General features: G+C 44.0%; 1 protein-coding gene across 1 annotated transcript; it reads left to right on the top strand.

Moving 5' to 3' along the window:
* The first annotated feature begins 30,678 nt into the window (after positions 1 to 30,678).
* On the top strand, positions 30,679 to 67,229 carry LOC144992096 (von Willebrand factor A domain-containing protein 1-like). The gene is made up of 4 exons (XM_078946846.1): positions 30,679 to 32,651; positions 42,237 to 43,134; positions 59,977 to 60,252; positions 66,809 to 67,229. The coding sequence occupies exons 2-4, from the start codon at positions 42,867 to 42,869 to the stop codon at positions 67,114 to 67,116; spliced, it is 852 nt and encodes a 283-aa protein (XP_078802972.1). The 5' UTR covers positions 30,679 to 32,651; positions 42,237 to 42,866; the 3' UTR covers positions 67,117 to 67,229.
* The last annotated feature ends 4,860 nt before the right edge of the window (positions 67,230 to 72,089 follow it).

The following is a 72,089-nucleotide window of genomic DNA, read 5'->3' as shown; positions in this document are numbered from 1 at the left end:
ATTTCACAGTGCAATATCGAGCAGGAAAGACCAACTGTGTGGCAGACTGTTTGTCCCGTGTTCATGAGAATTGATGTACTGTAAACTTGGGAGAGGGGGTGAGGAAATGTGACAACGAGCAGCTGTCACATTAAAGAAACAGACAGAAAAGGTTCATTGACATAGTTTATTGTTCTGGTGCAGTTAAAGTTAAGCAGCGGCAGCAATGTTCTTCTAGGTCAGGAGCACCTGTGAAAACACATAGATTTAAATATTTGTTTTACACCTGCTGCCTTGTCTATGCCTTGTCTGATTGTGATGACTTACCTCTGTTTTCTGTGTCAGAAATGGTCCGCCAGCAAAAGAGGTCCCTAAGGGTACAAGGACCTTATATTGGTTCCAGGGAGGGAACCAAAATCATTGTATAGTTAACAGGGGAGATTTAGATTAGTAATTTTAGTATTGGAGTGAATTATTGAAATGTTTTAGGAACAGTCTGTGTATTCTATTTTTGCATGGGGAAATTATCTATTTTTATAGGGGTTAGGGGAACTTTGAATGTACATATTTTAATATTTTGTGTAAATAGATTTTCTGTGGGAACCTGGGTGGATGGTAGCTCCCAAAGGTGAAATCCTATAAAGGTGGGAGTTGTAACCATTGGGGTTTGTTGTTGGTTGGTGGTTAGAGCTGGGCCATGACTGTGAAATGCCAACAGAAGAAATTGGAAAATAAAGTTTGAGTAAAAAATCAAGTCCTGAGACTCCGCCTGTGCTTCTACCATGAGGATGGCCTCCGAGACTACGAGCTGAACGTGACAAATGTGCACATATTTCTAAACATTAATACTTGATCTCCGTATGCCATGACGATTTCAGGAATAGTGTCTCTTATTATATTCATGGCTGTTCTAATAAAAAAAAGAAAAAGAAAAATAATCTGCCTATATTTTTGATACTTGATCTGTAAATGCTATGAAGATTTCTGAAACAGTGTTATGTCTATTTTTTCTGATATAGTGTCATTTTTATTCACAGTCATGATTTTTCTAATGAAATTATTCTGAATATATTTTAGATAACGATCCACATGTGATATGTTGATTTCTAAAACAGAGTTATGTCTATTTTACATAATTATTAAGTACTTCCACATCGGCATGTGATTTATTGATACTTTAGGATTCTTAATGACCTGAAACTGTGTTGGTACGGCATTAATATCTAATAAAAAGTTATGAACCGGATAAAGATAAATCATGTAAAGAAAATGGTCACGGTAGAACGGGGGCGGGATTATATAAATTCGCTTCCTTCCAATCCTTTTCATGCAATCATTGATTAAATGTCTAATTATCCTAAGTTTGATATGTCTTTGTATGACTGTATACCTGCTGATTGTGTTGTTTTGTGCATTATTGCACTCTTGCTTGATTTGCTTTAATTGCTTGAAACAAACCATTTCAAATCAAACCAAAATTTGTTTTTAATCAAACCATATTTCCGGTTGGATAGTTTGGACGTGACCTCATTTAAAACAGGCTTTATGTTCTCTCCTGCACAAAAACATTGGTATCATCTGCAAAAAGAAGTAATCTGAATATGCTTGACATGCTTGACACTTTAAAAGCTTTGCTTTTGTTTGTGCATTTTGAATTCCTCTTTTTCTTTTGCTTGTCTAGTTTCAGGTTTTTTTGTCAGCTAGAAAAAAATCCTCTATACCTCTGAAGGAAAAGTAAAGTTTGGTGCATGGAGTAAGAACAACAAAACGCATTGTATTTGATTAAAAACACCACAAACACACAGCATTGATGTGTTGTTTTGCACACGGACAGCAGTTCCTCTAGTACTTTTTAAGGAGTCAGTACCTGTTCAGACAAATCAAGGAATTTTCCAAGTGATTTAGCTACTAAAAGCCAATTATCAGTGACTGGAGAGCTTTTAGCTGGAGCTTCATGCTGCTGACTGAGAGCCTCATTAACAGCTCAGCTGTGTCATTAAAAACCTATTGAAAGACTTTTAAAGCAAACATATCCTCCTCCTCCGCTCCTTTGCTGGGTGTGATGTGGGAGATCATGAACACGTCATTAAATTTCACAATAAAGGAAAGCAATCCATGGGGAAAACACTGGATCTTTCTACGGCTGTGGCCCCATTCCTTTTTTACTTTTTGTTCTGTTTCATTTTCTGTGTCAGAGTGGGACCTCGTTTTTTGTGGATCTTTGTGTCTTTTTCTGTTTTTCTGGTGCGGTGCAGGAAGGGTGTGGCACCTATTGTACCAGAGCTGATGGAGGCAGCCTTTTCAAAAACCCTGGGTGGACCTGCAGGCCTTGAGGCCAGTTTCACTTGGCTCTCTTCTCCATCTGACTTTGACCTGTGTTGAGCAGACGTGGACTCTGTGGTGCTCTGTGTCTTGTCTTCTGTATGTTGTCTTTGCCCACTCTGTATAGATTTTGTGCAGTGTGACTTATAGCTGATAAGTGAAGCTGTAGGTATGATCCACCATTTTCTTTAGGACACATTTTCTCCTGTTTGTTAGTCCAGGGAGGATAGTGTTTTGTCATTGTTTAAATGTGTTGCTTTATATAAGGCCAGACCTTTTGTGTTTTTTGTTATTGGTTTTTCTGGATACAATCTTTTTTTTTAAGTCTCCCCTAGACGAGAAAAGAGCATAACGATCTGAAAAGGATGCCGGTTTCGTGTGACCATGTGAGCCGTTAGGTCAGGTGTACCTACACAGAGGTAGTGTAGGCCATTGCAAAAGAAACAAATAGTTTTTGTTGATGCCTTTCTTGAGAAATTCCAATTCTAGAAACACTCAAAAATTAACTTGGCTTTGATGGAAAAAAGCTTGTTTATTTTTGAATACCCTTTTCAAAATGAGGTAAAAACCTGTTTTAACATTTTGTTTTTGTTCCGGCAGTAGCTTGGCATTTACAACACATGTACAAGCAGGTGTGTTTGCACTCGAGCTGCAAATAAAGATTCAACAGATCCTTATTAAAAGGATCCACAGCAGGTAAATCTAGATCTGCGGCTGTCCACAGCTTTCCAGGCAAAAAAAAGCTTGGAGTGAATAAGACAAACAAACTTTAAAGAACATTTTTGTTGTTTTGTTGGAGGTTCTGTGAGCGAATGACAGGAATTTTATGGCGCATCAGAACAACGTGGACTTCCAAAAAAGCTCTTTTTTGGAAGCAAGAAGACATAAGCCTCCCGCTTCAGCCTTCAGCCCCCCCTCCAATTTTCCCACCCGAGTTCATGAGACTGCATCATTTCCTCATCTCTGATCAGCAGAGTCTGACTGTTTGTGCCTTTTAGATTGTTCACTTCTTCATTAAGAGGAAAAGGAGTGTGACATCAGAAAACAAGAGAAATCTCAAAACAGTCCAGGTCAACTGGTGTGCTGAGTTGAATTCAACCAAATAGAATTCTGCTTTAAAAATAAAATGGAGAGGCTGTTGACATTTTACTAGATTTCATGTGCAGCGCAGGTGGACAGCTATTATCTGAGTGCTGGAGCTGCCTCCTTAATCACAGATGATTAAAGTCAGCGGGGCTCTCAGGTGTGACATTGGTGTTGATTGGACATAAGCCGTTAGAAACAGCACAGTACTGAAGCCTGCTGAGAGCTAGCAGTGGAGCTTTCTCGAGTTAACTGTGAAGTGAGGAAGAGGAGGAAGAGGAGGGCTACATGGAGTCAAGCTCATTGGACAAACTGGTAGTAGTGGTAAACCGAAAAAAAGTACTTTTTAGATGAAAAGTAAAAACTGAGAATATGAAAGCATACAAAAATAGTAAAATATTCTCTTTCTGCTTTAAAGTTCAGTCATGTAAACGTTTCTACTTGGTTTTTTCTTAGCTAAATGCTTCTTCTCTTGAGCAAACGACGTGTCACAGTAGAACTTTTCAAATCATTTTTACGCAGATGACACCCAACTGTACAAAACTGAATCCTAAAGATGTATTTGTTTTCTTTCTTTTATATAGTGCATAAAACAATGGATACATCTTTTTTTTAGAACGGGTTATTGTGTTTTAAGGTGTGCTCAAGAATGATCAAATATGTTGAATGATTAGCTGATGTTGATTAAATAGAGTCAAGGCATTCCTCATGCTTTAAATCCCACTTCCATCATCTTTTAATCTATTGTAAAAGTGTTTCCATTATTCTTTTAACTGGGATTGTGCCATTTTTAGTCAAATTTAAAAAACCTGTTGTTTTCTAGGACATTTCTGCAGAGCAGCGGTAGTTTGGGTGTTAGTAGTAGTGGTCTTACTCTGCTGGCACTAAGACCACCGCCATTTTCTATCATCCATCTGTATACACTCTCCCTTGTTAGCTTACAGCCGCTCACAAACCTACGGAGCCCGTGTCCTGACATTAAGATATAAAAACATATCTTGTTCCCACAGATTAATATCTTGTTCCCACAGGTTATTATGTCGTTCGCACGAAATACTATTCCGTTCCCACAAGATACTATTGCGTTCCCTCAAGATACTATTCCGTTCCCTCGAAATGATTAACTCGTGCGAACGCAATAATTATGTCGTTCGAACGCAATAATTAATCCGTTCGAACGCAATAATTATTCACGTCATAAGTCATTCAGGCAGATATGCTCTCTGTACGCCGGCAAAACTAAGCCGCTTTCAGCGGTAACTTCCGTGTCTCTGTGACCCATATTCGTTCAAAAAAGGAACATGAAAAACAAAAATGATCACTTTATTACTGTCTCAATGAATATAAGAAAAATATCAAAAGATTTATGATAACTAGGCTGCTTTGTCATACGATAGCTCCTGCTAGGCTACTACTAGCTCCGCTGCAGAGCTCTTTGATGTATGCCGGCATTTGGGCAACTGGCTGGTCTATTGACAGACAGCTGATATTGTAGTTTAGGGTCGAATAAGAATAATAATATTCAGGACTTGTCTTTTATTAACTTTAGCAGTCAGTATCTTTACATTCGAAGCCTATTAGGCTACATGCTAACTGACTAGCCGATCATTTCCTGTTATTAATTTACGTTATAGATTTACAGCAGATACCTTCACATTTCTGTCTGTGTGTGTCTCATTACATTGCATTGAAGACACGGAGGATGTTTAGAGAACAGATTTATTTATTTCAAAAAGCACAAAGCATCCATCGTATTCACGTTCATTCACATGATGATCTGGTACGCCGTCAGTCATCTTGCTGCAAAAGCCGCTTCCTGCCGCTACTTCCGTGTCTCTGTGAGCATTCAATAGGGGTAAAAATAAAAGCAAGAATGGTCGATCTGTTATTTTCTCGATGAAAATCTGAAAAATATCATATTAAGCTGGCTGCTTCGCCTAAAGCACTTACCTTTAGCTCGTAGCATAACAACAATAGCAGTACGTCACGTTTCCAGGCGTGCTTTGCTGTCATCATTGGCCAATCACCGTGTCCCTGTGACCAAGGTCTAACAACAAGACCAATGATTGGCCGCAAAGCATTCTGGGAAACGTGACGTAGTGCTATTTTTGTTATGCTACAAGCTAAAGGTAAGTGCTTTAGGCGAAGCAGCCAGCTTAATATGATATTTTTCAGATTTTGACTGAGGGCGTACCACAGATCATCATCATGACAGTCAGCATAATTTTCAAGTCACTTACAATTAGAACATTTATTAAAACCTCAAGATAACAGTATTTTTTTTTTCAGAAATAAAAACCTTTCAAAGTCACTGTTCCACAATTTTAGGCACAACAGAGTTCAACATCATTTTCTAGATTCTGAAAATGGTCATTTGTTGAATTTGCTGCATTAGGATGTCATTAAGTGAAATCAAAAGCTATTTCAATAAAAACATCTTCATAGGTCAAGTTCCATTTGAACACAGGAGCCCTTACTTTGGAGCAGCTTCACAATTCTTGCATCCATTGATCTTGTGAGTTTTTGGAGAGTTTCTGCTTGAATTTCTTTGCAGGATGTCAGAATAGCCTCCAAGAGCTGCTGTTTGGATGTGACCTGCCTCCCCACATCAGATATTTGCTTGAGGATGGTCCAAAGGTTCTCAATAGGGTTGAGATAAGGGGAGGATGGGGGCCACAGCCTCAGTTTATCTCCTTTTCTGCCCATAGCAGCCATTAATGCAGAGGCATGAAGATGATTTGGTTACTGAAATCACGGTTCTTCTTTTTGTACCATGAAAGAAAGTGGTCAGTCAGAAACTCCACCTACTATCCAGAGGTCATTTTCACACCTTCAGGGACCCTAGAGGGGCCGACCAGCTCCTCCCCATGATTCTGGCCTAAAACGTGACTCCGCCTCCTCCTTGCTGATGTAGCAGCCTTGTTGAGAATCATTTATTTGAATAGGGGGGACAGCGCATATTAATAAACATTTCTGTCAATATGCCAGAGTTAGCCAAAGGGCTATTTTTCATCTGCAGTCCCTGGGAAGATGTTAAAAATCACCCTAAAAGATCAAAGTAAAATTACATATTTACATAACATTACATATATATATTAAACAATGCATTCAATAAAATAAGCAGTTAACCTAAAATCAAATTAATGATAAAACAATCCAAAAACAGAAAAATGTAAGAACATACGTGCACGTAAAAGACATGACAGTAATGAGGATCAGTGAGAGGAAATGTACTCAGTGTTGACAGCTCTGATTGTCAATGAGCCATTTCTTTAATTGTGTCTTGAATAAATGATATGTGTTTTGATTTCTGATACTAACAGGTGTGAAGTTCCACTCAGTAGCAGCTCTAACAGAAAAAGCGGTCTGACCAAAAGCGCTTTTTCTGAAGGGAATGATACAGTCTCCTCTGACTGCACTCCGAGTTCTGCTGTGATCTAACCCACCAACTACTCCATGCATCTGAACCATCCAGGGCTGCACGGCAGTCTTCATGTAAGTCTGGGCCCACTGCAGCCGTTTCTGCTCTAGTGTTGTTGGGGGGGGGGGGGGGGGGGGGGGGGGGGGGGCATAGAAGGTTTACGTATAACTGCAAGCCTCTGGAGGATCCTACACCTTGATGTTTGTGGGGCTCCAGAGACACCAGCAGCTTCTAATCTGTGTTTGCTGCTTTGTAATGGTATTTGATTACCTTTACCCCTAACTTCCATTTGAAATCATCTATAGATGGGAACAGAATTTTAGGGCAAAGAAGGTAACAGGAACCACATTCCTATGGAATTGTGCTGACTGTTAATTGACTACAAAGCTACCAACAGCTTCTGAATCTGCATTTGTGTCTTTTCTAGAAGAAGAAAGCTTTGAGCTCAGCAGTTTTATTATTGTGATGTGCTGATTCTGTGTATCTGTTAAAAATATACAAGTACCATGGACCACGACCATGACAAAGGTCTGAGCATCTATATCTGTAATGTATAGACTCGTCTTCAGCCCATTGGTGTAATTATGCATCGAACCACTCCAAAATGACATAATTTAACATCTACAAGTAAAAACATTACTGATTTTTTTTTTAATAGCTGGAAATACATTCAGACGTTAAGAGGTTAAACAGGAAAACCACAAACACAAAAAAAACTGAGAACTAGCTCAGAGAAACATGACTGAACGGAAAATGAGGGAAACAAAACAGCTCAGGTGAGAAAGATCTTGAACAAGATAAAACTGTCCTGAAACAAAGACCTGTGAGGGACTGGTGGTGTAGGACCAACAATGCAGAAGACAAGGAATGGTGGCAGAAACTAAACTGGTGACAAAACAAAGCAGAATAGAGCGGGTGTACTAAAAACCAGACACTTAAATACACTGAGGATAATTAGCCAATCAGGCGGCTGAATAGCTGGGTTCGATTCCCACGGGCCAAAAATCCAGTGTGGGTCCTTAGGCATGACCCATAGGCCGCACTGCATGGTTCAAGTGACCCAATTCCAATTTTCATGTGGCACAGATCGGATATGACTGCTGAACGTGTAAGCAGGACAAAAGCGCATGGATTCAGATTTTCTCAGATCGGATTAAGGCCTCATTCATATGTGGAAATAAATCAGACACGAATCGGATACGTGCATTTGCATCAACTCAGGACACCACCAACTGAGATCACATGACTTATTAAGGTGCTTTTGTGCGCTGATTTTGCTGTTGGAGGAGAGCTGGAGCCCCATCAGCGTGTTACCTTTCAGCCTCAGGCTTCAGACCGTAGTCAGAAACCGCTGTTATTTTGTGTCCGGTCCCGGTCGGGACGCAAACGGTAACTAAACAAGCGGGACACCGTTGTTCTGGAACAGGCTAGAAGCCGTTTATTTCTTTGCTTGGATCGAACTGTTAGTACAGCACAACGTCTGCAAACACTTCCTCATTCAAAACTCAGAGAGAGCACATAAGCCGGCCGAGCTGCCCTCCTTTTTCCTCTCCCGTGCATCCCCTCTCCTGCCTCATCCAGGAGCGCCCAAGGCAACGCCTCCTTCCGTCGCTGCGTTGCCTCCATGACAACCGCAGTCACACAAAAAACACAACAAAAAGGGGAGGGTCTCACCATGCAAAAAGTTTGCTGTTTGGACCAACACGTATCTTCTAAATGTGCTTTTATAACTGTTATGATTATTATTAAGGGCCTGCTCGCTCATAATTTTTTAAATCTGTGCGGTCAGTGCTCAGGTCTGTGGAAGGCAGAAATGCTGCTACGTTACATAGTCCTCAGAACGTCTACGTTTGATAGTTTCAGCATTGTATAGTGTAAATGCACAAAATCAGATACGGGTCACTTTTAAAAGATGATGTAAGCAGGTCATCAGAAAAATCCGATATAGTCAGAAAATCGTATTTGGGCATCAAGACCTGCAGTGGAAATGCAGCCTTAAGGCCTGTTCACACCGGGACGAATTTCGTTTAACGCCTCGTGACTAAACAAAGGGCACCAATGAGAGTGTGCACACCGAGGCGAAAAAACGCCAAGCGCCAAAGCATCAAAAAAAAAACGCCTCGGGTTCGTTTTTTTTTTTCGACGCGTCGCATCGAAATCTATTCGACCAATGAGAATGGCGCTTTTGCACACGTGTCTGGAGCTTCTGAAGTTACAGTAAAACACAACTTGGGGGCGCTCAAACACAAAACTGCCTTGCTGAGCACACATACCAGCGAAGAAGTTAGACGCCAAGTAGCGTCTATACTGCCGCGAAGAAATAATGACGGACATTCTTAAATATCCCCTTACCAAGTACCAGTTGGAGCTACTGATGCTTGAAATATTCATGTTTTCTTTGTATGATTCTGACAAGCGCGTAAATACTTGCTCTCTTCTTCTGAGTGAAAAGCGACTTTAAGAATCGTAAAGTTGCGCAGCGCCACCTTGTGTACAGGAGTATTTCTGTTTACATTAAGCGCCATCTAATGTCAGGGAAGGAAATTGCATGTTCGCTCGGCTCATCGTCAGCGAAAATCGCCTGGGTGTGAACACAAAAGACGTGGCGAAAAACGCTGGCGAATAACGCCTGGCGAATATTCGTCCCGGTGTGTACGGGCCTTTAGTGCTGCTGCCTGGCTGGGTCTCTCTGTACCTTTAAAATACAGGCCCAAAAACTCTCTGCCAAACCACCTGTGGGAATCAGTAAAAGCTGATTTGCACAGGTGGAGACCCACAATCAGATAAGCTAAAAGGTGAACAAAAACATAATTAGCCAATCAACACAGCTGGGGATAATGCAACCTAAACCTGGTGTGACTGACAAGGGAAAACGGCAAAGAACATGACTTCAATGTAATTAGTCTTTTAGTCTATTTAAGTTGGAATTAAATTGTAAAAAATTAAAAAGAAATTTGACAGAAAATGTTTACCTGTGTCATAATTTCGACTGACTTTTGTCCTTGATGGTATCCAAAATGGGATAAAAGAGAGTAAAATAATCTCTAAACTGTTCTGTTTGACCTGGTTTCAAATTCACTTTAAAAAAAATGTCATTATAGTATTCATGTTATTTAAAGTTGTAGTGTTGTCATACTCCCAAGTATAATCTTATTTTGAAAATTTATCCTAATAATCTGGGATGTAATTTCAAAACCTTAACAATTTTAATGGAGTAGCTTTGACCTGTGATTTATTATAGATTTTACAATCATTTGAACAAATATTACAGTTGGAAGTGAAAAATCAAGTCCGCCTTTATCTGTGCAGATTGTATAATGTCAACATTATATTGCTGGAAGTGTAGTAACTTTAGCGCTCCTGAAAAGCTCTTTGCAATAACGGTTGGTATTTTTTTCTTACTCTTTCTTTTCATAAGCAAAATCAAACACCAGAATGTAAACATAGACATTTTGAGTGAGTCTTCAGTTCTTTAAACATCATTACACACGCTCAGTCGCTCCGTGTAATCTGTGCTGCTCCTAATTAATTCAATTGGGCAAAACCGTTAACCTCCAGCCGCAAAAATGGGATCAAAACTGATCCTCAGGATTCACTTTGTGATTGCCAACCTACTGTTTTTTTTGCTCAAGAAAACAACAAAGGGTTTGTTTGTGTTGAAAAATGTAAAATATATTCTCTTAAAAACTGGCATATATTTCAGGATGTTGGATTGATGACTCCTGAAATGTGGAGTGAATTGGCTTAGAAGGAGCCTATCTAAGAGAAGGGGTGAAACAAAAACATTTTGCCTCTCCTTTGGTTTCCTTTGCAATTTGTGTTAAATCCATTTTGGGTAGTTTTGCAATTTGTGTAGCTTTAGAGGATGCACGCTATGCTCATTGTGTGGCTGTATATGTGGTGCTCTTATGACGGGAACAAACGTTTATTTATAAAAAAAAAAAAAAAGACCTATTTAGAGAACACCCCCTCCAAAAACATTTTCCAATGATTTTAAAAATGGTCCTGCAATACTACCATAAGGTCTTTCCTTGAGATGCTCTCAGTCAAACAAATCCATCATCCTTTGCATTAAACGCTCACATCAGTTTAGATGGAGTCACATTCTATAACACACTGCGTTTCTTATCTCTTTTAATGTTCAGTGCTCCAGACAAAACTGAAGTGATGCATTCATGCAGCAGGAGCTTTAATGAAAACGTTTGACCTCAGCATTGACCTTGCTGCTGCTCTTGTAGCTGAGTCAGCGCTTTTTGCCAGCAGCTCTGCTCACGATCAATCGATGTGCAACGTGTCTGAGCAGCTGGGGCTCAGTTATTTACTGTGCTTACAACCATAAAATACCCACTGGTACCAATCAGCAGAGGACCAACGTTCACACACACCAGTGATGGCCGCAGCCCGTGGCGTTGGGTGGTCATGTGACACGGCAAGGAGCACGATTCACAACTGACAACAGAAAAAGGTCAACTTGCTATCTTCTGTGAATAAATAGTGTCAGACTGGAGATAGAATGTAAAAGTCCGAGGATGAATCAGCTGAAAGCGCTTTAGCAGAGGTGTGGACAGCTGCTCGGATGCAGCTGTGATGGCTGCTGTGAGTGCTTCGGGACTCGGGAGGGACGTGCATCATATCAAGCAGAGAAGGGAGGATTTATGGTTGGAGAAGCCTGAAAGCTTGCCAAGCACATCCACAACATTTGTCCAGACAGACAGAGCAGTGATACAGAGCAAAACAAAAGCTGGTTCCGTGTGCTGTCAGTGGTTTTCATGGAGGGTTTGCTGTGTTTTAAAGGCAGACTTAGCAGTTTGGGGCCCCAGGCAGACAATAACGAGGGACACTCTGCAGCGGTTGTATTATTGTAAAATTTTTTATCCTTATCTGTAGGGTAAAAAGTCAAATAATTTCCTTACTGGTCCATTTTTAGACAACGTCGATGCCAAGAATTCCAAAATTTAAATAAGAGTTTGAAAACTAAAATCTAATTAAAATGTTATACAAATGTATTTTATATTGTATACATTATTTTTTTAACTGATTTGTCAACTCTTTCCTTCCTAGAAGGAGAAAACGACAATCTTCGGTCTTTTCTTGAATTCGTTGGGTTTCGTCAGGCCTTCCTGTCCCTTCGCTGCCCTCCCCTGTGTCTTTCGGGTGTTTTTTTTTCCTTGTAGTTCTGTTGCTCGCCCTCTCCCTATCTCTCCTCCACAGGTGTCCAGAATGAGGCCGGCTATCCTGACACACCTGCAACTCATCACCCCAGCAGCATTTAAGACGGTTCCTTAAGACGGTTCCCTGCCAGTCCGTCAGCTGGGCCCGCAGCTGGGCCCGCAGCTGGGCCCGCAGCGGGCCCCGCTTCCTTGGCCGTCAGTCCGCTCTGACCCGGAGCCATTAAGCCTGTTCTGACCTCGCCCCTTCTGGACTCCCTGTGGCCTCCGACCTGCCCGGGGCCAAGCGGCTGTCCTTTAATAAATCTTTTGTCTTCAATCACCTCTCTTCTTCTGACCATGACAGGTTTTACCGAAGAAGGCAAAGAAAGAAACAAGTTCTTTATCCACCCCAGAAGAGCATAAACAATCACTTGAGCACAGGTGCTTTCTCACCTTTGCACAAAGGGTTTGCGTGACTGAATTAAATGTTTCACATGCGTTAGTCTGAATGCAGAAGTAGGCGTGTGTGAATGTTAGTGGTAGTATGTCCATGTAGACTTGTTTGTGTGTGAACACTTTTGGAGCCAGTTGTGATTATAAAAGATCCAGCAACTTGTTGCTTTCTGATGCTTCATGATCTTACCCTCGCTACTATAATCACCCCTCTACCCCCCATCTTTATCTCTCATCCCTTTCTCTTCTTTCCTCCTTTTCTTTTCCATCCGGTCCAACAAAAAATATTTACAAATATAATTAACATGAATAAAGTTTAACTGAAATTACAAAAAGGGTTTATTTAAATATACATCTGGTGTATCATAAGATTTATAACGCCTGTTGTAAAAGTAAAACATGTCCAAGACAAAAGGCTTTCAGCTCTCATCTGTTTGCTTAGCTGTTGGACAGGACAAGTTAGATAGAAAAAAAAAAGAGATGAGATTAACAATGTATTTTCTAGAGCTCTTTCAAATAAACAAACCCGATCTCTACACATCATCCGTGTTTTCCATGCATTGTAAATTAGATAAACACAGACACGGTTGTAGCGAATCGCATTTGGTGTGAGCGCAGCTTTAGATTTGCGGAACAAACAGCTTTGAAACAAATGAAATGCCTGTTTCACAGAAACATCCTTTTTTTTGGTGAAGTTTGATACCTGGAAAATTATGAACTATTTTTAAAGTTTTTAAAAAACAAAATGTCACCACAGTGAGCTCGTAGAGCAAGTGTTAGTGCACATTTTTTCTACAGCCATGCTGTGAGCAACTGGTCGTAGTGAGCACTTATGCAACAAATAAGGATAAGTAAAGGGGAATTAGTATGAATTTTGTCATGGTGCCTCTGGCAGCCAGTAGCGGTTTTAGGCACGGGCGATACGGGCGATTGCCTAGGGCGCAAAAATGAAGGGGGGCGGCGCTGGCGGCTCAGCCCTTGTAAAATAATGTATGCACCACTATTGGTTTACTTATGTCACAGAGTTTGTAACAGCCTGAAAGCTGGCGCCGCCCCGCAGCTGCGCTCTCTCTCTCCTGTCTTTGAGAAGTAGACTCAAATGCGTGTGAGAAGGAGAAGGGAGGGGGCGCGGGGTGAAGGGTGCCGGCTGACAGGTGAGCACGGAGCCGCGTTTGCGCATGCGCAAAAACCTGGCTGGCTCTTCTTCAAGAGGGGGCGACAGTCGCGGGCCGCGGCTCAGTGCCTGATGAAAACATAAAAATAAAAACTGCGACAGCGCCGGCGTGTAGCGAATTGGCGCCCCTCGGTGCAGCAGCACGCGCTCCTGCTGGAAATGTGTGAAGAAAAAAGGGAGGGAGTGGGGTTCACCTGTGAGTCGCTTCCAAATGAATTGGCCAGGTGGGGGACAAGGGCGAGGGGTGGGATCTACTTTATAAACTTTTTAAAAAGTCAGTCATATGGTGACATTTTCTAAGCTAAATTTTAATAAAGGTATAAGAAATCGTGCTTTTTTGGGTTACTTTTTGTGCGAAATGCTCAAATAAAAAATGGGAACACAAAACAATGCTGTCACTAAGGTGATAGTTGGTTTAGCCGACGGACTTGATGCCTTTGTGAGGACATTTATGCTAAATAACAAAAACATCTGAAATATGGACAAAAAAGGTCAAAGCCATCTGGTGCCTAAAGTAAGGAAACAAGAAGAGGAGAAAAGAGACAAAGAAAAGGGTATGACCTCACAGTTAGATGCACGTTTTCTAAATTCTAATGCTACCTGCCCTGCAACAACAACGTTGCAGAGGAAAACTTTTTTTTGGTTGATGACAAAACCTGAAGTAGGCCCAAATGTTGCAAATACTTCATTTTTAGGATTTTTTCTCCTTAAACCTTTGCTCTGCCTTAACTTGTAAAATTAGTTATGATTCATGTGTCTGTCTGCTCTGCTGTTGTGTTTTGCTGTTGTATATTAGTACATAATGTTAAGTAAGATGTCTTGGTAGCATGCTGCTGCTGCTGCTGCTGCTGCTGCTGCTGCCATAACATGCTAATGAGGCAAATAACTGCAGATTGGCCATTACTGTAATAATCATTTTTGGCAGCCTAAACATTTTCACATTTTTAACTAGGCATTTAGGGGTTAATTTTGAGCCTGCATGTATGAGGTTTATTTTTTATTAATTTACGAATGTTGGGTTATGTACGTTATGATATAAGTCAATAGAATTTGCATAAATCTGTAGGTAGTTTTAAAGATGAATATTTATCATTTACTACAACTCTATGGTGACAAAACATAATGTAACAGATCTTAACTAAAATGTACCAATCAAAGGATTGAAGACAGCAAACATGAGCTAATTTTTCTTCTCTGAAGTAGAGATTGATATAGAACATGACCATTTAAGTGTCCTAAATTTCCAAACTCCAGTGGTTCAAATCATACCTAAGGTCACCAATGTCTCACGAGAAACTAACTAACCTGCTGTTCCTAGTATCAATCATTCGGGGGGGAGCAGATTTCATATGATGATGTTATTGACGAGTTTGCATCAAGGAAGGCTAGAAAGGTTAGATTTTAGTGTTTTCTGTTCTTAGTGTATTGGTGCTGCAGTTATATTTATTTTAGCGTCTTATTTGTGTTATAAAAGATTTGTACTTTACAATATTTATTTTATATTATTTATTCAATATTGTGTTTGATTAAATATTTTCCTACCTAACTGTATTTTTGCCATACTTATGGTCTTTTATTTTGTATGTTCTGATAACTGTTATAATGCAGTGCAGAATTCTGATAAACACACTTTTTTCAATCAATTTCTTAATTTCAATGACAATGAAACATGTCAGCTGACATGGACAAAGTGACTCTATGAGAGGTGGGGGGCGCCTGGGGAGGGTCTCGCCCAGGGAGTAATTCAGGGGAGAACCGCCACTGCTGGCAGCACTCCTCCTCCTCCACTCTTTGCTCTGCTCCTGACTCGTACCAGCTGTGGCCACTCACCTCATCATCATATGCCAGGCCTTCTTAAGGAGATCTAGTGCCAGTATTTTTTCGCTAGTTCGTTGCCCCTGATGGTGCATAGCCTGGTCACTAAGTTATTCATAGCTCATGTGCTCATGCTCTTATCTTACCTTGTCTTACGCCTCGTCTTCAGGACTTCAAAACCATGAGTGGTCACCTGAGTCTCCGGACTTCCTGAGCCGAAATACCTCACGGAATTCCAGTGTTCACCCGGTCACGCCACGAGCCATTGCTGAACCTCCAGCCATGCCACTAGCCACTATCCAGCCTCCTGACTCGCCATGACTCCAAGCCACGCCGGATCAAAATAAACTCTATTACTTACCTCATAACTCACCTGTGTTTTCCCTCCGGGTTCCAGTGTCTGGGTCTGCCTCACCTAGCAAGTCATGACAAATTTTTCATTTTGTCAGCCTCCCCAATCCTGCGGGCTGTGCAACGGGCTTGAAGTTTTGTTTGCACATCCTTTGCGATACAGCCTAAAGGTGCTTACACACCAGCTGCATTGACTTGCGTTTAAGCTGCCAATTTTGATGAAAACTCTATGCAAACACATAGACCAGAACGCTGGCGATGGAGCGCCTCTACGCACATTTTTAAGTCCGTTGTGGACTCTACACACACACATTGGCCGTTCTTTAATCATGCGCTGAAAGTTCAACCAGTTGAACTTTTTCACGCTTAATTGCAGCAACGCGGTTGTTTAGAGATCAGTTTGTTTATTTGAAAGGGCTCTACAAAAAACAATAGTAATCACGTCTCTGTGTTTGGGTTCATGAGATCATTCAGAGAATCTCCTACTGCGACCAATCGGTTACTCGGATTTGATAGTGACATGTCGTTCGCGTACTTTTCAAAACACGGAAGTACCAACTGTTGTAAACATGATCAGGAGATATTAATAATTGTGTTTTGTGCCCTGCTGAATTAGTACGACACCAAGACGAACATTTATAGGAACAAAGCCGTGAAAACAGAAAGCCTGGAGCAAGACTTGCATCGCTTTGACATTTCACATCAAGTTTCATCCCTCTGTTGGCAGTTGACAAGCAGTAGCAAACAATAAAAAAACAGAAGAAAAAGAATCCCCTCCCTGCTGCTCCCCGCGTGTCCAGTGTGAACACCACCGGTGTATATATTCATAAATTTGTCTGATTCAGGATTGATTTATTGCTAATTTACTTTTAGGTTAACTGCTAATTTTACAGAATGTATTGTTTAATATATGTACGTAATGTTATGTAAATATGTAATTTTTTTTTTTATCTTTTAGGGTGATTTTAACATCTACCCAGGGACTGCAGATGAAAAATAGCCCTTTGGCCAACTCTGGCATATTCACAGGAATGTTTATTAATATGTGCTGTCACTGTATCAAAAAATTTTTTTTTTGATTTGATTTTTTATTTGAAATGGTTTATTTAAAGCAATCAAATAAGAATAATACAAAAAAAAATACAATCATACATTCATACAATGACATATGTGAAGTAGTTGAATCATTAGAAATCAATCAATTTAACAATTTTCAATTCTTGATTAAGCATTTATTTTTATTTTATTTTATTATTAGGTAATGCTGTGAAGTAAAAGAAAATTTTCATTATCCATTTTCTGTCGAATGACCAAGGTTGTTATTCCTGCTTCTGCTGATTAACAGAGTTTATAGATCTTTTCGATGTTATGTCTGCAGACATTAGATTAAGGTCCTTTTCCTTCTTTAGCTGATTTCAGCGGCGCTGAAAGTTAAGGTCAAGTTTTTTGCAGGTCAGAACTTTGCTCAAAATCAGGGTCACTTCAGACTTATGGAGAAAGCGATGAATCCAGGCGTCATATTTCTTGAAATTATATTTGGCTCTTTGATTTATTACTGCATTTATTAGTTCAGATGTCCGTTATCAAACACTTCTGCAAGTCCTTCATGGTGTTCACAACCAGAACCTTAGACCGGTCCGGTGGACCGTGTGGTTAGCATTAGCAATGCTAACTCCAGCTGCGCTTGGCTTTGCCCGAGGTTTGACCGGTATTCCAGTGAGAATGACATTATTAATCCTTGCTTGTAGTTCCTCATCGTCCAGTCTTTTCTCCAGAATGTCGACCCGGTTTTTGTCGTTGCTCGTTTTGAGCTCGGAATCTTCGGAAGTCTTCCATTTGCTCCATGAGAGGAGTTAACTTAGCGGTCACTTGCTTCACATACCTCACATGTTTCAACGGATGTCTTCCATCTTCGTCGGAGTTGTCCAATGGTAGTGATGTGAAATAATAAAAACAGATGATTGTGACGCAGATGACTCCGTCACAATTGTCCCGGTTCATGGAAGTATGGGCTCGCTTTCGGATCTCCACCGCCTCCATGATCCATCTGCGATGTCTGTTGTCTTCAGTGTGGAGGACTTTGGCCTTTTCCCATGAGTCCATGATGTGGTTTTCTTGCTTGCAGTGGTCCATTATGGCTGATTTCATGTTTTCTTGGGCTGCCTGTTGTCGTTTCATTTTTCTTGTGATGAAGGTGCGTCCTGTTTCTCCGATGTATGTTTTGTTGCAGGTGTGACATGGTATTTCATAAATGACGTTGCATTTATTGTTTTGTTCAATCTTGTCTTTTGGATGTACCAGTGGCTGCCTGGGTTTTTTATACGGTTTGACTGGGGTGCTGATGTGATGTTTTTTCATGCCCCTTTGGATGCGTTCTGTTACTCTTCTGATGTATGGCAATGTGACCGTTCCGTTGTTTTCTGTCTTCTTTGTCTGTTTTTTGTAGGAAATGCTGTCATCATCTTTTACTTTGGATTTTAGTTCATAGATTCAATTTTTTTTTTTGTAACTTCCAGTTTCGGGCTGCAGGAAGCTCCAGAAAGAGGAGGATCTACGTTTAAAAGTTCATCTTCTTCTTAACCGTTTATTCCCTTTCGGGGGTCACGGGGTTGCCGGAGCCTATCCCGGCCACTTGGGCGTAGGCAAGGGATACCCTGGACTGGTCGCCAGTCTGTTGCAGGGTAGAATATCCTCAATCACACATCCATTCACTCTCACACTCACACCTATGGACAATTTAGAGTTGCCAATCAACCTATGTAGCATGTTTTTGGATGGTGGGAGGAAGCCGGAGATCCCGGAGAAAACCCACGCATGCACGGGGAGAACATGCAAACTCCACACAGAAAGGTCCCCCAGTGATGTTGTGTTTTTCGTGTCCCCCAGCCGGGACTTGAACCGGGGGCCTTCTTGCTGTGAGGCAAGAGCGCTAACCACTGCGCCACCGTGCAGCCTCGTTTAAAAACGTTTAAAAGTTGCCTTTAACAATTTTAACGGCTTTTACTGAATTAAAAAACAATGACACGCTTCTGTGGTTTAGTTTCAGGGCTCCAGACTAACTTTTTTCACTAGGAGCACTGTGGCCCCCAACTGAAAATTTTAGGGGCACAACCAGAAAATTTAGGGGCGCATACCGTAAATCAACATGCAAACCAAATCTATTAATTTCCACTGTATTACTAATAAATACTTTAATAATAGATGCAGAAATTACAATGTGCTGTTTCAAATTCAGTATCACATTTTATTCTGCACTTTTGAAGATGCAACAAGAAGGTAAACTGACAGCACCATCGCTGTCATGACAGTACAAATAGTAAAGAAAACGGATGGAAATTTATCTTTGTGACACCAAATAAGTGCAGCCAAGATGCACAATAAGCGTGTTTGAGATCACCCAGGTGGACGTAACGCTGCGCAGATCACCTGGTGTGTGACATATATTTTTGTTTTTGCTCCAACATCAACCGTCAATCATCACAAAAATATCAGGAGAATGGGGTGGGAGCAAGGGGCAAACCTACGTGAACACAGCTGGAAATTTAGTACTGAACTGACTGAAAGCTGCCCTACAGTAGTTAGGTAGTTGAGTGATTAATTAAAATAATTTAAAATACCAATTGATTAAAAAAAGGCTGCATATATTACAAAACATTCAAATAAATATAAAATATGTAATAACACAGATCACACTAAGGGGGAGAGGAATATTAAAAATAAATAGAATGTTAAGGACAACTCCAACTTCCTGTTCTCCTTCAGTCTTGCTGCAGATTCGCTTTCATCTCACAGCCCCCCCCCCCCCCCCCCCCCCCCGCCTGGTCTCCCCAACGATCCAGGCGAGCCGCTGGTTCATCTTAAACACGTCCATCGTTGCATTTTCCACACGTGTTTTCAGTGTGTCTAAGGCTAATCTTGTCACTCGCACATATTTAAAGTTCAAGCCCCGTTAGCTGTCACGCATGTAGGTGTGGGACATTTATTCTCCTCAGCTGACCATCTCCCGCGGGAGCGGTGTGCTGCCGTAACGGCCGTGCATAAACCGTTTGATGCGCCGCCGTAACCAAAACCTAAACCTTCCTCCGGGTCTGTGCGGCCCAGAGAAAAGTTAAGCACGGACTGCATGTATTTAGAAAATTACGAGCGAATAAATACGTTCTAAAGGAAAGTAAGGAACTCCTTAATGTGGTCCGGGGAGGGGGCTGTCAGGTGTCCTGCTTTCAAGCCCGGTCATTGTCACGCCCCCCAGAGTCATTTACCCCACTGTGATTGGTTGGTCAGCTCCGCGCACGAAAATGAAAAATTGTCTTTCATACAAACTGGGGGGCTGCATTAACATTAAACTTTCATATTAAGGCGGGGGCTGCAAAATATCATCTTGGGGCCGCAAATAGCCCGCGGGGCGCGAGTTTGAGACCCCTGCTGTACACTCTGGCACTGGTACACTAGCCGCAGGTCGGAAGAACGAATCAATAGTTCGCTTGCTCATAGCTCAGACGCACATATCAGGTTGTGACATTTGTCTCTGTTTCCTTCCCACAGATGTTTACGCGCGCTCGATTGTCTCTAGGCCCCTCCCCCTCCATGCATTTTAACCACTCACAGTGGCTTTCCCTATTCATCTCACGACACATGCATTGGCCGCCTCACAGATCACGCGAGTGTGTGCTCGCGTTTCATGAGTATGTGCGCGAGTGAGTGTGTGTGTCTGCCTGCGTGCGTGTGCGCTCGCGTATCATTGATTATTTCATTGATCATTGACGTGCCCCTTCCACGTTTAATGTATAAAAAATACGAAGGGTGGGGGAGGCAAATTTACTGGTAGCACATGTGCGACTGGATGTAAAATTCGGTCACACACTCTCAAAATTTGGTTGCAAATTGGTCGCAGTCTGGAGCCCTGAGTTTTCATATTTAACTGTAGCTAAAAAAAGGGTTTCATTCAGTGGCGTGGTTTCAGATCCACACTTGTTGACCCTATGACGATGCCCTCGAGCAACGCTTGACCTCATCGCTTTAGCGGAGCTGCTCAGTGGCCACAGGTGGATCTGTGGTTGGGGTTTGCTCTTGGTGGACTGCAGATGTCTCTAAACTGATCTTTTCTGGCTCCGATTTTATTCAGAATCAGTCTTCATATGAACAAAAGACCAGGATTATATTATTTAATGTTTTGCTTTTGTTCCCAAACCAGCAGCCGCTCATCAAAAAGGGCTTATGCTATTTCAAATCCATTCTTCCTACAATTTAGATATTTAAGGCGACATTATGTTCTATGTTGTTTTTTTACATAATAGCTTGAATGTCTTTGTAAAAGTCCTCCAGAGCTGAATGATGGAGCCTTTTGTTCCCCTCATTACACAACAGAGGATGAGCAGGTAGAGGCCAGTTCTGCCCACGGCAGGAGCCTTTTACTGTCACTCTTTGTGCTAAAACTACATTCAGACGTGTGCAAAGGTTTGGATGATAGTTAGACTCCAAACATGGAAGCAAACAGAGCTGGTAGAAGCGCAAGGAAAACAAAATCGGTTGTTTCTGAAGAGCTCCGTTTTGATTGGCAGTGTCACCTTTAACATCTCACAGAGCTCGGTAGGAATATTAACGTGTGCTGACATGTTTCCATGCAAAAATATTCATCTGCTGGTATGTATTTCTACCTTTTTTATGTGAGTCTAGATTATGGCAAAAATTATAGACTTTTAGTGTAAAACGAACAAGATTTTTTTTTGAGAAATTCTGTAAATATGCAGTAGAACAAGCATAAAGAGACGGTCCTTAAAAAAGGACAGGATCCAGTTGAGAGGAATTTCTATTCATAAGTTAAAACATTGAAGATGTTGCTTCTCTCCACACGCCTGAGTGTTGTTCAAGCATGTATTCACATCCTGCCTGATTCTGAAGGTGTTTCTGCTGTCTGCTGCTGATGGTCAGCAAACACTGGAGAATGCTATAGATGCAGAGGAATTCCCTCTTCATTTTCTCCCAAATGCTCAGATGAAGTTAAACATTTACATGTCGCTCCTGATGAGGGGCATCTAAGGAGGGAATACCTGGGGCGTAGACATGCTCCAGACAGCAGAGACAGAAAGAAGGAGGCTTTCAGCCTTCCTAACTTGACCTTTTTGGGTCTGTGTCTTTTAAACGACTGCATTTTTCTGCCTTTTCTAAGGGGGAATTTTTGTTTATTTGCTGTTCATGTTTAACAACTTGAAAGCAAAGGTCTGTTAGATGGTAAATGTGAGACGATTTTTTCCTCTGGAATCTAAAACCAATCTTTTCTTTCTGTCATTAGATGTAAAGATGTAGAGACAGGTGACAAAAACACTATTTTTAGAGAAAAAGTACTAAATAAATCTTTAGTTTAAGAGTAATGTTGTTCTAAAAACCTTTATAAGTCACTAATACAAAGCCATGTTTGAAATGTTTTTTCTTTTTTCTCTGTTAGAAGAAAAAAGATGCATTTTTAAAAAGCTGTTAAAGTAAATGGGTTATTTGTATTAATTTTACTATTAGTATTCAAATTAATAATCCCTGGATTCCTAGCAATTTGCTTGATGTTGCTTTGCAAATCTCAGTGTCCCGAGTGCCAATAAATATTTGATGATTTCTCAAACCTGCTAACAGCCCAGCTCCTTTGCAGCTGCTCTGAAATCACAGGCAGCGACTTCTGACACTAAAGGAAAACTGAAAACGGTGTCTGAGCTCTGCCAGCAGATGTCACACAGTAACACCCTGACTGCAGCTCAGACTACAACGCACGGCGCCACAGTGATGGATGACAGAAAAGGTCAATGTAACGTTCAGTGTGGCAGTGCCAACAGCTCATCTGTTCCTCTAAGGAACCAACCACCAGCAACCATTTGAGATCTGAGAACAAACCATTTGCTGATTAGAGGGGATCACAGCAATACAGAGCTAACATAAACTGTTCTATTCCCTGACTACACAATAAAACGTTTACCAATAATAGTTAACCTCAAAGTACATTTTTGTTTTCTCATAGTAACAGCAACATTTTTTTTTTTTTTTTTTTTTTTTTTTTTTTTTACTTGTCCTGTCCAACAGCTAGGCAAACAGATGAGAGCTGAGGGCCTCTTGTGTTGGACATATTTTATTTTAACAAGAGGGGTTATTCATTTTCAGACAAACCAAAGGTATGTCTGAATAAACCCCTTTTGTAATTGAGGCCAAACTTTATTAATTTCAATCATGTTTGAAAATCTTTGGTGTTGGACCGGACGGAAAAGGAAAGAGGGGAAGAAGAGAGAGGGGGGGGTAGGAGGGTGATAATCGGAGGGGAAAGGGGGTAAGACCATGAAGCAGCATAGAGCAGACAGGCTTACTGGTTGTTTATCGTTACGGTACGGTTCAAATGTAGTACAAAAAGGGCGGGGCCTGTTCACACACACTCAAATATTATCAACACACCTGCTAGCCGCAAAAATGTCCACATGTCAACATGCACACAAAACAGATAGTGTTCACGAACGCATACCTATGCCTTTAAACCAACTAGTGTGAAATCTTTCATTCATTCAATCATGCAAACTATTAGTGCAAAGGTGAGCTAACACCTGTGCTCAGGTGAGTGTTTATGTTCTTCTAAAATGGATGGTGGAATGTGAAAAGAAGGAGGAGGAGCGCCCAGCCACCCCCACACCCATACCCCCGCCCCAGCAGCAGCGGCAGCCGGAATTCCCCCAACGCCACACGGGAACAGGCAGGGAACAACCGCCCCCCGGGCGACCAAGACCGCCACCCAGGCCAGGGCCAGCAGGACCGCCGCGAGGCCCCCAGAGCCAGAGAGCAGGGAGGCGCAGAGGGAAAGAGAGCGCCGCCCCAGCCCAGCCAGGAAAGCAGCCCCCCGCCGCGCCGGAAGAGCCCAACGCAGGGCCCCACCGGAGAGGGACGCCCACAGCCCCAGACGGGCACCCCACCACCACCCAGGAGTTCTGGGCATCCCCCCGCCCCGACCCCAGGTACGAGCCAGGACCCCCCAAGGGAGACCCGCTCCGCACTCCAAGCAGCCACCCACCCGGCCCACGGTTGGTCCAGGTAGGAGCAAGGCAGGGGCCCGCCGCCCCCGCCCAGGAGGGGGGAACCCCGGGGAAAAAAGGGCGGCCCACAAGGGGTGTTATAAATATGGCCCGACCAGGCTCGGCCATGTTGGAAGTTTGGCGGGGCCCAGCGCCCAGGGGCAAGGACCAGGACCCACCCCCCAGGGACACGAACACCCCCGGCTCAGGTGTAATATGAACCCCCCCACCGCGCGGAGAGAGCACCGCCGGGCCCAGGGAGCCGGCACCCAAGGGACACGGCCGCCATCGCCAAGGGGCCCACACCCCCCACCAGGGAAGGGGTAGGGGACAGATGGACCCAGGTCCCACCTTCCTTGTAAAATGTGTGTGCGTGTATGGGTGCTTGAGAGGGTGTTTGTGTGCATGTGTGTGTGTTTATGTTTGAATGTATATATTGAAGGGGGAGGGGTGTGTGTACTAAGGGGGGTGCAGTTAAAATTGGCGAGTAGGGCACTAAGGGGACATCTCCTGATTACTCACAGTGATGTCCCCTCACCCTCCACACCAAGGGGCCCTAAATGTCTAAGGTGCGGTTAAAATTGGCGGGTAGGGTGCCAGGAGGACATCTGCTGCTTGCTTGCAGTGATGTCCAAGCACCCCCCCTACCAAGGACCCTACATGTCTAAGGTGCCAATAAAACCGAAAGAGGGGGGGCCCACTCCATACGGCAACCATAGGAGGGGGGCCACTCCCAAGTAGCCCCCCCCAAGGCGCATCGCAGGCTAGACCCCCCACCCCCTCACCCTAATATGAGGTTATATAAGGAAGGGGGTAAGTTGGGGACAGCTGGTAGACTGTCCCCCGGTGGTCAAACAGCCGTCCCCCAGCCCACCCCCAGCAAAGGGGCCAGGGCCACCCAGCCCAGGGGCCCACCCCCGGAGGCGCCGACACCCTAGGCCCGGCACCACCCACCCCACACAAAGAGAGAGGAGCCAGAAAGCGTCGCCCCCCCCCCCGGAGCAAGCCCAGGCCCCCACCCCCAGACGCCGGCCCTAGAAGAGCTCTGGTCAGGCCTCGACGGGACCGAGGCAGCCAACCGGCCGAGGCAACCACTGATTGCCTCAGCGGAGACCCCGACCCGTTAGCCCCCCCGACCCGTACTAATAATGGGCCCCCCCTCCCCCCCAGAACGCCCCCCCGCAGGACAGGGCCGACAAGCCCCCCCACCCCACCCCAGACCCCGCAGCCGAAGCGGGTGACACCTAGAGCGACCGGGGGCCCCGAGAGGGTTGTCCCGTCCCGTCCCAGAGCCAGGGAAGGGCCGATCCCAGCCCCAGGTGCAGATGGGCAGCCCATCCGGCGCCGCTGGGCCCCCCCCACCCGAGCAGGGCCCCCCGCCAACCCCCCCCAGCACAGGCAAAGGAACCACCCCCCCAAGCCAAGCCAGACCACCACCCCACCCCCCCACCACGCACCCCCACACCCAAGCCCAGAGGACCACGCAGCGCCCCAGCCCGCCCCACCCAGGCACCGGACCCGACCCCCCGACCAACGGAGCCCCCCACCGCCCCCGCCAGGCACCGGAAGCCCCGACCCCCACCCCAAACCACGGCAGAAGGGCAAGGAGCAGCGACGACCAAGCCCTCCACCCCCTAAGTCATGGAGTCAACCACAGGAGACCAGAGAGACTGAATTCTTTCAAAGTTACTTGAACTTTGGGCTGACATTTTTTCCAAGCTGATATGATCAAACAGCAGATTTCTGTGTTGACTTATGTTTATATTTTTCTTGTTTTTCCAATTTATTAAAATAGTTTTTTTGGCAATACAAAGAGTTATGAAAATGATAGATGCTAATCCTTCTTCTATATCGATGGCACTCATGTCACCAAGCACACAAAGTGACGGTGAGGCAGTGATTGAAACCTTAAGCCAGACTGATAAATCGGCACATACCTGCTGCCAGACAGCCTGGACAGGAGTGCAGAACCACAGTGCGTGCATGTAGCTGTCGGGTAGATTACTGTCACAGTGCTGACAAATGTCTGAGTTACTGAGACCCATCTTGATCATCCTCTGTCCAGTGTAGTAAATTCTGTGAAGAGTTTTGAGATGGATTAGCTGCAGATTTGGACTTTTTGTCAGTTTAAAGGTGTTTAGACAAACTTCTGACCAGAAGCTTTCATCTGTGCTGATGCTCAAATCTGCATCCCATTTTTTTGTTGGAAGTGAAATATTGTTATCTAAATTACATAAAAGTTTGTATATTTTGGAGAGAGTTCTATTCATTGAAAAATTAATCAGAGTGGTAACTACATCTGGTAGCTTTAAATCGTCGTCTTTAATTTTATACTTTTTAGTAATACTTGATTTAAGTTGCTGATATTCCAAGAAGTTATTTATTCCATGTTTGTCTTGAAGTTCCTGGGGAGTTATGAATCTTCTATCAATAACTACGTGCTCTAGTTGTTTTATGCCCCCTGCTTGCCAAGCTGGGAAGTGAATCATTTTTTTGTTAATAAGGATGTCCGGGTTGTTCCAGATGGGTGTCATTTTGCACGGTTGAATTGATGATTTTGATATTTTGAGAAATTCCCACCAGGCTGTTAAGGTGGCATTTATATTAATGCTTTTGAAACAATCCTGTTTTTTAACTGTTTGGCTAATAAATGGTAGCTGTGACAGGTTGATCTTTCCACATAACGCCTGTTCCAAGTCTAACCATGAGTTGGTTTCTGGATTATTTTTTAACCATTTTAAGATATATTGTAATCTATTTGCAAGAAAGTATTTGTGGAAAATAGGTAGTTCTAATCCTCCACAGCTTTTTGCAGATTTTAAAGTTTTTAGACTAATTCTTGCAGGTTTGTTGTTCCATAGAAAGCTTGATATGGATAAGTCTAATGTTTTGAACCATTTTAATGGCGGTTGTGTGGGAATCATTGAGAAGAGATAATTAACTTTGGGTAAGATTTTCATTTTAACCGTGGCTACCTTGCCCATAAGGGACAGAGGCAGGTTGGTCCAGCGTGTTAGATCGTCCTGTATGTTTTTCAGTAATGGGGTGTAGTTTAGCAGCACCAGTTCTGATAGTTTGGGGGAAAAGTAGATACCCAGATATTTAATATTTCCTGTTTTAACTGGAATTGTGAGTCTTTGTTCCATATTCCTGTTGAGTGGTAATAAAACAGACTTATTCCAGTTAATGGAATAGTCTGATATGGAGGAGAATTCATTTATGATCATTCCTATTTCATTTACAGAATGTAAATTCCTTAAAAACAGTAATATGTCATCCGCATAAAGACTAATTTTATGATGGCTGTGTTTGGTTTTTATTCCTATAATGCTCTCATTCTGTCTTATTGCTGCAGCTAAAGGCTCAATGAATATAGCAAAAAGAGAAGGAGAGAGTGGGCAGCCCTGTCTGGTTCCTCTTCCAAGAAAAAACCTGTTTGAAGTCTGTTTATTAGTTCTAACTGATGCATTGGGGTTGTGATATAATATTTTGATCCAATTGATGAATGCTTCTCCAAAACCAAACTTATGGAGAGCAGCAATAAGGAACTTCCAATTAACTCTGTCAAAGGCTTTTTCAGCATCCAGCGATAGTACCGTCATTTCCTGGTTTTCAATGGTGGCAAAGTCTATTATATTAACTAGTCTACGGACATTATCATCCGAGTGTCTGCCTTTGATGAATCCAGTCTGGTCGAAGTGAATTATGTGAGGAGTGATTTTTTCTATTCTCTGTGCTAGTGCTTTGCAGATAATTTTTACATCTGCATTGATTAGATAGATATTGATAGATAGCTTGAAGGACTAGTGGGATCTTTGTCTGGTTTTAGAAGAAGAATTATGTTGGCTGAGTTCATGTTAGGTGGCATTGATTGGCTCTCATTAATAGATGTGACAGTTTTATAAAATGTTGGTGCCAGTTGTTCCCAGAATTCTTTATAAAACTCAGCAGGAAAGCCACCAGGCCCTGGTGCTTTACCATTGGGCATAAGTAACAGAGCTTCATGAAGTTCAGACAGCGAGAGCGGAGAATCTAAGTTTGTGATTTGATCCTCATTTAGCCTGGGTAGGTTTACATTATTAAGAAATGAGTCAATACTTTGCTCTGACGGATTGATCTGCGGTGTGTACAGGTTTTTATAAAAGTTTTCAAATGCGTTATTAATTTTGACCGGGTCATGGGTGACATTTCCTGTTTGGTCCATAATAGAGGTGATTGATGATTTTTCTCTGTTAATTTTAAGCTGATTAGCCAGAAATTTGCCAGATTTATTAGAGTTTTCAAATCTTTCAAGTCGTAGCCTTTGTATTTGAAATTGTGTTTGTTTATTAATGATGTCATTTAACTGCAGCTTTAAATTTTTCAGATCTCCCAGAATGTGTTCCTGTGCAGAAGCAGCATAAGCAGTCTCCAGGGTTTTGATTTTATTTTCTAATTCTAATAAATCTGCTTTCTCTTTGCGTTTTTTGTGCGTTGAATAAGAAATGATTTTCCCTCTCATGACTGCCTTTGCTGCTTCCCAAAGAACGCACGGTGGGATGTCTGGAGTATTGTTGAAGTCTAAGAAGGTTGCCCACTCTTTTTTAAAGAATTCAAGAAATTCCTGGTCCTTTAACAGAGACGTATTAAACCTCCAGGTTGTACCAGAGGGTGTGGATTTTTCCCTAGAAATGTTTACAGAGACTGATGCATGATCACTGATAATAATTGGATGGATATTGGAGCTTTGAATATTTTTTAAAAGAGAGTTACTGATTAATAAATAGTCTAAACGGGAGTGTGAATGGTGAACTGGAGAAAAAAAGGTGAACCCTTTAGTGCTTGGGTGACATGAGCGCCACGCGTCGCAGAGACCCAGATCATTCATGTACTGCTTTAGAATACTTGCAGATTGCCATGTACGCTGATTTGCTGCTTTGCTGAGTCTGTCAAGTTCAGGGTCCAAAACAAGGTTGAAGTCTCCTCCTATAATGATTGTGGAGTCAGAGTGAACTGAGAGTGAGGTGAAGAATCTGTGAAAGAAGGAAGAGTCGTCAACATTAGGGCTGTAAACACTCACTATACAAAAGTCCTTATTCTGAATGGATATATTAATGATTACAAATCTGCCTTCTGGGTCAGTAACTGTATCCTTATGAGTAAAATTAAGATTTTTATTAATTAAAACAGCAACTCCTCGTTGTTTGGAGTTGTAACTGGCAGAGTATATAACTGGAAATTGTAAGCAGCACATAAGGTGATTCAAAGAATTTGATAAATGGGTCTCCTGCAGTAGAGCTATATCTGCTTTTAGACCATCCAGGTGATTTAACACTTTCAATCTCTTGGGCCCAGAGCCAAGTCCACGCACATTCCAGCTAACGATGTTAAGACTGTTCATAACTGCTCTGACTGAAAAGGTGTAAAGCTAAGTAGTGCTTGTGTACCAGTCCGTGTGCGCGTGCCCGCATTGAGAAGCGCTGTGCGCGTGAACGTTTTCTGGCTAAGTGAGCTGCGTGTCGCGTGCGTCCTATGAGAGCCTGTGTGAGGTGATTGCAGTATGTCGGCGTGTGTGTGCGGGATCGCATGTGCACGCCCCTGTGTGCGCTTGTGTGTGCGCGCGCCCGTTCCGTGCATAAATAAATACTTACCGAGGATGAGTTGCTTCCAGGTGATTTACATATAATGAGGGGGGAGAGGGGGGGGGGGGAGAGTAAAGGAAAGAAAAAAAGAGATAGAAGGGAAAACGAAAACAACAACAAAACAACAATAGAAACATCAGTGGGACTGAGGTGACGAAGAAAAAAAAAAGACTGTTTTCCTGAGATCGAGGTGTGGATTATTGATGATCCGGTTTTCCATTCATTGAAGTAAGTTTAGCGGGTTTCTTCTGGGCAGCGCAGATGTTCTCAGCGCGGATCTGAAAGCCTTCAGCACAGCCAGGGGGTGATCTCCGGGTCCCGGAACAGCCGGCCGTCCACGTAAAGTTTGTCAACGGCCACAACCGCTCTCGAACCAGCAGCAAGATGCTTCCTCCTCAGCGGGAACAGGATCTTCCTTCTGCGGAGGATTTCTGCCGGGAACTGGTCATTAACGCTGTAATGCGTGCCTTTGAGTTCCCGTCCGCGGCCCTTCACCAGCTCCTTTTGTTTGAAATGTTCGAATTTAGCCACAATAGCACGCGGGCGCTGGTGGTCGGACCTTCTTCCTCCGAGGCGGTGAACCCTGTGGAAAGAGATCTTCTGCACCTCCTCCTTGGGGAGCTTCAGGTGGACCTGTAAAAAGGATCTCACGGTGGCCTCGGGGTCTTCTCCTGCCTCCTCTGGAACCCCCGCGATCACTAGATTGTCCCTCATGCTCTTCGACTGAAGATCCAGGAGGGTTTCCTTGATGGATCGGTTCTCCTCTGAGAGACGGGCGGTGTCATTGCCCAGGGTCTTCACGGTCTCTCTGAGGGCCTGGTTCTCCGCTGCGAGCTCCCGCACCTGCTGCTGGCTGAATTCCAGAGACTCCCGCAGACCTTGAAATTCTCTATGGAGGATCTCCAGCAGATTGAGGCGGCCATCAAAGCTGGAGAGCTTTTTATCAATCGAATCCAGGATATCGCTCACTCCGCTGCCTGGAGAGGACACAGCCCCGGGAGAGTCCTCAGGCCGTTCACGCTTGGCGGAGGGGGTGGTGGTGGCGGTTCTGGGCTTCACCATGTTGCAGGTATTAAAACACTCATCAATGAATTTCTCCAGGTCCTCCAGGCTGACAGAAGCTTAATACTCTTAACAGGTTATGTTAGTTAGCAGGAAATATTTTAATATGGCGGAAAAATGAAACAAGATCGAAAATGTTTGTTCAAATGCTTACGCGCCGCCAAGTCGACTCACCACACTCGTCTCGCTGGGTCTCGCGATACTACAGCATCACACTCTCCTCTAGTAACAGCAACATTAACATACCACCCACATCAACACCCCTCGCCTTTCTGGCCATTGATCGTATATGAGAACTGGACTGAGTGACTCCTCCCCTCCCACATTTCAAACAGGAAGTAGCCGCTGGTTCCAAGAAGATAAAGTCCCCAAAACTTCTACAGAGAAATAAACAGCTGTTACTCAGTCATTGTATTGGTCAGAAGAACTGTTTATGCTCTGACATCTTTTTTTAACATGTTCTGAATAATCCTCGTCTATGTTCATGATGTGTTTTTCTGTATTGGAAGTTATTCAAGTTATAAACTGACCAATCAGATGCATCAATAAAAGTAGCAGATCTACATTTTCTTGAAATCTGGTGGAGCTGACAACCTACAGAAGAGCTTAGGAGACATCAAATCTTGGATGGAGCTGAACTTCCTCTGCCTGAATGAGAACAAGACAGAGGTGATGGTTTTTGGAAAGACTGACCTGCTGACAGGTTGCTATCGTGCCGTTGGCCCCCTGGAGCCTTCAGATGCTCCTTTCATTAGGGATCTTGGTGTAAACCTTGACAGGCATTTTAAATTTGACAATCAGGTCAGTGCTGTGGTCCAGTCTAGTTTTGATCACTTCAGGCTAATCAGCCAAGTGGAACCATAAGTGATCCATGCTTTGATCGTCTCCAGACTGGACCACTGTTACTCTCTCTGCTCCACCGTCTCCATCTGGTCCAGAATTCAGCGGCCCGCCTGTTAACGGGGACCAGACGCTGCGAGCATTCAACTCCAATATTACGCTCTCTTCACTAGCTGTCTGTGTCTTTTAGAATCCTTTTTAAGATTTTACTTGTGGTTTTTGAATGTTTAAATGGTCTGTTACATCTTTATCGCTCACGTCGAGTCCTAAAATCTGAAGATCAAATGCTTTGAACGGTTCCCATGACTCGGCTTGTGACTCGGAGAGGTGGAGACTTTTCAGCTGCAGCTCCTAAACTCTTTAACGCTCTCCCCTTTTCTGTGAGGTCCGACCCCTTAACCAGCAATAAAACGCTTTTGAAAACTCATCTTTTAGTCAGACTTTTAACTTCAACCAGCTTGTTCATTTTGTTCATCTGATACTTTCATTGTTTTATTGCTTTGACCGTTTTATTGTTATTGTTTATTTATTATATTAAGTAATTTTATTTATATTTGATTTTATGATCAGCACATTAGTTACCTCTGCTTTAAGAAATTCTTTACAATTAATGAATTGATTGATTGAAGTGAATAAAAACTGCGGTTTCAGGATACACACTGCAGAGAATCTGTAATGCACTAATTGATAAACAATTATGAAATTGTAGAAGGAAAACGTGCTGAAATTGTTGTTGAAATAAGACTCCTCCTAATGTATGTTTTGCTTGTTTCTCATTCCACTTTTTAAATAATGTAAAAAATGGAACTTTTATCTTAGGAGTCCACCTTAAATCATAGCCGTTCATTTGTGAAGGATTCATCCTCACCGTTTCTCAGGTGAGTTTCTCTCGGGATGGGTGAAGTTTTGCAAGATTTCGGATGTTGCGGGTATTTCCCTAAAGTCTGGAAGCCTCTTCTTCCACAGAGCGTGACGTAAAGCGTCAGCGTGGATGTGTGCACGAGGGGAAAGTCGGGCTCACCTGACTGGAAACCACGGTGAGCCCGCATGGATTCAAGCTTTTGTCTTGATTCACCAACTCTTCGAATCAGAACAGCGCGCATGCGTGGTTCAGGCTGATGCAGGCGGACGTGCAGTGGGCTTGTCACACAGGTGTTAAAATGGGCGGAGCGACAGAGAAGCCGTTCATTAGAGTTTCTGCCTAATAACGTTCACTGCGGGAGGTTTTTATTAGTTTTTATTAGGTGATTATTACTGTTTTAATGGCGTTTTCTTTGCTAATGTGCGTTTTTCTTTGCGCCACGCAGCCGTGGAGCGGCGGGTGGGGCGTGGCTTTACCTGTCACAGGTGAGTCCTTTTCTTTCGGGATCGTACATTAAATAGTTGTCATCAGTTTTGTCATAGCTGATATTTTTAACTGGTTGTATGTTTGGTTGTTGATGTTTATTATTTAAATCCAAACCACAGAGATTGATAGTGTTTGATTGGAAAGGATCGTCCTGCTGCAGGGCTGCAGTCACCTCCTCCATCAGGCATGACAAGCAACAGTCAAAAGTTGGGTTTAAAACTTATTAATGTCTATCCAGTTCCAAATGTAATCTTAGCATTTCCTGAAATTCCCATTCAACCTGAAAGGGGAGAAACAAAAAAGGTTTTCATGAGGAATAAAAGAAGAGGCTGTAATTACAGTGGAGATCAGGCGGAATCTGATCTCCTGAAGGAGAACTTTGGCTGGTTTGGCTTTCGGCCACAGCAGTGTTGAGAGCTTTGTGACTTGCATGTTTGATGCAGAGAGAAGAAGAAAAATGAACCAAAAACTTCTTAGCAGACATTTTTAATTAGGTCAAAAAGGAGTGTTGATGCTGCAAATTATTATATATAAGATACGTTTTTGTAGCGGTACATTTGTATTTATTTAGTTTCATTTTTTTCATACCAGCTAAAGTCATCATTCTATAATCTTCCCTCCCTCCAAATGCATGACGACCAAAAACTGGAAACATGTTTATATTTAATTTGTTCAACAGAAACCTTTTCTTTTTGAAATGTCTATTCTTGTGTGTTTATGGATAAGAAATGGTTAAAATCACTCAAAATGTTCCTCTTTAATTCAGGTGAACGAGTTATTACTCACTTAATGTTGTTGTTCACCTTTCAGCTTATCCGGTTAGGCATCGCCACAGCCAGTCAGCTGTAACTGATTCACACAAGTGGTTTGGTAGAGAGTTTTCATGCCGAATGCAAAAAAATGAAGAAAAAAAGAACATCATCCAAGTTCTCAAAAAATCCTAGATATTTCGTAATTTCAATTATCGATTTATATATATATATATATATATATATATATATATATATATATATATATATATATATATATATATATATATATATATATATATATATATATATATAGTTATAGTTATATATATATATATATATATATATATATATATATATATATATATATATAGTTATATATATATATATATAGTTATATATATATATATATATATATATATATATATATATATATATATATATATATATATATATATATATATATATATATATATATATATATATATAAATATATATATAATATTTTACACTTTGGATAATCTTATCTTAGCAAAAATGTTACTTTTTTTTTCAAACCGTTCCCGGTGGTCTTTTAATTACAGTGTTTTTTTGTCAAGGGCATAGTTTCTTAGGAGCGGCAGCAGTTCATCTGTTGATGCAGAGCTGGCCCACCCCCACATCCCGTTACTCATCTGTTACATTTTCACCCGCTAGCTTACAGCCCCTCGCATCTCAAACCTAATATTACTGGTGTAACGAAAATGGCGAGCAATACCAGAGCTCTCTATCCGAACAGTTCTGATCCGGATTCCAGCTCAGACGAGGAAAACAAAGACGTTCATGGATCCTTTTGTCTGGAAGTGGAGGCATCAGAATGGAGCAGGAAGCTTGTGGCCCCGCCCATTGAAATTGGTATACGTAACAACTACAAACTTTTTCAGACATTTGTTTCTCTGCTCCTGATTCACCACAATCTAACACTCAGAGATGCCATTATTAAGCCTAATTTACTTTATAAATGTCCTCCATCATCATAAAAACACCACAAAAACGTGTTAAAAACACAATTTTCATCAGAGTGGGTCTTTAGAAATATAGTGACATTTTCCATCCACCACTTTGGTAAAAATTCAGATTTTACACCAGAAAAGAAACAGAAAAGAAGAGAATCGAGACATTTTTTCATATTTATTGCTGTTTTTTCCTGAAAACTGTTTTCTTAAAGCTAAACACATAAGGGGCATGGCTCATTTGATTGCTAGGTGGGTGGATCCAACAGAGCTTCCATATTTGTCCCAACCACCTGCCGTTCTCAGCTTTTGTCGTGACAAGCGCAGTAACCTCAATCAATGGTGACGACCCATGTGCAGTCGGAAAAGATTCATTTACATTTATTTTAAAAAAAAAATTCTAGTACAAGTAAAAAGCAGAAATATGTCCCACTAGTGTAAACCTCCTGATATTTAGTTCCTTAAATGTTTGTAATTTGCATCACCTGACTCTTGCCCTCTTTTCACCCATACATCCATGAAAACTTTCATTAAGAGGCTCAACATGTAAAGGCTGGATTCTGCATTTGGGCAAGCACACTGCCTCAGCTTTTGCCCTTTTCTTTTTATGGACTTTGGATGTTTTTCAGTTGATATGCAGCAGAACGGAGGAAACGGAGGGCAGCGGGATGACGGGTTGACATTTCTGTATTAGTAAATAGCTAAAAGCACTGCTTTGACAGTTGTCAAAGAGAGAACTGAAAAGAGCCATTAACTGGGGTAACTCTGCCACTTTAATACTGACAATTACATTAAATTCTGCCTGCATTAGTCCAGAAAATGACATAAACATGAATTCATCATGGAAAATATGCACAAGACAAATCTGTGTTTATATTTCATTTGGAAAAATCCAAATAATCTTTAATAGCCACATGTTATATTTATTAAATAAATGTTGATGCTTCAATTATTTTTGAAAAACATTCGTTCCTTTTTAAGTTGATCACTTTAAACAGATGCTAATCAGTTCTGTAACATTGCATGTAGCACTTAGCATTGGGGGTCATTTTGTGGGATGAGTCCAGAGGACAAAGTTTCTGCAGAGGGGGGTAGCTTGCCCCCTCGTCATCCATCTGTTTACATTCTCCTGCTGGCTCACAGCTACACACCTAAGCTTAAAGGCAAGCAATATTGTCAATATCTGTGCACAGTCCGGTCACTTCCTGCCAGGATTACTGCAACTCCCTTCTTTTTAGTTTACCACAAAAAAATCTACTAAACTACAATATGTTGAAAACTCAGCTGCCAGAATTATCTGTCAAACACCTTCCATCCAACACATCACACCTGTTCTGCAGCAGCTCCATTGGCTGCCGATCACACAGGATTACATAAAAAATACTTCCAATGACTTTTAAATCCATCCACAACCTGGCCCCCTCATATCTATCAGATCTTGTCCATGTCGCCACTCCCACCCGTACCCTCAGATCCTCCTCCTCCCCTCATCTGGATGTCTAGTCTTGTCACTATGGGGAGCAGAGCTTTCAGCTGCTCTGCCCCCCGGCTCTGGAACTCACTACCCCCTCACCTCAGAAACATCGGCTCTCTCTCACAATTCACCAAGAAACTAAAAACTCGCCCTTTTCCAACTTGCCTATTCCCTCCATAACTTGTTATTCCTATTTTAAATGTTCATTTTATTGCTTTTATTGCTTTTATTTTCACTTTTATGCATGACGACCTTGGGTTCCTAGAAAGGCGCCTAACAAATAAAGCCAATTATTATTATCATTATTATATTGGAGCTTTAAAAAGTGAAAAATAAAGGAGAACCTATATACTTATAGAAGTGTGAGCCCCCGGCCGGCTCTGTGTGCCGGTGTAAACCCTGAGACAATTAAAATCCAAATGAATTATTGATCCTGCCAGAGAGGGGGAAAACCCAGAGGAGCTCGTCTACCTACTAAATAAAAAAAACAAAAACTTTAGAGTCACCATAGTTTTGGTTTGTTATCAAGCTTCCACTGCCCTGCCCCCCCCCCCCCCCCCCCTGTTTAATATGAGCAGTTTGCAATGATGATCCAGTAGTGTGAAGATCAAGTCTCTGCCTGGTTTGCGTAACTAGAAGCAAATCTCTTCTTTGATGCGGGCTGTTTTCAATTTCAGAGCTTCCACAGCTTCATGCACAGCAACACAGATAGGCAGAAATAAATTATCAATGTTGTTCTTGTCATGTTTGACGTTCTGCAAGGAAGGCTAGCAAACAAGGACTTGTAGACAATCAGAAAGACATCACAGCTGCTGTACTGCCTCCTTGTGGAGGCTTAGCTCATCACAGTCAGGGTTTCTAAACTTTACCCATGAGTACTTGACTTCCTCTTTCGGCTTCTCCCATCTGGGGTCGCCACAGCGAACAAGTCGCATGGTAAATTTGGCAATGTTTTACGCCGGATGCCCTTCCTGACGCAACCTTCTCAAACCGGGCTTGGAACCGGCACAGGGGTAAACTTTACCCATGAGTAATGGGACAAATCTAAAGGTCACGTCGAGAAGTGGGGGACAGGAAAAATTCCCAAGTGAAATTCATTGATAACTCAGTGTGTGACCTTTATATTAGATTTATTAAAAAAAATACAAACATGTCCATTTTTCTTAAACTTTTGGTTTTTCCTTTTACAATTAAAAGTTTATTCTTTCTGAACTAAAATCTGCCTTAAATGAATATATCCACCCTGGATGCTTCCAAAGCAGAAATTGTTTTTACATAAAAGGTCATCAGGGTTTTAGTTTTTCAAGTTAAAGATATTTCACCTCTCTCTTCAGCTTATTAAAATAAAAAAGTACATACCATTTCTTTTTTAACTTTCTCTGCTTTAATTAATGTAATAAAATGATCACCATTACAGCTAAATGCCAGAAAAACAAATAGAATTTTAAAAAATGTAAACATTTGACTTAAAATGTATTAGGTAGAGGATTTTATTCCATCGTAGAAAAGGTGGATGTTCATGATAAAGCCTGACTGCAGGGGGAGGAAAAAGTCTGTGGAATTGCATCTTCGCACAGTGATTGTGGAATATTCTGTCACTGAAGCTGCTCTTCAGGGAAAGCCCGTGTGTTGAAAATGTCAGTTTATCCAGAACCTTCTGATTGACTCCAGGGGACAGCTCGGGACGGAGGTGGAGTGTTGTTTTCTGTGTCCTGCTTTTTCCTATCGCTCTGCTGCTTCAGCAGGCTGCAGCTTAAAGGTGGCCTGATGCTGCTACAGAGCCAGAAAAGATCCTTGCAGCCTCACTAGCAGCTGCAGCCTGCTTTGGACCTTCCTGCCCAAAATTATACAGGTGAACATTGTGGTTCACTCAACGTCCTTTCCTTGGAAATTCACTGATGAGGAAGCAGTAGACTGACGTCTACCGCCTCAAGTTTTCCTCATGTTGTTAAGAAGGCAAGCCTACTCGCATCTGTCCTCAAATTCCTGCATCAGTCTTCTGTTCTCTGCCATCAGAGAACCTCTGCAGAACACTGCCCTCTGTGAAGGACAGCTTGACAGAGTCACTTTAATTTTTTTTTTTTTTTTTTTTTTAACTTGTCCTGTCCAACAGCTGGGCAGACAGATGAGAGCTGAGGGCCTCTTGTGTTGGACATATTTTACTTTAACAAGAGGGGTTATTAATCTTCAGACAAACCAAAGGTATGTCTGAATAAACCCCTTTTGTAATTGAGGCCAAACTTTATTAATTTCAATCATGTCTGAAAATCTTTGGTGTTGGACCGGACGGAAAAGGAAAGAGGGGAAGAAGAGAGAGGGACGTTAGAGAGAGGGGGGATAGGGGGTGATAATAGGAGGGGAAGGGGGATAAGACCATGAAGCAGCATAAAGCAACAAGTTTACTGGTTGTTAATCATTATGGTAAGGTTCAAATGTAGTAAAAAAAAAAACAAAAAAAAAAAGGGGGCAGAGCCTGTCCACACACACACTCAAATGTATTAAACACACCTGCTAGCTGCAAAAATGTCCACCTGTCGACATGTACACAAAACAGATAGTGTTCACACGCATACTTATGCCTTAAAACCAACTAGTGTGAAATATTTCAGTCATTCAGTCATGCAAACTGTTAGTGCAAAGGTAAGCTATCACCTGTGCTCAGGTGAGTGTTTATGTTCTTCTAAAATGGGTGGTGGAACGTGAAAAGAAGGAGGGAGAGTGCCCAGCCATCCCCACCCCAAGACCCCCACCGCAGCAGCAGCGGCAGCCGGAATCCCCCCAACGCCACACGGGAACCGGCAGGGAACAACCGCCGTCCGGGCGACCAAGCCCGCCACCCAGGCCAGGGCCAGCAGGGCCGCCGCAAGGCCCCCAGAGCCAGAGGCCAGGGAGGCACGGAGGGAAAGAGAGCGCCGCCCCAGCCCAACCAGGAGAGCAGCCCCCCCGCCGCGCCGGGAGAACCCAACGCAGGGCCCCACCGGAGAAGGACGCCCACAGCCCCAAACGAGCACCCCACCACCACCCAGGAGTTCCGGGCATCCCCCCGCCCCAACCCCAGATACGAGCCAGGACCCCCCAAGGGAGACCCGCTCCGCACTCCAGGCAGCCATCCACCCGGCCCACGGTTGGTCCAGGGAGGAGCGAGGCAGGGGCCCGCCGCCCCCGCCCAGGTGGGGGGAACCCCGGGGAAAAAAGAGGGCCCACAAGGGGTGTTGTAAATATGGCCCGACCAGGCTCGGCCACAGTTGGAAATTTGGCGGGGCCCAGCACTCAGGAGCGAGGACCAGAACCCACCCCCCAGGGACCAGACACCCCCGGCTCAGATGTAATGTGAACCCCCCCACCGTGTGGAGAGAGCACCGCCGGGCCCAGGAAGCCGGCACCCTGGGGACACGGCCGCCGTTGCAAAGGGGCCCGTACCCCCCACCAGGGAAGAGGCAGGGGACAGATGGACCCAGGTCCCACCTTCCTTGCAAAATGTGCGTGCGTGTATGTGTGTTTGAGAGGGTGTGTGTGTGCATGTGTGTGTGTTTATGTTGGGATGTATATATTGAGGGGGGAGGGGTGTGTGTACTAAGGGGGGTGCAGTTAAAATTGGCGGGTAGGGCACTAAGGGGACATCTCCTGATTACTCACAGTGACGTCCCCTCACCCTCCCCACCAAGGGGCCCTAAATGTCTAAGGTGCGGTTAAAATTGGCGGGTAGGGTGCTAGGAGGACATCCGCTGCTTGCTTGCAGTGATGTCCAAGCACCCCCCCTACCAAGGGCCCTACATGTCTAAGGTGCAAATAAAACCAAAAGAGGGGGAGCCCACTCCATACGGCAACCATAGGAGGGGGGCCACCGCCTAGTAAACCCCCCCCCAAGGCTCATCGCAGGCTAAGCCCCCCACCCCCTCACCCTATTATGAGGTTATATGAGGAAGGGGGTAAGTTGGGGACAGCTGATAGACTGTCCCCCGGTGGTCAAACAGCTGTCAACCCGCCCCCCCCCCCCAGCAAGGGGGCCAGGCCCACCCAGCCCAGGGGCCCCACCCCCGGAGGTGCCGACACCCCAGGCCCAGCACCCCCCCCCCCCACACAGAGAGAGAGGAGCCAGAAAGCGCCGGCCCCCCCCGGAGCAAGCCCAGGCCCCCACCCCCAAACGCCGGCCCTAAAAGAGCTCTGGTCAGGCCTCGACGGGACCGAGGCAGCCAACCGGCCGGGGAAACCACCGATGGCCTCAGCGGAGACCCCGACCCGTCAACCCCCCCTGCCCCGTTACAATAGCGGCCCCCCCCCCTCCCCCAGAATGCCCCCCCACAGGACAAGGCCGACAAGACACCCCCCCCCCCCCCCCCCCCCAGACCCCGCAGCCGAAGCGGATGACACCCAGAGCGACCGGGGGCCCCAAGAGGGTTGTCCCGTCCCGCCCCAGAGCCAGGGAAGGGCCGATCCCAGCCCCAGGTGCAGATGGGAAGCCCATCCAGCGCCGCTGGGCCCCCCCCCGAGCAGCGCCCCCCGCCAACCCCCCCCCCCCCAGTACAGGCAAAGGGACCACCCCCCCAAGCCAAGCCAGACCACCACCCCACCCCCCCACCACGCACCCCCACACCCAAGCACAGAGGACCACGCAGCGCCCGACCCCGCCGCACCCAGGCGCCGGACCCCACCCCCCGACCAACGGAGCCCCCACCACCCCCCGCCAGGCACCGGAGGCCCCGACCCCCACCCCAGCCCACGGCAGAAGGGCAAGGAGCAGCGACGACCAGGCCCCCCCCACCCCCTTAGTCATGGAGTTAGCTATGGGAGACCAGAGAGACCGAATTCTTTCAAAGTTACTTGAACTTTGGGCTGACATTTTTTCCAAGCTGATATGATCAAGCAGCAGATTTCTGTGTTGACTTATATTTATTTTTTTTTTGCTTTTCCAATTTATTAAAATAGTTTTTTTAGCAATGCAAAGAGTTATGAAAATGATAGAGCCTAATCCTCCTTCTACATCGATGGCACTCATGTCACCAAGCACACAAAGTGACGGTGAAGCTGTGATTGAAACCTTAAGCCAGACTGATAGATCGGCACATACCTGCTGCCAGAGAGCCTGGACAGGCGTGCAGAACCATAGTGCATGCATGTAATTGTCAGGTAGGTTACTGTCACAGTGCTGACAAATGTCTGAGTTGCTGAGACCCATCTTGAACATCTTCTGTCCAGTGTAGTAAATTCTGTGTAGAGTTTTGAAATGGATTAGCTGCAGATTTGGACTTTTTGTCAGTTTAAAGGTGTTTAGACAAAGTTCTGACCAAAAGCTTTCATCTGTGCTGATGCTCAAATCCGCATCCCATTTTGTTATCGGAAGTGAAATATTGTTATCTAAATTACATAAAAGTTTGTATATTTTGGAGAGAGTTTTATTCATTGAGAAATTGATCAGAGTGGTAACTACATCTGGTAGCTTTAAATCGTTGTCTCTGTATTTAAACTTTTTAGTAATAATTGATTTAAGTTGCTGATATTCCAAGAAGTTATATATTCCATGTTTGTCTTGAAGTTCCTGGGGAGTTATGAATCTTCTATCAATAATTATGTGCTCTAGTTGTTTTATGCCCCCTGCTTGCCAAGCTGGGAAGTGGATAATTTTTTTGTTTATGAGGATGTCTGGGTTGTTCCAGATGGGTGTCATTTTGCACGGTTGAATTGATGATTTTGATATTTTATGAAATTCCCACCAGGCTGTTAAAGTGGCATTTATATTAATAATTTTGAAACAATCCTGTTTTTTAACTATTTGGCTAATAAATGGAAGATCTGATAGGTTGATCTTCCCACATAACGCCTGTTCCAAGTCTAATCATGAGTTGGTTTCTGGATTATTTTTTAACCATTTTAAGATGTATTGTAATCTATTTGCAGAGTCACTTTAAACTCTGATCATCTTTGTATCTGTTTTAAATCAGTTCCAAGTGGTATTTTTAATATGCTTATGTCATTTTTAGTCAAAATCAAAAATCCGGTCTCGTTCTGAGGACATCGCATCATCAGAAAAAAGAATGTGTTAAAAAACCCAGAAACATCATTTCCATCGGAGAAGGTCTTTAATAATGTCTATCTGGAAGGCAGCATCCAATGTGTTGCTTTTAGTTACTAATTCTTCTCTGGTTTCCATCTGGAAATGCATTTCCTGTCATCCAGGCATAAATAGGGTTTAATCTTTTCAGCTGTTGTTTTAACATCTCACTCACTTTCTTGACAATTCTACATACAGGAGAGATTACCAGTTTGCACCTGCTTGCTGAACAACAGCTTTTAAACACATGGTGACATTCATTTATGAAGACCACATCTATATGTAATAAGCATATTTTTTGCTTTGTTTCTTGTCCACAGTGCAGAACTGCTGTGAAGGAGACATTCTCCTTCTTCTGGACTCCTCTGGAAGTGTGACAAACTATGAGTTTTCTGTCTTCCTGCGTTTTGCCTCGGATTTGCTCCGCCCCTTTTCCTTGGGCCGTGGAAATGTGAGAGTTGCTCTGCTGCAGGTTGGCACAACTCCTCACACTGAGTTCAGCCTGGATGTCCACACCAAGCAGGAGAGCCTACAGGAAGCCCTGCGGGGTGTCCGGCAGCTGCAGGGGGACACCAACACTCCAGCCGCCCTTCAAGAGGCCAAGAGACTGTTGACAAATACAGAGCAGGACGTGCCGAAGGTGCTGCTGTGGCTGACCGATGGAGTGGAGTCAGGAGACGTGGACGAGCTGATGTCAGAGCTAAAGGCTTATGGGATCTCTGTGTTAATAGTTTATACAATACATGGCAACCACCAGGTGATGCAGCGTGCAGTCTCCCCTCCTGTGGAGTCACACCTGTATTCCATGGACTTAAGCAGCATTGAGATCATCACAGATGACCTGAGAGAGGCCATCATTCGTATGTGTGAGGTCTATTTATGGACTTAATTTGAACTTTTTGACAGTGAATTGTTGATTTGATTAATAGTTATTTTCATTTGTAGAAATAATGCGAGCAGAGAGACTGAGTGTGACTCACCTGACCTCCCATAGTGCCGTGCTGCAGTGGCGTCCTGCTCTCAATGCAGACAGTGGCTACTATAATCTGTGGTACAGTTTTGCTGGAAAACCTGTGATCAAAGATGTTCTGTCAGGTGACTCCATCAAAGCAGAGCTCACCAGCCTTCAGCCTGAAACCACATACACAGCATTCCTGCAACCCCAGTCCAGCCAGAGACCGCTCAGCCCGCTCTCTGTGACGTTCACCACACTTCCAGGTAGGAAGATTTAAGGCATGTTGTTATAACTTATTTAATTGGGTTCATTTATAGAAAATGTACTTTCTAGCACCTGCTTTTGATGTTGTTTGATAAAAATGTAGATTCAAGAAGTTTTGTCATGAGACCCGAGCACCTTCCTGTGGGCTTGTTTGAACTTTTAACTTCATGCCTGATTGTAATGTTGTTTAAAGACAGTGGTGTCTAACTGTTTTCAGGCCATGGACTGGTTTAATGTCAGACCATATTTTCACTGACTTACAGTACAGACCAAAAGTTTGGACACACCTTCTTATTCAAAGAGTTTTCTTTATTTCTTTTGTAGATTCACACTGAAGGCATCAAAACTATGAATTAACACACGTGGAATTATAGACATGATAAAAACGTGTGAAACAACTGAAAATATGCTGGTGACACTGTTGGGGATTGATTCCAAATTGAAGGCACACTGAACCAGCATGGCTACCACAGCATCTTGCAGCAGCATGCTATTCCATCTGGTTTGCATTTAGTTGGACCATCAACATATTTTCCAACAGGACAATGACCCCAAACACACCTCCAGGCTGTGGAAGGGCTATATGACCAAGAAGGAGAGTGATGGGGGGCTGCACCAGATGACCAGGGGCCTCATTTATAAACGTTGCGTACGCACAAAAGAAGCCGTACGCCACTCTCTACGCAATAATTGATATTTATAAAAAGCAACTTGACGGGAAAATGTGCGGTCCTTCACGCAAGCTCTGACCCAGGCGTACGCACAAAAACGGATGAAATGAGAAACGGCGACGCCGTCGGCAGATGGAAGAAACACGTGAAAGTGACAATGACAATACTGCCTCTCATAAATAACATGAAGACTTCACAAAGCAAGTCTTACAATTAACAGCTACACCAACACCCGTTTGATCGATCAGCAGTGAAACAAACAAAAAAATCAAAAGAAAATTACAACAGAAATTCAAATGAACACATATTTGCAAAATGAAAAGTGAAATATGTTCTGCAATATTGGCATGTTGTGCAATTCATCCTCATAAATAATATAGTTAACAGAACGAAATAATGTACAAAACTGATATTCTCGTCAGTGTGTCCGTCTGGCGGAGCAGATATAGGTGCAATTAGACAGACAGACAGACGTATTAATTGTCCACTGGGGAAAGTTGTTTTCATAGTAAAACATTTCTTCATAAGCTATGGAATTATGGTATTCATGCATATGCCTTTAGTTTGTTTTATTTTTGATAAAACAATGTATGGCGTATGTCTGAACCATTCAGAAAGCAACAAGAAATTACATTTGCGCTGAACAATTTCCCATTTCCACGTCGATTATTACCGACATCTGTAGCTTGTCAGATGTAATTAAATGGATGGAAATAAAATGCCCCATCACAATGCGTAATGACGCACAATGGCTGATCTTGCACTCTTAGAAGATGTGGCAAATGGAAGAATTCAGAGTGAACGCAGCTTTAGACAGCAAGAAGACTTGGAGTAGACAGGAGAGGTGAGTAGACACGTGATGCTGTAGTATCGCGAGAGCCGACGAGAGGAGTGTGGTGAGTTTACTTGGCGGCGCGTAAATTGTGAACAAACATTTTTGATTTATTTTATTACACCGCCATATTTAAATAATCCAGAAAGTTAAAAAATAAAAATCTGAAAAAGTTTGTCAAGCATTTGCCAGCCTGGATGACCTGGAGGACCTGGAGGATCTGGAGAATTACATCGACGAGTGTTTCAATACCTGCCTCATGAAGAAATCCAACACCGCCACTCCGTCCACCAAACGCAACCGTCCCGAAGACTCCCCGGGGGCTGTCTCCTCTCCAGGCAGCAACATGAGTGACATCCTGGATTCAATTGATAAAAGGCTCTCCAGCCTTGATTGCCGTTTAAATCTGCTGGAGATCCTCCATAAGGAATTCCAAGGTCTGCGAGAGTCTCTGGAGTTCAGCCAACAGCAGGTGCAGGAGCTCGCAGCGGAGAACCAGGCCCTCAGAGAGACCGTGAAGATCTTGGGCCACGACACCGCCCGTCTCTCTGAGGAAAACCGATCCATCAAGGAAACCCTCCTGGATCTTCAGGCGAGGAGCATGAGGGACAATCTAGTGTTCGCAGGGATTCCAGAAGAGGCAGGAGAAGTCCCGGAGAACATTGTTAAGTCCTTCATAGAGGTCCACCTGAAGCTCCCCAAGGAAGAAGTCCAGAAGATCTCCTTCCACAGGGTTCACCGGCTCGGAGGAAAGAGGCCGGACAATCAGCGTCCCCGTCCTTTTGTTGCTAAATTTGAACATTATAAACAAAAGGAGCAGGTAAAAAGCAGAGGGCGAGAGCTAAAAGGCACACATTACAGCGTGAATGACCAGTTTCCAGGCGAGATCCTCCGCCGGCGGAAAATCCTCTTCCCGCTGAGGAGGAAGCACCTGTCTGCTGGAGCCCGTGCGGTGGTTGCCGTTGATAAACTTTTTGTGAACGGCAAGCTGTTCCGGGACCCCGAGGTAACACCCTGGCTGTGCTGAAGGCTTTCAGAGGCGCACTGACATCTGCGCTGCCCAGAAGAAACCCGCAAACTTAGTTAATTGAATAGGAAATAATCGGATCATCAATAATCCACACTTCTCAGGAAAAGTGTTTTTTCTTTCTCTCACATTCATGTTTCTGTTGTTGTTTCGTTGTTTTTGTTTTTTGTTCTCTTTTCCTCTCTCTTTTCTCTTGTCCCCCCCCCCTTCCCATCTCCTCATATGTGAAACAGGTAAAGTCAACGCAACCACGGTGAGTATTTATTTATGCACGGAACGGGCGCGCGCGCATACTAGCGCGCATAAGAGCATGCACACGCGATCCCGCACACACACGTTGATAAACTGCAAAAACCTCACTTAGGCTCACACAGGACGCACGCAACATGCAGCTCACAGCCAAGACACGTTCACCCACAACGCACAGCGCTTGTCAGTGTAGCAGGAACGCACAGCGTGCACGCGCACACGGACGGGCACACGCACTATTTAGCCTTGCACTCTCCCGGTTAGAACAGCTATGAACAGTCTTAACATCGTTAGCTGGAATGTGCGTGGACTTGGTTCTGGGCCAAAGAGATTGAAAGTGTTAAATCACCTGGATGATCTTAAAGCAGATATAGCTCTGCTGCAGGAGACCCATTTATCTTTATCAGCTGGTCATCTCCTGTGCTGTTCCCAGTATCCAGCTATGTATTCTGCCAGTTTCAACTCCAAACAAAGAGGGGTTGCAGTTTTGATTAATAAAAATGTTACATTTACTCATAAGGATACAGTTACTGACCCAGAAGGCAGATTTGTAATCATTAATATATCCATTCAGAATAAGGACTTTTGCATCGCCAGTATCTATGGCCCGAATGTTGACGACTCTTCCTTCTTTCACAGATTCTTCACCTCCCTCTCAGCTCACTCTGACTCCACAATCATTATAGGAGGAGACGTCAACCTGGTTTTGGACCCTGAACTTGACAGACTCAGCACAGCAGCAAATCAGCGTACATGGCAGTCTGCAAGTATTCTAAAGCAGTACATGAATGATCTGGGTCTCTGCGACGCTTGGCGCTCATGTCATCCAAGCACTAAGGGGTTCACCTTTTTTTCTCCAGTTCATCATTCACACTCTCGTTTAGATTATTTATTAGTCAGTAACTCCCTTTTGAAAGAAATTAAAAGTTCCAACATTCATCCAATTATTATCAGTGACCATGCACCAGTTTCTGTTACTATTTCAAGGGAAGTACCCAGACCCTCGGGTTCAACCTGGAGGTTTAATACATCTCTGTTAAAAGACCAGGAATTTATTGAATTCTTTAAAAAAGAGTGGGCAACCTTCTTAGAATTCAACAATACTTCTGAAATATCACCAAGTATTCTTTGGGAAGCAGCAAAAGCAGTCATGAGAGGGAAAATCATCTCTTATTCAACGCATAAAAAAGGCAAAGAGAAAGCAGATTTATTAGAATTAGAAAATAAAATAAAAACTCTGGAGACTGCTTATGCTGCTTCTGCACAGGAACACATACTGGGCGACATGAAAAATTTAAAGCTGCAGTTAAATTACATCATCAATAAACCAACACAATTCCAGATACAAAGGCTTCGACTGGAAAGATATGAAAACTCAAATAAATCTGGCAAATTTCTAGCTAATCAGCTTAAAATTAATAAAGAAAAATCAACAATCACTTCTATTATGGACCAAACAGGGAATGTCACCCATGACCCGGTAAAAATTAATAATGCGTTTAAAGACTTTTATCAAAACTTATACACTCCACAGATCAATCCATCAGAACAAAGCATCAACTCATTTCTCAACAATATAAACCTGCCCAAGTTAAACGAAGATCAAATCACAAATTTAGACTCTCCGCTCTCGTTGTCTGAGCTTCGTGAAGCTCTGTCACTTATGCCTAATGGTAAAGCACCAGGGCCTGACGGCTTTCCTGCAGAGTTTTATAAGGAATTCTGGGAACAACTGGCACCAACGTTTTATAAAACGGTAAAATTTATCAATGAAAGCCAATCTCTACCACCTAACATGAACTCTGCCAACATTATCCTTCTTCTAAAACCAGACAAAGACCCCACGAGTCCTTCAAGCTATCGCCCCATTTCTTTAATTAATGCAGATGTAAAAAATTATCTGCAAAGCACTAGCACAGAGAATAGAAAAAGTCACTCCTCACATAATTCACTTTGATCAAACTGGATTCATCAAAGGCAGACACTCGGATGATAATGTCCGCAGACTCGTTAACATAATAGACTTTGCCACCATCAAAAACCAGGAAATGACTATACTATCACTGGATGCTGAAAAAGCCTTTGATAGAGTAAACTGGAAGTTCCTCATTGCTGCCCTCCATAAGTTTGGGTTTGGAGAATCATTCATCAATTGGATCAAAATATTATATCACAACCCCAATGCATCAGTTAGAACTAATAAACAGACTTCCAACAGGTTTTTTCTTGGAAGAGGAACTAGACAGGGTTGCCCACTCTCCCCCTCTCTTTTTGCAATATTTATCGAGCCTCTAGCTGCAGCAATAAGACAGAATGAGAGTATTAAAGGAATTAAAACCAAACACAGCCATCATAAAATTAGTCTCTATGCAGATGACATATTACTGTTTTTAAGTAATATACATTCTGTAAATGAAACGGCAACAATCATTAATGAATTCTCTTCTATATCAGACTATTCCATTAATTGGAATAAATCTGTTTTATTACCACTGAACAGTAATGCGGAGCAAGGACTCACAATACCAGTCAAATCAGGCAATATAAAATATCTAGGTATTTATTTTTCCCCCAAAATTTCAGAACTGGTGCAGCTAAACTACACCCCATTACTGAAAAACATACAGGACGATCTAACACGCTGGACCAACCTGCCTTTGTCCCTTATGGGCAAGGTAGCCACGGTAAAAATGAAAATCTTACCCAAAGTTAATTATCTCTTCTCAATGATTCCCACACAACCGCCATTAAAATGGTTCAAAACATTAGACTCATCCATATCAAGCTTTCTATGGAACAACAAACCTGCAAGAATTAGTCTAAAAACTTTAAAATCTGCAAAAAGCTGTGAAAGATTAGAATTACCTAACTTCCACAATTACTTTCTTGCAAATAGATTACAATATATCTTAAAATGGTTAAAAAATAATCCAGAAACTAACTCATGGTTAGACTTGGAACAGGCGTTATGTGGAAAGATCAACCTGTCAGATCTTCCATTTATTAGCCAAATAGTTAAAAAACAGGATTGTTTCAAAAGTATTAATATAAATGCCACTTTAACAGCCTGGTGGGAATTTCTCAAAATATCAAAATCATCATTTCAACCTTGCAAAATGACACCCATCTGGAACAACCCAGACATCCTCATAAACAAAAAAATTATCCACTTCCCAGCTTGGCAAGCAGGGGGCATAAAACAACTAGAGCACATAATTATTGATAGAAGATTCATAACTCCCCAGGAACTTCAAGACAAACATGGAATATATAACTTCTTGGAATATCAGCAACTTAAATCAATTATTACTAAAAAGTTTAAATACAGAGACAACGATTTAAAGCTACCAGATGTAGTTACCACTCTGATCAATTTCTCAATGAATAAAACTCTCTCCAAAATATACAAACTTTTATGCAATTTAGATAACAATATTTCACTTCCGACAACAAAATGGGATGCGGATTTGAGCATCAGCACAGATGAAAGTTTTTGGTCAGAACTTTGTCTAAACACCTTTAAAATGACAAAAAGTCCAAATCTGCAGCTAATCCATTTCAAAACTCTTCACAGAATTTACTACACTGGACAGAGGCTGTTCAAGATGGGTCTCAGTAACTCAGACATTTGTCAGCACTGTGACAGTAACCTACCTGACAATTACATGCATGCACTATGGTTCTGCACGCCTGTCCAGGCTCTCTGGCAGCAGGTATGTGCCGATCTATCAGTCTGGCTTAAGGTTTCAATCACAGCTTCACCGTCACTTTGTGTGCTTGGTGACATGAGTGCCATCGATGTAGAAGGAGGATTAGGCTCTATCATTTTCATAACTCTTTGCATTGCTAAAAAAACTATTTTAATAAATTGGAAAAGCAAAAAAAAAATAAATATAAGTCAACACAGAAATCTGCTGCTTGATCATATCAGCTTGGAAAAAATGTCAGCCCAAAGTTCAAGTAACTTCGAAAGAATTCGGTCTCTCTGGTCTCCCATAGCTAACTCCGTGACTTAGGGGGTGGGGGGGGCCTGGTCGTCGCTGCTCCTTGCCCTTCTGCCGTGGGCTGGGGTGGGGGTCGGGGCCTCCGGTGCCTGGCGGGGGTTGTTGGGGGCTCCGTTGGTCGGGGGATCGGGTCCGGCGCCTGGGTGGGGCGGGCTGGGGCGCTGCGTGGTCCTTTGGGCTTGGGTGTGGGGGTGCGTGGTGGGGGGGTGGGGTGGTGGTCTGGCTTGGCTTGGGGGGGTGGTCCCTTTGCCTGTGCTGGGGGGGGTTGGCGGGGGGCGCTGCTCGGGGGGGGGGGGGGGGGCAGCGGCGCTGGATGGGCTTCCCATCTACGCCTGGGGCTGGGATCGGCCCTTCCCTGGCTCTGGGGCGGGACGGGACAACCCTCTTGGGGCCCCCGGTCGCTCTGGGTGTCCTCCGCTTCGGCTGCGGGGTCTGGGGTGGGGTGGGGGGTCTTGTCGGCCCTGACCTGTGGGGGGGGCATTCTGGGGGAGGGGGGGGGTCCACTATTGGTACGGGGCAAGTAGGTAGGGGGGGTTGACGGGTCGGGGTCTCCGCTGAGGCCATCGGCGGTTTCCCCGGCCGGTTGGCTGCCTCGGTCCCGTCGAGGCCTGACCAGAGCTCTTCTAGGGCCGGCGTTTGGGGGTGGGGGCCTGGGCTTGCTCCGGGGGGGGCCGGCGCTTTCTGGCTCCTCTCTCTCTGTGTGGGGGGGGGTGGTGCTGGGCCTGGGGTGTCGGCGCCTCCGGGGGTGGGGCCCCTGGGCTGGGTGGGCCTGGCCCCCTTGCTGGGGGGGGGGGGGGGCGGGGGACAGCTGTTTGACCACCGGGGGACAGTCTATCAGCTGTCCCCAACTTACCCCCTTCCTCATATAACCTCATAATAGGGTGAGGGGGTGGGGGGCTTAGCCTGCGATGAGCCTTGGGGGGGGGGTTTACTAGGCAGTGGCCCCCCTCCTATGGTTGCCGTATGGAGTGGGCGCCCCCTCTTTCGGTTTTATTTGCACCTTAGACATGCAGGGCCCTTGGTAGGGGGGGTGCTTGGACATCACTGCCAGCAAGCAGCGGATGTCCTCCTAGCACCCTACCCGCCAATTTTAACCGCACCTTAGACATTTAGGGCCCCTTGGTGGGGAGGGTGAGGGGACGTCACTGTGAGTAATCAGGAGATGTCCCCTTAGTGCTCTACCCGCCAATTTTAACTGCACCCCCCTTAGTACACACACCCCTCCCCCCTCAATATATACATCCCAACATAAACACACACACATGCACACACACACCATCTCAAACACACATACACGCACACACATTTTGCAAGGAAGGTGGGACCTGGGTCCATCTGTCCCCTGCCTCTTCCCTGGTGGGGGGTGCGGGCCCCTTTGCAACGGCGGCCGTGTCCCCGGGGTGCCGGCTTCCTGGGCCCGGCGGTGCTCTCTCCGCGCGGTGGGGGAGTTCACATTACATCTGAGCCGGGGGTGTCTGGTCCCTGGGGGGTGGGTTCTGGTCCTTGCTCCTGAGTGCTGGGCCCCGCCAAATTTCCAACTGTGGCCGAGCCTGGTCGGGCCATATTTATAACACCCCTTGTGGGCCCTCTTTTTTTCCCCGGGGTTCCCCCCTCCTGGGCGGGGGCGGCGGGGCCCCTGCCTCGCTCCTCCCTGGACCAACCGTGGGTCAGGCGGATGGCTGCCTGGAGTGCGGAGCGGGTCTCCCTTGGGGGGTCCTGGCTCGTACCTGGGGTTGGGGCGGGGGGATGCCCGGAACTCCTGGGTGGTGGTGGGGTGCTCGTTTGGGGCTGTGGGCGTCCTTCTCCGGTGGGGCTCTGCGTTGGGTTCTCCCGGCGCGGCGGGGGGGCTGCTCTCCTGGTTGGGCTGGGACGGCGCTCTCTTTCCCTCCGTGCTTCCCTGGCCTCTGGCTCTGGGGGCCTTGCGGCGGCCCTGCTGGCCCTGGCCTGGGTGGCGGGCTTGGTCGCCCGGGCGGCGGTTGTTCCCTGCCGGTTCCCGTGTGGCGTTGGGGGGATTCCGGCTGCCGCTGCTGCTGCGGTGGGGGTCTTGGGGTGGGGATGGCTGGGCACTCTCCCTCCTTCTTTTCACGTTCCACCATCCATTTTAGAAGAACATAAAACCTCACCTGAGCACTGGTGTTAGCTCACCTTTGCACTAAAAGCTTGCATGACTGAATGACTGAAATATTTCACACTAGTTGGTTTTAAGGCATAAGTATGCGTGTGTGAACACTATCTGTTTTGTGTACATGTCGACAGGTGGACATTTTTGCAGCTAGCAGGTGTGTTTATAACATTTGAGTGTGTGTGTGGACGGGCCCCGCCCTTTTTGTACTGCATTTGAACCTTACCATAATGATTAACAACCAGTAAACTTGTTGCTGTATGCTGCTTCATGGTCTTATCCCCCTTCCCCTCCTATTATCACCCCCTACCCCCCCCTCTCTCTAGCGTCCCTCTCTCTTCTTCCCCTCTTTCCTTTTCCGTCCGGTCCAACACCAAAGATTTTCAGACATGATTGAAATTAATAAAGTTTGGCCTCAATTACAAAAGGGGTTTATTCAGACATACCTTTGGTTTGTCAGAAGATTAATAACCCCTCTTGTTAAAGCAAAATATGTCCAACACAAGAGGCCCTCAGCTCTCGTCTGTCTGCCCAGCTGTTGGACAGGACAAGTTAAAAAAAAAAAAAAAAAAATGGATGGAAATAAATGGCCCATCACAATGCGTAATGACGCACAATGGCTGATCTTGCACTCTTAGAAGATGTGGCAAATGGAAGAATTCGGAGTGAACGCATCTTTAGACAGCAAGAAGACGTGCTGGCAAACGAGGACCAGTGGCTTATGAGCCGGTTCCGACTTCCTCGAGCCGTCCTGTTGGACCTCTGCGGGCTTTTGGGCCCGGCGTTACAGAGGAGCACTCGGAGGAACCACGCCGTGCCAGTCCCACTTCAAGTCCTATCAACACTAGGATTCCTGGCGACTGGCACTTTTCAGAGGGAATTTTGGCCACGGTCCGAGGTTGTGAGGCTACAGCATTTACGGCGTCTGCCACCGTCTGCCACTCACGTGCCTTTTTGGCATTAGTAATGCCCACACTGTGCCCTCCAAACAACATTCTTCTCCTCTTTTCCATCTCGCCAACGATAACTTATACTTCACATTGAGTGAAGTTTTGTTTTTTTGATTTCCTCTCTGTGTTTGCCATTATTTCACAATCAATGAATATTAACTTTTGGGCGTTTCACGGACTATTTATGGGCAACTATGGGCGTGTCATGAAGCCGCATGTCCTATGTTTCATACATACGCCACTTCTGACGCAAATCCTACGCAAAGTTTTACATATGAGGCCCCAGGCCTCAACAGTCACCGGACCTGAACCCAATCTAGATGGTTTGGGGTGAGCTGGACCACAGAGTGAAGGCAAAAGGGCCAACAAGTGCTAAGCATTCTGGGAACTCCTTCAAGACTGTTGGAAGACCATTTCAGGTGACTACCTCTGGAAGCTCATCCAGAGAATGCCAAGAGTGAGCAAAGCAGTAATCAAAGCAAAAGGTGGCTACTATGAAGAAACTACAATATGACATATTTTCAGTTGTTTTATACTTTTTTGTTATGTATATAATTCCACGTGTTAATTCATAATTTAGATGCCTTCAGTGTGAATCTACAATTTTCATAGTCATGAAAATAAAAGAAAACTCTTTGAATGAGAAGGTGTGTCGAAACCTTTGGTCTGTACTGTACCTGTATGGGGCTAAAACAGGCATTCTTTTTTATTCAGCCTCCAGTTTCCCTTAACTGTTAAGTGAAGTTTATCTTCATCCTTTGGTACCAGCAGGTGTGGGGCGAGAGGGGTCACTCAGTCCAGTTCATGCAGTCTATGGTCAGAACATAGAATGGTGGCGCGATAAGCAGAAGGCCGCCCAAAATTCTTCTTTGTTTTATTCAGTTACATTTTTTCAACAACTTTATCTAAATTGTGACTTAAATTTTGATAAGTGCATAGAATTGTGTTATATTTTGTATCAATCCAGGGAAGTGTAGATTACTTTTTTTTTATTTTGGCATGGCTGTCTCTGTCAGTATTTTACTTTGGACTGCAAAAGAAAACCTGCACAAACCCTATTGGGTCATGCAAACCTTCCACAATCAAAACAGGAAATTGCTGAACGTTGCTTTGAAACTCACCACCACAACATTCTGCAGCTCCTTTACAGATGTACAAAAGCACATGAAACCCTAGATCAGGGGTCGGCAACCTGCGTCTCTTTCATCCTTGTGCTGTCATGTTCTCAGATTGTCGTGGTGCCTTTAACACCGTCGGGTAATGCGAGTTAGCGGGAGGAAGAGAGCAGTGTGAACGCGCGGAGGGGGCGTGTCTGCAGCTGTGAACGCGACCAGAGTCTGTTATGAGATGGAAAGTTCTTCTAAAAAGACAGAGCTCCGCTTTTGACAACACTGTTGTTGACATCCATTGTTAACGTTTGCTCCACAAACAACAAGTGACGTCGTTCACCGTTGAGTATTCTTCTGGCTTCTGCGCATGCGGGTCTCGTTTGGGTTATGTCACGGTCACACTGGAGATCACAAAAGTTCGGAATTACTTGGAAATGTGAACGGTCTAGCAAACAAATCAGATTTTTTCAAAAAATCCGAATTGAGCATTAAGCCCTGCAGTGTGAACGTAGCCAAAGATTCTCTGCTGTTTCCTGCAATATATTGCAACTAAATCTGACAAGTTTGGGATCAAGTTTTGGGTGGCTTGCGACTTGAAATCCAATTTATTTGCAATGTCTTCCCATATCTTGGTAAGGACCCCAGTCGTCCCAGTGGGGAGCGACTGTCTGAAAATGTTGTGATGAGGCTGATGGACCCATTCCTGGACAAGGGCAGAAATGTTACTACAGACAATTTCTTTACATCGCTGTCACTTGCGCAACGGCTCCTCAGCCGGAAAACCACCATCCTCGGCACACTCAACAAGATTCAACGGGAAATTCCTCAATCCACTAGGCAGACAGACCGCGATGAAGTCACCACTCAGGTATGTTGCAGGTCTTTTGTTGCTCTATGTTTATGTGTTTCTAATTTGTGTGTGAAAGTGCAATGAAAATAACAACTTGTCTTTATTAGGTATTTTCAACCACTGGTGCCACGCTGACGGTGTATGCGCCCAAAAAGAAGAAGACAGTCTACATTCTTAGCAGCATGCACAGCAGGGTTCAGACTGAGAAAACCACTAAAAGGAAGCCAAACACAGTCACTCTGTATAACACCACAAAGTGCGGAGTGGATGTGATGGACCAGATGGTGCGGGAGTACACGGTTCGCACAGGAACACGGCACTGGCCAGTCGCTGTGTTCTATAACATGGTTGACATGGCAGCGCTAAATGCGCATGTGCTGTACCAAGCATGCATCGGGAGGCAGGAGAGACAGGTGGAATTCCTGGTGGAGCTTGCAAGAGAGTTGGCTCACTCTTATGTGGGTGCAAAGAAGGCACAAAAAGAGCAATTGCTTCGGCAACAACCTTCCACACCCAGCCCTGGAAAGACACCCATGTGTCAGGTCAAGCAGCACTGCAAGAACAATCATGCTAGTATGCGATGTATTGACTGCTACAGATACACATGTGGCAAATGCAGAAAAGAGATGCCATGGCAGTGCCAGGATTGTGAGTGATTTCTAAAATGTACTCATTGACTTTTTGTAATTTGTAAATATGTGTAAAAATGTCAGTTTTTGTACGATTTCCATTAATAAATCTTAGTGAAAGAAAAAACATGTGTGTTGATCTCTCCCCAAGATGACAAAGTGAAAAACAAGTTTCATTGAAGTTGTTCAGCATGGCCCCAGCTATGGTGCACCAGTAAGTGCCTTATTTACATCAGAAAAGCAGCCGTTCACAGCTGCTTTAGGATATTAGCTGAAAGTCTTTTAGTCGATCAACTAACTGGCAGGATTTATAGGTCCTTTTATTGGGTATCGTTACTGATTTTATATTGTTTTACTTTGTGAAGCACTTTGTGAGTCGCTCTCTTTGAGAAGTGCTATATAAATAAAGATTACTTACTTACTTACTTACTAGGTAGAATAGTCAAACGGCTCTGCCTTAGGACTTTTAGTGTTAAGAACATTGCCAGAGTCCGCCCGTTCCTCTCTCTTGCCAGCACAGAGGTGCTAATGCATGCTTTTATTTTTAGTCGTTTAGATTATTGTAATGCCCTGCTCTCTGGTTTACCGAAAAAGTCGATCTCAAATCTGCAACTATTACAGAACTCTGCTGCACGAGTTCTGACGAGGACCAGAGGGCGGGAACACATTACACCTATTTTAAAGTCGCTGCATTGGCTCCCGGTGCGTTTCAGGATTGATTTTAAAGTTCTTTTAATGGTTTACAAATGTTTTAATGGTTTTGGGCCTTCTTATTTAAATGATGTTATTTTAAAATACGAACCCTCGCGGACCCTGAGGTCCTCTGGCACTGGCCTCTTAGTTGTCCCTAAGGTGAGGACCAGGACACATGGTGGGGCTTCGTTCCACCATTACGGTCCTCACCTGTGGAACAAACGGCCTGCCTGAGGGCCTCAGGGCCGCAGAGACTGTAGAGATTTTTAAGAAGAGGCTCAAGACCCACCTTTTTAGTCTGGCTTTTACATGACTTTGATCATTTCCTATGTCTTTTTTATTTTTTATCTATCTATTTATTAATTTATTTATTTATTTACGTATTTATTCATTTATTTATTTGTAAGGACTATTATTATCTCTGTTTTTAATATACTATTCTTTTTATTGTTATTTTACCAATGATACGTAGGTTATGTTTTAATCAGTTTTACGTATTTTATTTTTTAAATACTAAAATATTTAAATCTTATTTTATTTTTTATCTTTTTTCTATTTTTAGTGTAGTTATTTTATGATAATTTTTATTCTGATGTTTTTGACTCCGGTGTTTCCTCTTGGGGATCCATTTTTCTGGGGCATCACCGGCTTGACCTGTAGGGGGTGCTATTGCTGCGGTGCCCATTCTGGTTGGCCGGGCTGGGGTCCCGCTCTGTGGTCTAATAGCCATGGAGTGGGCCCTGGGCTGCTCTGTGCTTGCCGGGCGCTGTGGTAGTGACCCCTGTGGTCGGGCTGGGCCTTGGAATAAATCGATCCCCATAATATTGTTTCCTCACAGCAGTACCAAGCCAGACCTTCTTTAAGCTGCAGTTCTTTGTTTCTGTTCAGGGTTCTACTTGGGGAACTGGGGGGGTGGGTGGGGTGGGGGTGTGGGTGTGGGTGGCGTGGGGGGTGGTGAGGGAGGGGTCCCATCTTTGTGTGATTGTCCTTTGTTTGCTGTTTTTAACAATTTTCGGGTTTTTTGACTGTTTTATCTGCTTTTATGTTAAGCGCTTTGTGTTTTTAACTGAAATGAAAGGCGCTATATAAATAAATAAAGTTTGAGTTTGAGTTTAAATTATTAAAATTTAAATTTTACGGGGGGGCATGCCCCCGGACCCCCCTAAAGTTGCGGCATCAGTCGTTTGTTTGCCGCCTGCGGCGGCAGGTCGCGCTGTGCGCGGTTTGGACCAGTAACTTTCAAAAACCACTGGCCCTGTGGGCCAGTGCAAATTTCTGGGTTATGTCAACCCCTGTGCAGAGGTGTGAACAGGTAGAGAGGTGAGGGCGGGGCTTAAACCCACCGCTGATGATTCAAGACCCGCAACAAACTAAAAGTGGCTTCCGAACAAAATATACTTTATTGGGTTTACTGGATTTAAAGAAGAAAAATAGAAAGGAGTCTGCATCAAAGTGAATTTATTTCCATTATCTCACTCATCAAACACCTCTGGGTGTTTGACAGACGGAAAAGTCTATTCAAGGTTGTGGAAAATGGAGAAAAAATCAAAGGAAACATAACACACATAAATAATTAAATTTAATAATTAAATAAATATCCTGACAGCATTTAGAATCAATGTACCGTAATTTCCGGACTACAAGCCGCTACTTTTTTCCTGCGCTTACAGTCCTGCGGCTTATTCAGTGACGCGGCTAATTATTGGATTTTATTGGCGGCCGCCGTGTACGTATTTTTGGTCACAGTGAATGGTTTGAATTCTCTAACATCAAACACAAGTCATTTGTTTTTCAACACACCTCTAAGCAGCCAAACAGCATGGACCTGACTTCAGGTCTTAGACACTTCAGTCATGGTTCAACAAAACGAAACACGCATGTCCAGCCGCATCCCAGAATCCTTTGGTGCCATTAGACCCAACGTGCACGTGATCGCCGCTACAATATGATGAAGCTTTCAAGTTAAAAGCAATCGTTAAAAGCAGCGTGAAAAAATCACCAACGGGTTTGGAAAAGCCGGTCAGCTGCGTGACGGAGAGAACAGCGCATGCTCAGGAGTGCATTTACCTCTGAGTCATAGTGACTCGGCTGGCTGCACGTAAATATGTGGCAATAATATCAGCCTTTATTTTGTCGGGACACGACTGGAAACACAAATTGACGTGGTCGTGTTAACGGTTTCTAAGGACTGAGCAGAGATTTGCATTGAAACGCTCACAGCCTCCGTGTGAGCTGGAGACTGCGTGTCGTGTGAGCTGCGGGGCCGATGGCAGTCTGAAGGCTCCCACACGTAACAACGCATCCGCCCCTCATACACAAAACGTACAGTATTAAGTCCGATTGCTCTGCACAGACACGATTTGCTCGGTCCACCGGCGCAATGGGGACGAAGCGCTCCTCCCTGTAGCCGCGCTGGCCAGAGCTGTCGGAGTAGATAGGAAGGGGAGACAAGGAGCGCGCGGGAGCGCGGAGGCGTCGAGCCATTCTGCAGGCTGCAGCCAGGGCTTACTCGAGGCGTCCGCGGAGCAAGTGTTTGTTGTGGAAGGAAACTTCTGACCCACGCGCCGCGAGGAGGCGCGCGTATCGCGCTGAGGCGCGCGCTTTTCAGTCGTCGCTGCTTTATTTTACTAGCGTGTTTTTAACCAGCCCTGTTAGTACCATAACGCTGCCGCGACACAAGCGGAAGGAGAGCTTTACCCGTTCACCCCTCCATGCACTGCTGCTCATTCTTAAACACGTACAACAGAATGGCGAGCCGGGCGTTGGCCCCGCCTTTAGCCCCTAAGACTCATGGGAAATGGGGGATCGGGGATGTAAATTTCCTCATCATAACTGAGGGATGTAATGTTGATTATATTATATTAATTTTATGTGTGATACCTAGATTGTCAATAAGTTAAAAAAAAATAAAATAAAAACCATAACTGAGGAACTTGTGAACAGAATAGAGGTGCATACTGTTTGACAGATGCAGATAGACTCAAAGACATGAGCCTAAGGCAAAAATGACTCCACCCACTGTGTGCTAATAAATCACACTTACACTCTGAGTCAGGAAGTGATCCGTCAGGATGACAATGCTGCCTAATTCAAACACGTGAAAATGGGTGGGTGCAGCTAATAATCGGGTGCGCTTTGTAGTCCGGAATTTACGGTAAGTATTGCCAAATGAACTATAATAATAATAATAATGGATTGGATTTATCTGTTCTTTTTCTTGTTGTTCTAAGTGCTTACAATGTGTCCATTATTCATTCACTCCTCATTCATACTTGGTGATGGTAAGCTACGGTTGTAGCCACAGCTGCCCTGGGGCAGACTGACAGAGGCGTGGCTGCCATTTCGCGTCTACGGCCCCTCTGACCATCACCGGGATCATTCATACACATGCACACGCCAGTGGAGCCACACTGGAGGCAAGGAGGGTGAAGTGTCTTGCCCAAGGACACAACGACAGTTGGCTGGGGGGAGCGGGGATCGAACCGCCGACCCTTTGATGATTGGACGACCTGCTCAACCGCCTGAGCCACTGCCGCCATATATCGCAATATATCAGTGAAATGATTTCTTTTCTTACACCCATAGTGTTGCGGCTCCCTGTGCTTTCATTTCTGTGGGAAACTGATCTAAATGGCTCTTTGAGTGGTCCAGGTTGCCGACCCCTGCTGTAGATACATCTCTTCTAACTAATTTGTAATCTTGCAGATGTTTTAGGTCCAGCAGAGATTTCCTTGTCGGATTGTGGCCCACATCAGGTCCGCATCAGCTGGGGTCCACTGCAGCCAATGTGGGTGCAAAGATACACAGTGGAGTTTGGACCTATTCCTTTTGGAGAGGTCCATACTGTGGCGTTAGACAATCAGAGGTCCTCGACTTTACTGACTAGTCTTCAACCAGGTACCCAATACCTGGTTACAGTCAACGCCTTGCACGTGGATGGAACAGAGAGAGCCTTGTCTGTGAAGGCATGCACACAAGAAGGTACACCTTCACACAACTGACACAACCTCTACAAGCTTCAAACTAAACCATGGAGAAGCTAAATAAGAAAAAAGAAACTTCATGAAAACTGAGTAAAAAGGAGCATAGTGACATTCAGGATCTGATGTTGTGTGATGGAACCATGGACTTTGTCATACAAAGGGAAAATCGTGATGATGATAAGAAAAACAAACCTGGTTTGTTCAATGTATTTATGACAAATTTTATTTTAATATTTGGATCAGGTAAGCTGTTCTTTTTAATCATACCCGTCCTTGTGTGTACAATGAACCAAGGCCAAAATAACAAACAAAACCCCACCTAACTAAAACATATAATCTTACCTGTAAATGAAAGAAAAGGGAAATCAATGACAAAACACTAACCTCCCTAGACTAACAAAATAGGAGAAAACAAGTACTAAAGGAAATGGGAGTTCACCCCTACAGCTTCACTTAAACCAAAGTCCAAACAAAACTACAGAGAGTGGGCCTAAACACAAACTATTACTAAGTGCAACACACAAACTAAAACAAATGGAGAACTACAAGACAAAGTGGACAAGAGGGCCAAGCTGCAATGGAGACCGACAGCAGCCAAGCTCCCTTCTCCCGGGCTGGAGGTCCAAAGGGTGCCTCCATCAGTTTGGGTCCGATGGGAGCCACGCCTTCATGCACCACACCTGCAAATAATCAGACATAAACATACACACACAAAGATCCACAAAAACACAGAAGTCCCACTCTGATACAAATCAAATACACAAAACACAGAACAAACAGAACAAAACAAAACCAAATACGGCCACAGCTGTAACACTTGTTCACCCTGCCAAAATCAAAACCACAGGTAGAGTCCTGTCCTCAGCTTGAATGCACAAGGACGACTCCTTCCCGTTTATTTGGATGAACCTCCCACTCAGTGAGGTAACATTCCTCGTCCTGATGGGTAGAGTCTATTTACATGAAACTGTTGAGGGACTCCCTGCTGACCGGTGCCCAGATCACTCAACACCAGTTCAGTTTTTATCTTTCCTGGAGGCAGTGAACTCACAGGAAGGCAATTCCACAAAGTAATCTCAGGCTGAGCCCAACTGTGGAAAGAGGCACGGCAAGCAGCCACTCGCTGTCAGCCCCAACCCTATGGAGGCCACAGAGAAGAACTGTTACTTTGCCGCCAGAAACTTCTGGAAGACCATTTGGCATCTCAGTGGCCAATACTCTGCAGTAGTGTTTGATGAGGCCTTTCCTGAGTGTCTCAAAACTCTGGATATTGTGGATTTGTCTTGAGCAATACGTCATAGCAGTCAGACAGGGCCTCTGGACTGGCAGACTGGGTGGTGGTTCATTTTTTCAAGAAAGGGGATTGGAGGATGTGCTCCAACAACAGGGAGATCACAAGACTCAGCCTCCCTACTCCCTACTCCAGTGTACTGGAAAGGAGACTTCAGACGATAGTCAAACTTCGGATTTAGGAGGAACAGCAATCTTGTTGATGGACCATTATGCTTTAATTGTAAAAATGTAGTGTGGCCTCTACTGCCCCAAGTGAAAGAGTTCATGGGGAGAGAGATCGATGAAGCGTGAGATTGACAGGTGGATAGGTGCAGTGGCTGCAGTAATGCAGTTGTTCAATTATCCTGTTGTAATGAAGTAGCTGATCCAAAAAGCAAAGCTCTCCATTTTCTGGTCAGTCTTTGTTCCCACCATAAACCTTGGTCATGAGCTTTAGGTCACACCTGAAAGGATAAGGTCCTGCATACAAGTGGCTGACATGTTTTTCTTTCTAAGGGCATTTCCTTAGAGATAAAACATGGAGCTCTGTCTCCTGGTAGGAGCTCAAAGTAGAGCCACTGTTCCTCCACATCAACAGAAGCCAGTTGAGGTGGTTTGGCCATCTCTTTTAGATGCCTCCTGGATGCCTTTTGGTGAAGTAGTCCAGTCATGTTCCATCAGGAGGAGGCCCCTGGGAAGATGCGGGACACACCAAGGGGCTTTGTATCTCAGTATTGGGTTTCTACCAGCAGAACTGGAGGGACTTTCTGTGGAGGAGGGTATCTCTGCTTAGAGTGCTGCCCTCACAACCCAACATCAGATAGGTGAAAGTAGATGGATGGAAGACCAAACTGAACGATTTAGACTTAGAGTATCACCATTTAAAATAACTCATTCCAGATGTTCTTTAGAGAACACTAGACAAAAGCCAAAACCCATTATGAAGAGATGACAGAATCAGGCTCATATACTGGCGGTCAGATATGGCTGGCAGACATTCCCTGAGATAATCCCCAAAGCGGTTGCTAAATAAAGAATTCAAATTCAAATTTATTTATATATAAAACACTTTTCATATAACCTCAAAGTGAAAATAATAAAAATACACAAAACTACTGTTCTGTAAATATAAAAACAAAAACGGCACAATAACAACAATAGCACCCTTCCCAAACATCAAGAACGTCCCTGAAGAGAGAGAACCCTAAAGACACTGTCAGTCCTGTCCTCCTGTCGCTCGGGCATCTACAGTCATGGCCAAAGGTTTTGAGAATGACAAATATATTAGTTTTCACGAAGTTTGCTGCTAAACTGCTTTTAGATTGTTGTTTCGGTTGTTTCTGTGATTTACTGAAATATAATTACAAGCACTTCATACGGTTCAAAGGCTTTTATCAACATGACATTTATGCAAAGATCAGTATTTGCAGTGTTGGCCCATTTATTTTCAGGACTGCTGCAATTCGACTTGGCATTCTCTCAATTAACTTCTGGACCAAATCCCGAGCCACTTAGTTATCACCTTGCCTTATGGCTCCATGGTGCTGGAAAATGCATTGTTTGTCACCAAACTGTTGTTAGATTGTTGGAAGAAGTTGCTGTTGGAGGTTGTTTTGGTACCATTCTTTATTCATGGCTGTGTTTTGGGGCAAAATTGTGAGTGAGCCCACTCCCTTGGATGAGAAGCACCCCCAGACATAAATGGTCTCAGGATGCTTTACATTTGACATGACACAGGACTGATGGCAGCGCTCACCTGTTTGTAACCCTGACATGCTTTGCAGCTTCGCCCCATCCACTGCTATGATATAAAGCTCTTGCGAGAGTCTGTGCGATTATTGCGGGCCATAGGCTTTATAAAGGGGCATGCGCAGTCAGTTCTGTTGATGGAAGTCAGACGAAGAGAGCTGTCACTGCATGCATGAAACACGGGCGGGTGACGAGAAGCGCCATGCAAATGTGTAACGGGGAACTGGTGAGTGTTTTGTATATATTGGGGTGTCATTCTTATTAAACACTCCCAGTTGTGTGCCCAGGCGGATCAGCTGATGCTGGCGTTGGCTGAGCTCGTCTTGTAGAACGGGTTGTGAGGTGTTTTGTTGTTTTGTGCACACGGTGGTTTTGAAATGCTGACGTGTTGCCACTGATGTTTGGGATTGATTCAATCTTTATTGGTTTGTATTCACTGAACGTATTGGTTATGCTTGATTTAGTGTACTCGTTCTGAACTTTAGTTGTTTATTTGCTGGAATTTGTTTTACTTCAATGTCCTCTTCCATTTTAAAAAAGTTAGTTGTTGCTGGTTCTGTGTAGGCCAGGTTACACCGAGGATGGATGCTGTTCGGCCTTAAATTCAGGTCTTCCCAAGCTGACATCGTTGCAACATTGGAATGGATGGTAGGAGGCATTTACACCTACACTCCCATATGTGAATGTGATGGATTTACGCTATGAACTTTGCTTTCATTGAACTTCTTGGAACCGGATTTATGAACATTTTTGGATGATGGACAGCAAATTCACTGCATTGAACTGATTATGCATTTTTGGTTGTTTATTTTCTGTTGTAAACCAAATATGAATATACATTTATTTTCTGTATCTTAGAGTCGCTTGTCATCATTCAGCACTTCTTCTGAGACGAACTTTGGCCCTTACAACTAGCTTTAACTTGTGGGATTCTAGTTAACCAGCTACATGTTCTTCTCCGCACAAGCTTTTTTCCAGATGTCCAAACAAACGGAAAACGGCTTCATGGGAGAATATGACTATGACCAGTCCTCAGCAGTTCATTTGCCATACTTTTTTCAGAATATCAATCTGTCCCTGATGTGTTTTTTTCAAGAGAAGAGGCTTCTTTGCTGCCCTTCTTGACACCAGGCCATCTTCCAAAAGTCTTTGCCTCACTGTGCATGCAGATGTGTTCACACCTGCCTGCTGCCATTCCTGAGCAATCTCTGTACTGTTGGCACTCTGATCCCACAGCTGAATCCTCTTTAGGAGATGATCCTGGCGCTTGCTGGACTTTCTTAGATGCCCTGAAACATTTTTAACAAGAATTGAATCTGAAGTTTTTGATGATCCTATAAATTGTTGATTTAGGTGCCATCTTAGTAGCCACAATATCATCACCTGTGAAGACATTTTTATGCAACGCAATGATGGCAGCACCCGTTTCTTTGCAGGTCCCCATGTTACCAATGGAAGAACAATGATTTCAAGCATCACCCTCTTTTTAACATCAAGTCTGCCATTCAAACCCCATCAGCTTGACATAATGATCGCCAGCCTTGTGCTTCTCAACATTATCACCTGAGTTAATAAGACAATGACTAAAATGACCTCAGCAGGTCCTTTAATGACAGCAATGAAATCCAGTGTCTCAGTGTCTTTTGCAGTAAAATGCATTCTTGTCTTTTTTTGGGATTAGGTTAATTTTCATGGTAAAGAAGGCGAATGCAATTCATCTGATCACTCTTCATAACATTCTGGAGTTTATGCAAATTGCTGTTATAAAAATGTAAGCAGCAACTTTTTCAATTTCCAATATTTATGTCATTCTCAAAACTTTTGGCCACAATTGTACACCCTGACCTAAGGAGCTTGAGCCCTGCAACCCCCTGTCACAAAGCAGGCAGATGGCTGGTTCCAATTGCAGCAGGTTTTACTATCTCAGCTAAAATTCCACAAAGCTAAATCAGGGTCAGGCAGGCAGGGGGTCAATAACAAGCATGGGAGCATCAGAGAGGAAACGTAACCAGTGATCCAGGTAAGATTCGGGCCAGGCAACAGGCAAACAGAATCAGAGACAAAACAGGGTCAGGAAATCAGAAGATCAGTACAAATAATGCTTCCCACTGAGTGAGGCTTAGTGCCGTGCTTAAGTAGACTGTGAGTGATTGCAAATGAAGGTCAGGTGTGTGGCATCCAGAAACTGTGCGCTGGGGTTGCTGGGAGATGAAGTACACTCAAAACTCTGGAGACGGTTCCCGCTGGTCACCAGAGCGGGAGACAGGGCTCTGACTTCTGACAGCCCAGCCTCCCACCAGCCAGGAGAGACCAGAGCAAGTGAACCACGGTTGCAAGCAAGGTCATGACCCCCTGGCCTGAAAACAGACATCCCAGCCAAGAGTGTGGTGAGAAGAAAGAAATTTGTCATGATCAGATCAAGGCGGACCCAGATGCTGCAACCCGGAAGGAAGAGGCAGGTAGGTGGAAAGGAAAGTAAGTGGTTTTATTTTGAAGGAGCCAGCGGATCCAGGAAGAGAGAGCGGCGTGGAGCTTGACAGCGGCTCGTAGACCAAGGTGAGCACGGAGATCTGTGCAGCGGCGTGACCGGAGCTCACGGCAGTGGCGTGAATGGAGTTCTTGACGGTGGTGTGGCTGGAGTTCTTGAGGAGCGTGAGGGATTCAGCTTCTGCTCGCGGCGGATGAGGACTCGGGTGACTCTCGTGGAAAAGGCTGACCATCAGGTTTAACTGACTGGCAAAGAATGCTTGAGGTGAGTCTCCTTAAGTAGCAGGTGTGTGGATGAGATGATGAGTCACAGCTGAGAGTCTGGAGCAGAGCTGGGAGGGGGAGGAGTCTGACAGGCCACCACGACAAAATTTGCTTACAAATAAATTAAAATAAAATAATTTATAGTAATAATTAATAAGAACAAGCATGACTATGATAAAATAGATAATACAGATAAATACATTGTAAAATTATAAATAGAACATTAAAACAAAAACCAAATTTAAAAGCTACTTAACCCTTGTGCTATCCTAGGCACTTTAAAATTGGGAGTTGGGTCATCTAGACCCACTAGACAGAGCACTGAACCTTTTTTCTTCAATGATTTGTGATCTTCACTGGTGTCCATGGATTACATGAAATCTTTCCACCTTTATCCACCTTTGCCATGGTAGGGAGAACACGTCAATGTAAGGGTGGGGTCATAGGATAGCACAAGGGAGAAGAGGGTACTTGGGCACTTCCATAGGCGAGGCCCTTAGTATTGGAATGTGGCCTCGCCATGGGTTTTTGTTCGAACTCTAGGCACTTTCAACAGTCCTGCACCCGAGGACCTGAGGACTCTTGGAGGCTCAAAGGCTATAAGTAATTCATATACAGTAAAAACAAGGTTCAAGACCATTAACACTTACTGTATAGACTAATAAAAGAATATTTATGAAGATTGGCTTGTAGACTTCTCTTTTTACAGTTTCAGAGTTATTTTCTTCATCATTTACACTAAACCCATTAGTTAATTTAAACTTTGTTTGGTTTTTCTGCAGCTCTGCCTGCCCTGACTGACCTTCAGCTATCTCCGGCAGAGCGATGGGACATGGAGGGGGAGGATGTTCAAGCAGTATGGCAAGCTCATGAGGAAGGTTTGAAAGGCTTCTGGGTCAGCTGGGAGACATTAAACTCAAAGAACTTCCTCTCAGATGGCTCCACATCAACCGTCTATCTGCCTGCAACCACACCTGCAACACGTCTCCCCCACCTAGCATCAAACAGTCAGGTTTGCGTGTCTCCGGTCTACAGCTCAGGTCGTGGAGATGGGATTTGCTGTACGGTGAAGACACAAAGCATTGAATGAACACAATGAACATTCTGTAACCTATTTTTTTCTTCTTGAACAAAAGCATACCTATGCTTATGTTAGATATAACAACACATCAATGAGATTTCCATTAAAAAGTAAATATTGAAGCAACTTATTTATTTACAACTCATTTCTCCTGTCGAAAGCATTCTCTCCTGATACAGAGAATGCTTTCCTGCAGCGACTCAAGTGTTTGAACAAGCCTGTCACTGAATGAAAGAACTTTTCAAAAGGATTTTCAAAGATGGGATAGTGTTGGTGCTGTGTTTATTTGCTTTAAATTACTACTCTGATCATCTTTTGATCTATTTCCAAAAAGCTTCCAGTGATCTTTTAAGTATGATTACGCCATTGCCAGAGAAAATCAAAACACCTGTGTCGTTTTCTAGGACATAGTTTCTGTAGAGCGGCGGGTGAATTTGTACCTGAGTTGTGGGCAGAACCTTTGGCGCGGAGCATTCCTGCCTCTGCTTTCTGTCATCTACCTGTTTACGTGTGCTTCCACTAGCTTACAGCCCCCTCACAACCTCCTGCTCCTGATTCATCACGATTTGAATAAAGACATAAATTTTTAAGAATAATTTTCTTTATACATGTCCTCCATCATTAGAAAACTGACACAAAAAATGTGGCATCTTTCTCGTCTATGAACAGCAATTTTAGACCAATCGCATTGACATCTGTGGTCATGAAATGTTTTGAAAAGTTCATCGTGAACTTACTCAAAACAGGTATGTTCTCAGTTAGAGCCCTTCAGTTCGCTTATAAGCGTGGCCGTAGCACAGAGGATGCAGTTGCTTGTCTAGTGCATCTTATTTCAAAGAGCAGGGGTCAGGAACCCATGGCTCGCGAGCCATATCTGGCTCTTTTGATGGCCACATCTGGCTCGCAGACAAATCTGAGCAGTCTTTCTCACATCTAAAGAACTTTAAGTGTCATGGCTAGCGAGGCTGTGGCAGACCCAGATGCTGGAACCCGGAAGGAATACTCGGCAAGCGAAGAGGATGAGAAGTAATGGATTTAATTTGAGGAATGACAGAGTTCCAGGAGAGAACGTTTAGAGGATGGTTGGAGGGTCTTGGCGGCAAACACCGTTCTTCCCGGAGGATGTCCAGAGGGGTGACGAGGAGGGACCAGAGAAACGGTGAGTCTGTGAGTCCAGAGCGTGACTGACGTGGATGTGATCCTATGCAGGCAGAAACAAGACAGAGTTAGGCAAGGTATACGAAGCATGAACAATAATCGTGAACAGGGCCAGAGGATGCACCGTGGAGTACAACGAACTAGCGTCGAGTACAGGTCCTGGTTCTCCTTATGAGTCCAGCCGCTGATGAGGAAGAGGCGGGACAGCTGGTGTCCGCAGGTGGACCTGACGAGGAGGAGGAGCTGGCTGGGGGTACCGTGACATTAAGACCAAATAACGATCATGTTTAACGGATGGAAGTATCAACGCCTGCATGAAGCTTAAACTCACCCCGTATCAACCAGACTAGACCATCAGCAAAACCACCATGCAGCACCAGAAGTCACATTAATGCTAAGAAATACTCATCATTTATTAGAGAAGGCATAACAATGTAGTGTCCCTTTCCCACACTGAGACTTAACCTCTTTTAAGATTCTTTATTCTGGTTACTGCAAGCCGTAACCAACGCCATACAATTTATCCAGCAACTCCTGAGTCTCTCCCGCCTAGAGCGCTCCTCCCCACTTTATATTCCCCTGCTCCTGCACCAGCCCTCCTATTTCACTTATTCAGCCCATAGCTGAACCCCATTGGTCCAAACTCCCCAAAAACAGGCTGAGTGACAGAACTGAGGGCCAACCAGCATCTCTGCTTGATGCGTTCAATGAACTCCGGAACTTACAACGCGACCCAACAGCCACCCAGTCCAACTCCGTCTGCTACAATAACAATGTTGGTAAATGGTAAATGGCGTATACTTATATAGCGCTTTCTACCTTCTTAAGGGCCTTCTAAGGCCCAAAGCGCTTTACAGTCACAGTCCCATTCACCAATGCACACACACATTCACACACTGATGGCGGCTCCGCTGCCAAACATTGGCGCCAACCTCCCACCAGAGGCAAGGTGGGGTTCAGTGTCTTGCCCAAGGACACTTCGACACATGGGCGTGCAAGGCGGGAATCAAACCTGCAATCTTACGATCATGAGTCGACAGCCCTACCGCTGCACCACGGTATTAAAATGAATCCACAGACTTATTGTATTGTAAAAGTGTTGAAATTAAATAAAATGCACATATTCACTTGTATTTTGAGTTTTAAACAAATTGTATGGCTCTCACAATATTACATTTAAAAGTGTGTGGCGTTTATGGCTCTCTCTGCCAAAATGTTTCCCGACCCCTGATCTAGAGAACCCCAAGGCTTATGCACAGGTGTTTGTAGACTTCTCCTCTGCCTTTAATACAGTACAACCTCATGTCCTGGTTCAGTTGCTTTCTGATATGAAGGTAAATCCCGTTTTTGATAAGGTTACTGTACTCCTTTTTGACTAACAGGTTCAGCTGGTCAAAGTCAAAAACAATCTATCCCAGCTCAATTCTGTAGTACTGGTATTCCTCAGGGCTGTGTTTGCTCTCCTTCTCTTTACACATTGTACACAAACAACTGTAGGAGTAGTGAGCCTAACAATTACATAAGAACATTCTCAGATGAAGTCTATTGCTCAGAGACGACCCTCCTTCTCTCTACATGGATGAAATCCCCTCCTTTCAAATCTAGTGTGATAATTATCATCTCATATTTAACGAGAAAAAGACCAAGGAGATCATCTTTGATCCACGAAAGGTGAGAGCACACAGCCCTGTCACCATTAATACCAGCACCATAATAACTATCACATCCTTTAAATACCTGGGTGTCCATGTGAACAGTCTGCTAAACAGGAACGCTCACACTGACTCTCTGTGCCCGCCATGTTCGAACCCTCAGAGCCTCCAGAGTGGGTTCATAAAAGAACCAGGCTCTGTTCTTTAGAGGAAACCTTTTTTTTTACTGTTCTCCCTAACAGGGTAACACAAACTGAATGTGCGATCACAGACTCATTTGCGCTCAGCGCCTGACCCCCCTCCTTGTTGTTCACGCGGGACGCCGGAGCTCTGCTTTCCTCCTTCCAAAATATGCGCTCACAAAGACACCGACGACTTAAGCACACACACAAACACTCAGTGTGTGTTTAAAAAAATGCAGCAGTAGCAAATCGGAGTTAGTTTTTATTTATTTTTTCAGTCACAAAACAGCATCTAAAAATCCATCAATCCACGTAGCTGATAGCTGCAGGTCAAACAGGGCTTCCGCCCTTTTGTAAACAATGTTGTGGGTACCCAGGGCTTGGCCCTGCCTATGGCCACTCATGGGAGGGGTTGATATCCCACATCATGAGTTAGGGAGCTGTGAAGAGAAGTGACACTCATGTTACAATGTTTGTGTTGTTCAAAGTAAATAGACTGCAATGTCGTAAACAAAGGTGGTGAACGAATCCTCTGCTTACTGCTCCCGTACTGGATTTGTAAAGATTGGCAACTTCACTCTCACTACCGTCAAGAGTAATGCCCCAGCGGGTCCAAATTTCTCTCCCCCTTTCTCACGCTGCCTTCCTCTACGCCCCACATCTACACAATAGGTGCACTGCCTCATAGGGCGCCATCTTCAGTTTGTAGAAAATTTAAGACTGTAACCCTTGTGCTATCATAGGCACTTTAACAGTGGGAGTTGGGTCATCTAGACCCACTAGACAGTGCGCTGAACCATTTTTCTTCAATGATTTGTGATCTTCACTAGTGTCCATGGATTACATGAAATCTTTATCCTTAACCCTCCTGTTATGTTCGTTTGTGAGGAACAGAGATGATGTTCCTGGGTCAATTTGACTCGTGAAGGTTTTATTAATTAATTGAAACCCAAGAAATCCTAACAAGCAGTGTGAATATATAATCACTAACTCCATTACTAATTATTCTTTCAAAAACTAGTGAAATGGTGTTCCTTACCTCTTAACAGGTAGTGGTTCAATTATTAGATTATTCAATCGTTTTTCTTAAAAATATACATGTTCAAACTTTTTTCAAAATTTTCACTACTGTATTACTTTTGAAAGACCACCATATAAAACACAATAGTTTTACATAACATTGAAACATAATCTTGAAATTTTGTTTTACATAGATGCACTGTGAACCAGAAAAAAAAACAAAATCACAATACAACAGACAAGCAATAGCAATATGAAGTTGTGTGTGTGTCTGTACATATACACAGCACAAGAGTGATCAGTCATCACACTGTGCTTTGTGCAAATTAATTTTGCACATTTCGCACAGGTCATGCTGGTCTTGACCGGGATCCTGGCTCGACTCGCGCCCCCGACCGTCCCACCAACCGCCCCCCAACTCCATCTGGATAAAGCTCGTCTGCTGGACTTTAAATATGTAGTTGTAGAGTTAGATAAATTAATTCTTCTCTAAGAGTTCTGGTAAATCGCCTCTCCGTCCTGGGGGAGGATCCCTCCTTCATGTGGGCACCCCTGAGGTTTCTTAGTTTTTTCCGGAATCCATTTTATTTTTTTAGGAGTTTTTTCCTTACCGCGATTTTATGTTTTACTTTTTCAATTACCGATACGAAGCCCATTGAGACGACTGTTGTGAATTTGGGCTATACAAATAAAATAAAATTAAATTGAATTGAATTGAATTGACATGGTCACATGAGTCACTGCCATCCTAGTGGGCCCTGGCACTGTCTTTATTATGTTTTCTGCAGACAGGTCTGTCTGACGCATATTTGGGGATGAAGACCAATTTACTTCACCATTCTTTGATATGAATGTCTTGATTGGAGGAACAGGAATAGCAATTCCCTCATCTGGTTCAAAATCAGAATCATTAGAATCAGAATTTAGCTCAAGATAGTCTTCTTCTGAACATGATCAGTGATGACTTCCA

Source organism: Oryzias latipes, chromosome 5, assembly GCF_053564925.1.
Source record: "Oryzias latipes strain Hd-rR chromosome 5, Olatipes_Hd-rR_3.1".
Lineage (NCBI taxonomy): Eukaryota > Metazoa > Chordata > Actinopteri > Beloniformes > Adrianichthyidae > Oryzias > Oryzias latipes.
This window is presented reverse-complemented; position numbering and strand designations above follow the sequence as displayed.

Coding starts and splice junctions, on each gene's coding strand:
- LOC144992096 (XM_078946846.1), top strand. CDS start 42,867: ATGCGAGCAGAGAGACTGAGTGTGACTCACCTGACCTCCCATAGTGCC. Junction 43,135..59,976: donor GACGTTCACCACACTTCCAG/GTAGGAAGATTT, acceptor GTAATCTTGCAG/ATGTTTTAGGTCCAGCAGAG. Junction 60,253..66,808: donor GAAGGCATGCACACAAGAAG/GTACACCTTCAC, acceptor GTTTTTCTGCAG/CTCTGCCTGCCCTGACTGAC.